We start from the raw sequence: 72,089 nt of genomic DNA, 5'->3' as shown, positions 1-72,089 counted from the left end.
GCTCACTCCCTTGTGTCAGGAATTTTAATAACTTAAATCCAAGTGGCTTAGTTTCTGTTTTGTATTCTTACCAAAAAAAAAGCACACCACATTTCCTCTTCTTCCCTTCTGTACCCCTTCAGGAATGCTTCCTGTTATGAGATTTCAACATCCTGAGTGTCAAGAGCCCCTTGGATTAAGAGGAGGTTTTAAGCAAGGAAAGCAAGATATTCCCACAGCCTCATGGCAGTAGCCTTGGAGGAGGATCTTAGATTTCCTGCGCTAATCTGACTGTCCCTGGACATCAGAGTGCTCACCAGCACCCAAGTGGAGAAGTGTCCCCTGGGAGATACAAAGAATCCTCATTGAGTAAGAAGCCCACCACTTCTGCATATTTGACCTGATTAAACTGTCTGTGGTTTTCTTTGGCCTTTGTTTGTGCTATGCTGTTTCTGTAAGCTCCCCACACTCCACTGTTTCTAGGAACTTGTAAAACCAGTCCTGCACTGAGAATTTGAAAAGAACCAGGACAAAAGAATGTGTAGACACAGAGCAAACAGCAAAGCCAGCAAAGAAAAGGACCCTGGAAGCCAAAAATTTTTATTCCTAAATCACGTCTTCCCCCCCCCCCCAAAATGAATGATTGTCCTAAGTGGCATAAAACATAAAGAAAAGTCCTACAGGGGATGCTCTGTTGGAAATGCAATACCTGGGCACAATAATCTTTTTAAAAGACACTGCAGCAAGGGACCAATGCAAAAATGTTAAACAAAACAGCATAATTAAACAAAAATGCATAATAGAAAACTCTTAAATTTAATTATTAGTTTGTTGGAAAGGGACCCTCATTTATTTTCAGTTTGTCAAGCGCTATGTGTTTAGTCACAAGAAATTTCTGTCGTGCTGCAACTTGAAGTATGGCAGCCTTACCTCTGATCTCCACTTAACATTCCATGCAATAAGTAATTTAACTGAATAGTTTGTGGAGATTGTTTCTTTTTTTCTAAGTGGACAATGATATTATGAATTTTATAGACCCTTCCTGCTTAAATGCCATATAAACACATGATAATTATCTGTCTAATAACTTTTTAGCTACTACCTAGTTACAAGAAATTTTCCTTCATAGGCAAATTTGATAATATCAAAGGTATCATCTATCTGCTAAGCCTTGATCCTTCAATCTACATGAGAACGAATCTTCAGTTATAAATTTGGATGTCGGGAAAATGATTAATTGACCCCATGTTGGTAGTATGTTTGGCTCTTCCAAGAAGCAAATATGGATTTGAGAAATGAATGCACAGTTTAGCTTCCAAGATTCATATCAGTTATGCATAAATAGTGTGATGATGCAATTAAAGATCACTACCAAAGACAGAGAAGACAGTAATATGTAAGAATGCAGAGAGGAGAAGGATCAGTTGATTTATAACACTGAACAATAAAGTGTGAAATAGAAGAACAAACATTAAAATTACATAATTATAATAAAAATTGAATTAAAACATATATATAGTACGTAGAATTAAAAATATTGGCAAAGAATTATAAATAATGAAGAGAGGATTTTTGAATCGGAAGATATGTAGAGAGAAGTTGCCAGAATGATGAACAAGGGACTGATTATGAACATCTGAAGAAAGTCAAAACATATTTTAAAAAGTATACATGCAATATATATCTATCTGGATTTCAGGAAGGAAACAAAAAGAGCAGTATGAAAATGGTATTTTGTTACAGTTGAAAGTGGGCTAAAATTTTATAGAAGCCTTCATTCCATAGCAACAACCAGTACAGCACATTGTAAGATATCAAAATTTAATTAAGTAACTGAGTCCTTAGGCATATGCAATGAATCTTTAGGATGAGATAAATTTGAAGACTAGCATTCAAAGTAAAGTAATGTAAAAAAAGAAAACATTAAAGAAATTTAAGTTAAAAATATTGCAAAAATAGAGATAACAAATTTTATGACTATTACACAGAAAAGCAACTTCAACTTAGAATTAGTCACTAAACAATATTTAATAAGTAGAAATAAATAAAAGCATTTAAAACAACTTAGTTTTATAACATAGTGTTTACATGACATATTAAAATCATATCAAGAAGAATGATTACAAAAATGCCTGTGAGGAATAAAGGAATGAACAACAGACACATTAATAAACAGTTTATAAAATTTTTTATGTAGACAAGTAAATAAATACAGAATGGGTTTTTAAAAATATAAAATTACATTTCTCTGAACTAATAATAAATGAATGCAAATTGAAATATAATTGTAGTTATAGATGGCAAGATTTCTTGAATTATTCAGAAAAGGAATTAATGTATGGAATCTATTAATTTCAGAGATAAATACAAAAATATTGTTTAAGTATTAAACTTTGTTCTAAAAACATATGACTGTTCCTTTATGAAGGAAAATGGAGAGGGAATGGATCTGAGGGAGATGGGAGGTTGATGGGAGCTGGGATGAGGGAGGGAGGAGAAACTGTAGCCAGAATGTTTTGATTGAGAAAAGAATCCATTTTAATAAAAAAAAAATAAAATAGAGCAGTGGGTATAGTGGAAAATACAGCATATAATATAATGTCCTCCAACAACAAAGCAATATATATATATATGTATGTATATCAAAAGAAATTAAGTCCCATGAGCACTAAAATAATACAAATAAAATTTCACATGTCTATAAAAGTCTTCTTTGACCATATTTATGATTCTACTGTTTGTTATAATATAAAATATCTAAATATCCGCGATGTTATAACACATTATTAAAAAGAAAAGTCTGGGAACTAACTAGATAAAATACTAGGTAACATTTAATAAAAAGAAAAGGGAATAGGCACATTAAAACAGGATAACAGAATCAAGGAAGATTTTGTATTTTCAATAAAACTGAGTTATTACAAATGAAACACACACTAATAACATAAGAAGAATAAATAATCAGGAGCCCAAGGCGATGTCCCCAGTTAGTTCCTTGGGCAGCTGAGGATAGGGAACCTGAAATGACCCTATCCTATAGCAATACTGACGAATATCTTGCATATCACCATAGAACCTTCATCTGGTGATGGATGGAGGTAGAGACAGAGACCCACACTGGAGCACTGGACTGAGCTCCCAAGGTCTCAATGAGGAGTGGAAGGAGGGAGAAGATGAGCAAGGAAGTCAGGACCAGGAGGGATGCACCCACCCACTGAGACAGCGGAGCTGATCTATTGGGAGCTCACCAAGGCCAGCTGGACTATGACTGAAAAAGCATGGGATAAAACCGGACTCTGAACATGGCTAGCAATGGGGGCTGATGAGAAGCCAAGGACAATGGCACTGGGTTTTGATCCTACTTCATGTTCTGGCTTTGTGGGAGCCTAGCCAGTTTGGATGTTCACCTTCCTAGACCTGGATGGAGCGGGGAGGACTTTGGACTTTCCACAGGGCAGGGAACCCTGACTGCTCTTTGGACTGGAGAGGGAGAGGGAGAGATGTGGGGGGTGGGGGAGAAGGGTGGGAGGAGGGGGAGGGAAATGGGAGGCTGGGAGGAGGCAGAAACTTTTTTTTCCTTTTCTCAATAAAAAAAAAGAAAAAGAAATAAAACTATCATTACAATAGTAAATGTATGCCTTTTTTTTCATTAATGTTAATAAAATAAAGAGAGACTGGTGAGATGGTTCAGTCAGTAAAGGTTTTGTGTGTAAAACCTAGGATTCGAGTTTAATCCCAGGGACTCACAAATGAAGACAGAGGCAGCATCACTCACTCGTAAACCACTAGTTCTTCCTATGGGGCCTTTTGTGAAGCAGGGCCCGGAGCCCGGTTTATTAGAACTCAGAGTTAATACCCATTCTCTATCTTTAGCTAGCCTATCACCCACCCATTCTACACACCAATCTGGTACTTGGTGTCTGAACCCAGAGCTCCAAACAGAACTTGAGACCTAGAACTAGTAAGATTCTGAACCCTAAAGCCTAGAGTAACCCCAAAATTGAGGGGCTGGTGGATCTCTGTGAGATCCTGGTCTAAGCGTGAGTTTCAAAATAACCAGGACTGTTACACAAAGAACTCCTCCCTCAAAAGACCAAAACAGCAACAACAAATACAAAGGGGCGGGAGTGGGGGGGAGTGGAGAGAGAGATATAAAAAAAAACAGTAGCTATTACACAGTAGTCTTAAAAAATAAAAACAAAAAATAAAAGTAACCCTTGAGCCAACTCTAACCTAGAAAGTGAAAGACTTGTATATATACTAAAACCACTTTGATGTTAAAAAGGTAAATCAAAGTGAACACCAGGATACAAAAAGATCTTCTATGGTCAATGATCGGTAGGATTAATATTGTGAAATCAAAAAATTGTTATCCTACCAAAAGTAACCTACATATTTAATACAACCAAAATTTCAGCACAAATATTTGCAGGAACTGAAAATTGTAATGTTAAACTTCATATCGAAAAACAAACAGTAGCTTTTAAAAATCCTGAATAATAAAAGAACTGCTGGAGATATCACCAACTCAGAATTCAAGTTGTATTACAGTGCTATAGTTGTAAAAATAACATGGTGTTGGCATAAAACAGAAGTGTTAATAAGGAAATACATATAAGAAATTCCACCATCCTTACTAATCAGATGATTAGTATCTAATATTACACCGGTTCACCATGTTATTTACATCCACTAAACTGATAGAATTTATAATAGGCTATGCAAAAAGGGGATGCAAATTAGTGCAATTATTTTTGAAAAATAAATTTTATTTTTTAAATGTTTTAGCATGAACTTTCAGTCGGCTGCCCAGTTATTCTCCCTTTAGATGTTCATTAGACAACTTTTACACATGAGTACCCAAAGATCAAGACAAGATTGCTCAAGGCCATGTCGTTCATTTATTGTTAATTAATTAATTACACTTTTTGATTCTGAAACAAATGCTATGTATTTCTCAAACTCATGATCCTTCTCCTTCTCTCTTGTGCTCGGTTTATAGAAACAGTCCACCATTCCTGGTTTACTACTGTTATCCTGAGAACAAAGACTTAAAATGTTACAAAATCTGGCAAAAGAAGGTGTGGGAGTGTAGAACCAACACATAGCAAAGTGCTTCTTCACTATGAAATTTATTAAGCCAAATCAATTAATTAAAAATCTGTTGATCACAATTTCAAAAGTCATTTTCAAAGGGTAAAAAATGGTGACTATAAACTTAGGTTGAACATTCCCTAGGTAGCAGGAAGATGGAAAGATGGGGGGGCACCTCTATCTGCTCTCCAAGGACAGTGCCCTCTGTCGGAAGTAAGTTTGAGGACACGCTAGGGGTGCTTTTGATTAGTCTTTAAACCACTTTCTTCGCTTGAGATGTCACAAAATTGAGTTTGTTTTGATGTAATAATTCCTCTGTATACAAGGGCAAAAATAATGAGATCTCATGGATTATAAATCCTTATCTATTACCCACTCCCATATCATACTGTTCTGTGTTTTTTTTTTAATTTTATTTATTTATAATGTATACAATATTCTGTCTGTGTGTATACCTACAAGCCAAAAGAGGGCACCAGACCTCATTACAGATGGTTGTGAGCCACCATGTGGTTGTTGGGAATTGAACTCAGGACCTTTGGAAGAGCAGGCAATGCCCTTAACCTCTGAGCCATCTTTCTAGCCATTGTTCTGTGTTTTTTTAATTTCTATATTATTTTATTTGTGATTAAAATAACTGCCTTGCCCATGTGTGTGGGATAATTTGATCTGCAAATAAAATAATACAAATTAAATTTATATAAAGAGAATGGCATAATATGTTATTGTCTTAAGCATTTGTTTTTGAGACAAATGCACTAATAATTGGTACTACCAAATCAGTAAGACATCGCCCTGTGAACAGGTGGGCAGAAGGATCTTTGCACACCCTTCGACATAAGCTTCTGTAGTAACCCATTTCAGAAAGTGAGGTGTGTTAAAATGTCTTGGCTTCCAAAACATTATACTTGCTTATGCTGAAAATACATTTGAAAACAATTTAACTCTGAAGCAAGAGGAAGACAAATAAAAATATTATTCCAAAAAAAATCAAATTTTTATGAATGGAAAATTGAGCAAAGTATAAATTTAAGCATTATGGAAAGCTTGGGCACCGTATTCCACCAAGTGTTTTGATTATTCTTACTTTTTATTCATGGACATATATGGGTCTTTAAAATAGACTCATTTTCGTTTCCCTGAGTCATGTTTGATAAGTACTCACCAAGCCTTTAATGCCATAAAATTACATCTTTAATAAAGTACAGTAGTTGTTATGCAAAGATCTAGAGCTTTTTCTGTGACACTGATAGATAATTCATTCCCTTTTCAATTTCATGCTGTTATACCAAACCTGACTCTCAGGTGCAATGTGAGGACCATGCTTCACCATTGAAAAAGAAGCATGGTTTATATTCTTTCAGAGATGGGTTTGTTTTCAAAACAAATACCAAAGCAAGCCCAAAATAAGTCTATCACCTAAAAATTTAAGTTGACCTAAAGAGAAAAATTATTACTGTTTTCTATTTGGGGCAGAGAAGACACATAAGCACATTTGTAACTAATGGAAGGAAGGTTTTCGGGGGCAGTCATTGCTTCAGCTTTAAATGTGATATCTCTATCCCAGAGGCTCTGGAATGGTGCACCAGTATCAAAAGCGTTATTCTCTTTGAATACTGAGAGACTGGCAGCCATGAATGCTCTTGGTGTGGAAGAGCTTCCCTGATGAAAAAATTAAAATAGAGAAGAGGTTCAAAGAGAGTTGAGCTAGACACAGGAATCTAGACAGTTTAGATGGCTGTCTCCTTCTCTCCCAGCCCCCCAAGACTGATGTACAAGATACACAGTACAATGAAATGTCTAAGCAGATGTCTTCTGAACACCTTAAGACATCCTAAATATTAAGGAAGAGATGCTATTTTCTCACTTATTGTTTTACTTTTTGGTACACATGCATCATATCCTTATTTGTGTCTGAAATAGTTCTTTGTGCCTTTCTTTCCATAAACAAGAGTTTCAATGGCTATGATGACACATCAAGAACTACAAACATCTCCAACTCTGGAAGAATGCAATCATAGAAAAGAAAATTGTACCTTATTATACATTAGCATAATCATTTGTGACTAAAAATAAAACTACATAAATATAAATTGTGTATGTGGAAATTATTTTTTAAGTATTGAGCACATTGCTGAGTATCACAGTGAGAAACTAATGGCCAGCCTATGAATTACAATACAACCACATGGCTGGAAGATTGCCTGTGGTACATCCGAATTACTCCAGAGGAAATCAGCTCTCAAACATAATTTCTAAAAGGCCCCCTTTGAACATCATAATGCTCTGGTCCAGTTAATCTAAATTTAAATGTTTTGAATATATGGATTTTACAAAGACAAATAGTTCCATTAAGAGAAAACCATGGTATCGGTAAGTTAATATTTTTATATGACAACAAACGTGAGGTTCCTTGTTGGCAAACATTCATGGCTCTCATTGTTTGTTAGCAGTGTGAGAGAGAATGGTGGGTGTAATATTGTGGAATTCGAATTAGAGCCAAATAATAAGGAATGCTGGAGAGAATAAAATCTTGACAGAATGGATATATTGAAGCTAGACTTTGCACCTGCCTTAAGAAAAAAAACCATTTTATTTTAAATGTGATGTATTTTAGAAAAGTCCTTGATTGGAACTCTCAGAATTATAAAGGGCATTTTTGGTCACCTTGTTCCATAATACATCGAGGACAAGGAGATACTTGATAAAAAATAAGGGGCAGTAAATTCAGTACAAATTGAGGTAAATAATGCCTTATGCATGTGTATAGTCAACCTGTGAAATTCATTGACCAAGGAGGTCACTGAGTCAAATACCACAACTGAATTTGAAAAACAGCTGGGTAATTTTATGGCCATTAATAGCTTGGGGAGTTTTGCTCAGCAAGCAGAGATAATAAGGGTAATCAAATCTCTTGTTTCAGAACGGAAGTTGCCAACAGGGGCTTGTCCAAATCTGTGTCTTACCTTTGTCCTCTGGCATGTCTCATAAACACACACGTCAGGCAGGCGTTGTGATGGACGCCCGCCTGAGTATTCAGCACTTTGTTGCTGATGTTCTTAGATGCCCGTGTGCCCTTTCACCTTCATCTGAAGGAGGCAACCCTGTGCCAGGGGAGCAAAGGGAGACAGATCGGTGCATAGCATGCTCCATAATGATAAGATGAATGCCGTGAGTGGTTGTCTTTAAATATTGACCTCATAATTCTCAAATTTATGAAACTAAACAGCTTGGAAGTTTCTAGTAATTACATTGGGAGATGAGTGGGGTTTGACAGCAATATTCTTTATAGCACTATGAAAAATGGCTTTAGTAAAATTGCCATACCCTTAATATTTCTTTATAAATGTGTAATATTTTTAAGCAAATGTCATTTACATTTAAACCACATTTCACTTTATATATACACTTGTTTGGATTATGTGACATTTGATCTCTAATCAGAGCCACATACTACATCTGTGGATTTCAAGTTAATAGTACAATTTTTCCCCCACACCCAAAATTTTGACAGAAAGCCAAACTTCAAGCTACCTGTAATTTAAAAATACAAGATACATGTGCACATATGTGCACATATATATTGTAAATAATTTTCCATATTTTGTCCTTTGATAACAGTAGATTATAAAAAATGGTTTAGAAACTCAGTGTTTTTGAAGTCCTTATTTTGTGCACTGCAATACACCATATTTCACCAAACTTCCTGTTTTTGCATATAGGTTTCTTGCAGTTTTTCACTCTTATTACTCTAAAGGACATGCAAATGGATGGTTGGTTTAAAGTGAGTGTACTTTTGTTCATATTGCCAATTATATCATGGACACATTGTTTCCGTTTATCTCTATCAATTTATGAGAATATTCTACAATAAACAACTAAGATGCATATGTTTATGTGAATATATGTATATATAATTTTACTGGGAGGTAAGCAGCAAAGAGGGGAAACTTTGGTTATCAGTCTTTGGCATCTTCGATTGTTTGCAGTTTGAATATTTTTCTGTAAATTTTGGCATATTTTTTTGACTTTTTGGTAGTTATTTTATAGCTTGAAATGTGATCAATATATACTTAGACAAAAAGTTGGACTTTTGCTTATTAATTGCAAGAATATCAATAGACTAAACTCCCCAATTATGACAATAGAATGGCTGAATGACGACAAATGTAGAACACAACATCGTACCACGTACAAACCCCTACACCTTAGACTCAGGGAACATTTTAGAACAGAGTTGGGGAGATTGTAAGAGACAGAGGACCAAGACAACTCCTGTGAGATAATTCCTTCTATAAATGACAGGAGACACACCTATGAAATCTCAGTATGACCTCAATCAAGGTAGTTTTTCACATACTTTATTTTATAGAATTTACTCTTTTGTACTTTTATCTCCTGTACCATTTTTGATAAATCCTACTAGATAGCTTATAGTTTTGCATCATATAATTGAACATTAACCACAGTATTTTATAATTGGTTGATGGTGGTATGTAGAGAATCTCTTGTTTTAATTTATCTTTAAATAACCTTCAGAAGCTATTTAAATCAAAATAATCTTGTGATACTTCTTATGAATCTCCTTGATAAGCTATACTATCATTTATACAGTTACAACAGTAGATATGCAAATTCACTTCCAAGGTTACTTTTGCAAGCAGTTTAGATTCACAACAAAATAGGTGAACGGAAAATTTAAACTTTCCTTAAATATTATGCATCCAAACAGTTTCCAAAATTATGAACTTTCTAAATGAGAATTTTGTTACAATTAATGAACCTGCATTAACACAAACATAGCACCTATTATCCAAAGTTCATCAGATCATCAACATTAGAGTTTGCTCCTGGTCTTGTACAGTCTCTGGGTTTTGACAAATGTATAATCATGAGAACCCAACACTGTAGAATTGTACACAATTATTTAACTCTTCTCAAAATTTCCTGCATGACCTGTTTGATTATCCTTTTAGACCCAATCATTTAACAACCAGTTTTTAATTTTTATTTTTAAATTAAAAATATTATCTCTATGTGCTTATGTACAGTACAACAATTCAATACATGATTCGGTATTATTCCAAGCAAACATAAAACCTTTTTAGGCACTGGTCTATAGTGATATTTTATTTATGTTTTAATAAATGAAGCTTGCCTGAAGATCAGAAGGTAAAACTAAGCCACTAGAGAGCAGGCAGTGATGTCACACATTTAAATCCCAGCCTTTGGGAGACAGAAGCAGATGGATCTCTGTGAATTCAAGGCAACTGTGGGCTCTAGAAGATCAATGCAGAAACAGATCCAGGTGGTAGTGGCTCACACCTTTAATCCCAGGACTAGGCCTTTAATCCCAGCACTAAAGGGGAATGTAAAATGGGAGGAGACAGAGGCTCAGGGCTCAGTCTGCAGTTGCCCTGATGTAAGACTTTTCTAGTGGCTTGGCTGTTTTGGATTTTCTGATCTTCAGCTTGAGCCCCAATATCTGTCTCTGGTTATTTATTATTTGTGCTATACTTGGCATTCACCATGGGGCTCCCACTAGAACTGTAGGTGAGGCTCCAACCACACCCAGTTAGGCTTTCTCCCCCCCCGCCCATCTCTGAGCGAGTTTGGAATTTTTCTGTTGTAACTTTCAGGCAGCCCCCAGCTACATGTTTTTTCTATAAAACTCACTGCGTTTTTCACACAGCCGGCTCTCTCTCTCTCTCTCTCTCTCTCTCTCTCTCTCTATATATATATATATATATATATATATATATATATATATATATATATATATATCTTTTTCTTCGCTCTACTCCATGGGTTGTGGACTCTCCCTGATTCCCCTTCTCAGGCTGCTGTGAAACTAGGTCACTGCCTTGAAATCCAATCAGACTTTTACTGTACTACACAGTAGCAATAAGCCTCACATCTTCATCTATATTGTCAATATATTTGGTAAGAAAATTGGGAGTCCTTAAAGGGAGGAATTAAAAGAGAGTTTTTCCCACATCAAAAAATGGCTTAAAAAAAAACATTACAATGAAGGCATTTGGGTCTCTGTATGATAATATGCTAGACAGTTTGTAAATGGAATGAATAAATGAAAGAATATCTAATTTAGATTGGATTTATGTAGTATAAATTGTAAATATTATGTTTTATAATTTTTGTCTTGTCACTAAAAAAGTTGGTTAATCTGAGTGCTAAAATACAGGCCTTAGAAAAGCCTAATAAAACAGATCACAGAGATATTCAAATTGAGGCAGAGGAATTGAATGGAGAGCCAATTTTAGTGTTACATTATACAAATAGAGAAGAACACCTAAGGTTTTCAGACTGCTAACCTTAATATATCCAGTAACCTTACAGAAATTACTAAATAGTAGAGACTCTGTTATAGCTAACTGAACTCCTATGTCAATGTTAGATTTAAGGAGATTCAAGGAAGGAAGAGTCTCAAATGCCATACATCCAATTTTTGTGAGGCAAATATTAAACTCACGGCCAGTTTGTAACAGAATTATCCCTAAAAGCTGGATAGATTTTGTTAAAGGTGTTCTAGGGCCTGGCCCACAAATATAATGGAGTACTTGGTTCAGATTAGAGGCTAAGATTACTGAACAACAAAGTAAAGCTAGAAGTAGGGAAATCTCCCAAGATCAAATTCTTGGAGAAGGAGACTATGCTATTATAGAAAGGCAAGCTGTATATGATGACCACCACATCCTGGATTTATGTCACACAGCAGCTTTGAATGCTTGGGACAGAATTGGAGAAATAGGAAAAAAATTGAGTCTTTTACTAAAGTCATTCAGGGCCAAAAGTAAGCCTTTATGGATTTCTTACAAAGATTGACTTCAGCAGTAAATAGAATGATACAAAATTCAGAAGCTAGAAAAATAATAATTGAATCTCTGGCTTTTGAAAATGCCAATTCTCTATGTGAAAAGATAATTAGATTATTAAAGACAAGGTCAGCACCTTTGGAGGAATGGATCTGAGATACAATTAATATTGAATCTTATGAACATGACAATGCATGGATAACAGTGGTGATTTCCATGAGTTTGAGGAAAAAATAAAAATGTCAATGTTATAATTATGTCAAGCAAGGTCACCTTAAAAGAGACTGCAGACAGGGCATTCCTAGAAACCATGTTTTTTCTAAGAATATTTTATTCAGAATTTCCTTCCCTTCTGGTTTATACAGAAGGTGTTGCAAAGGCAGGTATTGAACTAATGAATATAGGTCAGTGAGGAATATTCATAGTAAGTCTTTGCCTTCAGGAAACTCTGTGAGGATCCTCTCACAAATCACTATGCCAAATTCAGTTCAGTCATTTTCTGCCTTGGTAGAGGAAACTCCTTCTCAGAGCAATTAAAGAACCTAATGCCTAGTGTAAAAAAACCATACTTCTTTGGGTAATAGAACAGCTATAGAAAAGAGAACAAAAAGTTAGGAGAAATTATAAACCGAGTACTTTGGCAAACTTTCTATAAATGAACAAAGACTAAAATTAAAAATAAACATAAGTGACATTGTCATTGAAGGTCTAGTAGACACAGGTGTGGATATAACAATAATTTCATCAGAATCTCAGTATCCAATTTGGCCTCTCATTCAGGATGTAAATGGTCAGTTTTTAGGGATTGGAACATTATTTCTGGTAAGCAGAGGATGTGATTAGTCAAATGTATAGGGCCAGAAGTACAGAGAAGAATACTAAAGCAATATGTAGATAACATAGAAATGAATTTTTGAGGATTTGATTTGTTACAACAATGGAATACTCAGATTAGCATTCCCCCAATCTTAAAAACAAACCTCAAATTAACATATGTTCCTCGGAAATTTTTAGAAGGTGTTATAAAGAACAGTCACTGACCACTCAGGTTGTACAAGAACAGGGCACAATAGCTGCTGGTATTTTAAAAGCACCACCAGCCCTACCTTTAAAATGATTGACCGATAAAGCTATATGGGTTAAGCAAGCCTTTAGCAATAGAGAAACTGCAGGCTTTAAAACAGTTGATATAGAAGCAACTTAATGCTCAGCATATTGAAGAATCAACCAGCCCTTAAAATTCTCCTGTATTTGTTGATAAAAATAAATTTGGAAAAATGGAGACTAGTGACAGATATAAGAGCTGTTAATAAGGCAGTTCAGCCAGTGGGCTTTCTACAGTCTGGTATTCCTTTGCCTTCTCTTTTACCGAAAGGATGGCCTCTTATAGTCATTGATTTGAAAAATTTTTCTTCACTATAACTTTACAAGAAAGAGACAAAGAAAATTTGCCCTCACAGGGCCTGCTTATAATAATTCTAAACCTGCTAAAAGATATTAATGGAAGATTTTCCTGCAAGAAATGTTAAATAGCCCAACCCTGTGCCAATATATTGTAAGTCAGCTATTGAAAATGATATGTAAGCAATTTCCTGAATTTAAAGTTTACCATTACATGGACAATATTTTGCTATCTGATTCAATGTAGATCTTTTAGAAAGAATGTTTGAAGAATTAAAATTTTGCCTTGATGGGGATTGCAAATTGCTCCTGAAAAAACACACTGAGGGGATTCTATTATTTATTTAGTCTATAAAATAGTTTTACAAAACATTCCACATTGAAAGCTGCAAATTAGGAGGAATCAAATTCAGACTCTTAATGACATCCAAAGATTGCTAGGCGATGTTTACCATCTACAGTAATTTATTGGGATAGATCCTAATTAATTTAAACAAAACCTTAGAAGGTAACAAGGACTTAAATAGTCTCAGGGAATTATCAGCTGAAGCTAATAGAAAATTGATTTTAATTGAAGAGAAATTAAAGAAGGCACATGTGGATTATGTGCATTCAAATATTAACTACATTCTGGTCATATTACCCTCCACACATTTCCTTACAGGAATTTTAATGCAGATGGAAGATATTATCTTAGAATGGATTTTTTAAATACATAAACAAAGTAATCAATTAAAAACTTATGTGGAAAAGGTCTCTGAGTTAATTCTAAAAGGAAAATTGAGACTTTGTAAATTAGTAGGAATTGACCCAGAAGAAATTATAGTATCTTTTAATAATGATGAAATTTACAAATTATGGGAAGAAAGTGAATCCTGGCAAAAAAGCTTGTAGTGATTTTTTTGGAGAGGTTAACAAATATTCCAAAAGCAAGAAAATTCAACTTATAAAGAGAGCTATCTAGATCCTTCCTTGCATTGTATGGGACACACCAATAACTAGAGTCCCTACATTCTATACAGATGCAAATAAATCAGAAAAGGCAGATTACAAATCAAGTAAGTTAAGTAAAGTAGAGCAATGCCCTTATGATTTTGTCTAAAAGTCATAATTATATGATATTCTCATGGTACTAAGAGATTTTTAAAGGTCCTCTCAATATAGTCACTGATTAACAATATGCAGAAAAGGGCTTTGCATATTGAAAATACTGAATTTATATCAGATGATACAGAATTGGCTTCCTTATTTATTCAATTATAATATACAACCTGAAATAGGCATCATCCTTTATACATAACACAATCTGATACCGCATGGGCATGACAGGTCCTCTAGCACGAGGTAATGCAAAAATTGATCAATTATTGACTGCAAATGTGCTGACAGTCTCAGAATTTCATAAAAACAAGGCTCTTGATTTAGAAAGAAAAAAGAGGAATATAGATATGATAGGATAAAAAGGTAGATTGTTGAATCTATCTTTTAAAAAGTAGCTTCTAGTTTTAAATGTTTTACACTGAATTGGACTTTTGTATATTGTATACATATTTTGTATATTGATACAAATATGAGATTAATTTTATTAAAACATACTGTACATATATTTCTAATCTTGTTCAAAGTACTGTATCTATACAGCTCATTTAACAATGTACTGCAAATTTCTAGTGCTTCAAAATTATTATTGCCAACTGTTTAGAATAATAAGGAGATGCAGGTTTGTAGTCACCTATTACAAAGAACTTGTAGTCACATCTGTTTTCAAGATCAAACAGAAATACATTTTAATATTTTTTGACAGATCATTGTCAAAAAACACTTCAGAGAACTACAGAATATAGCATTTAAGACGTTTTAATGGCATAGATTCTTTTTTTACGACAATGAGGCTTGTCTGCTAATGGCAGCACCAATCTACTTCAGAGAAGATGATGGGCATTGAAGAAACTCCACATGGACTTTGCTTTCTTTGTGGCAAAAGTAAGCCCCTGAACAAGAAAGTATACTTGCCTCAACTGCTGACAGTATGCTGTTTTAATTGGACAAGCATAACACAAAAAAGACTGACTAACCTTGCCTAGACAAGGTGTGACAGTACTTTAAAAACTCTGCTTCATAAAATAATCTGTCAGATATTCTAGGCCTGTAGGTCAAAGATAGATGCCCCAATGTTGCAGAGGAACTTTGGGTGACTGTCCAGGAAGCCAGTTGTTTCTGTCATTTTTCAGTTTTTGAAAGTCATTTGTTTGCACTTCCTATTTACTCAATTAATATTATTTTTTCTTGGGTTTCTGAGGTAGTTGAAGACTAGATAGTTATCATTTTACTTGTTTCTGAGACTCAGAAAAGAAATTCACTAAAGAAATATAAAGTTTTGTAGAGCAATGCAAGTTGTGACAAACAGTAAATTATGTACAAGACTTTAAACTCAGCAAGACAAGATAAATAATGGTGTATTTTCTCTGACTTTGTCAAATGCAAATGAACTAGACTTCATTAATATACTTATTGTCTGTATATATTGTATATAATTATTGTACTTATTTTACATAGTTTTTTCTATTTTAGCCATAGGCTTTTTCTATTTTAGACAAAAGGGAAAATATAGTGATATTTTATTTATATTTTAATCAATAAAGCTTGCCCATAGATCAAAGAAGGTGAAACTAAGCCCCTAGATGCCAGGTAGTACTGTCACACACCTATAATCCCAGGATTTAGGAGACAGAGGAAGATGTATCTCTGTGTGTTCAACAGATCCAGGGAGTGGTAACTCACACCTTTAATCTCAGTACTAGGGAGTCACGTACCTTTAATCCCAGCACTAGAGAGGAATAAAAAATGGGAGTAGACAGAGACTCAGGGCTCTGTCTGCAGTTGCCCAGACTTGGTAGAGGTAAAACTTCTCTAATGGCTTGGCTGTTTTGATTTTCTGATCTTCAGCTTAAACCCCAATATCTGTCTCTTGGTTTTTATTATTTGTGCTACACTATTCAAGAAAAAAATATGAAAACATTGATTAAAAAATAGGTTGAATGCTGATCATCTTGTATCACATATAAATGATCTGAAATATGGTTAAAGATATATTTCTACTTTAAAGATGTTTGGGAAAAGAATGATCTTTACTGCACATAAAATATGAAAAGTATTATGCTATAACTGATGTAATATAAAAATTCTATAGTCTATTAGAAGGAGGAAGATGTGACTGAAATGAAGGTGAGGTGGGGAGCCTTACACAGTAGGCACCAGAGTGTACTTAAATATTAACCTTAAGAGAATACAGTGGCAGCTGATTTGCAAAGTGTACAGTGCCTGGCTCTATACTGTCTCAAGCATGCTTTCTCATTCATTCTTCACAATAATTCTCTGAATTGGCGTTGCTGTCTGTTTTACTAATGAAGAAACTGAAACTTAGAGAAAAAATGATCTGCTTATCCTTAGCCACAGTTATTGAACATAAACATACACGGATCTGAAAATCAAGCTTTCCTGTTATTTATTTTACATCTCATACCTAGGAGCAAATATTTCAAAAGTTCAAAGTATGACTTGAAAGACTGGGGTCCTTCTTGGAAAACAGAGTATAAATAAAGAAGCAGTAACCCTTATAGCTGAATAAACAAATGCAAAATAAACAGTAGATGGCTCTGGACACCATGCTAGGGAACCAACCTGTGTTTAAGAGGCCACAGAAAGTAAAAACTCTCTAACTGGAAGGTGACATGGGGAATACAGCATTTCCTAGGATTAGTCTAGCTACATGTGAAAAGCGAATCAGAGCTGAAAGAGAATGAGAGCGAGAAAATCGAGAGCATCCAGCAGTCCAGGAGACTGACACCTGGAGTCTGAGGATGAGACAAATGCATACAACAGATGGCCGAGATCATAAAGCAAGGAAATGGAAACGAGAAGCTTTGAAAGGCTTTAAATTCAGGAATCCATTAGTTTTTAATGTTTGGGGAGACATAAAAGGTCTCTAAGCAGAAAAACATCATCTGTCCAGGCTTCCTCTTATGGAGACTTTCAGTTTGCAGAGTAGGATACTTGGAGGTTTTACTTAGGAGGAAATGGCCACCACTGTGCATGATGGGCTTGTGCTAGGCTCCTCGTCATCACTCTGGCCCTTGCACCTTGCTTCTTCCAACGGGAGACTTTTCTCCATCATCGCTATGACAATGTAGAGATAATCTACGGCCAGTGTACACCTCATGGTGGAGGTGACAGCAATAATGCTGCTTAGTCAGCCAGGGGAGGCGACAACATGCATTGTCTTTCTTTCTTTTTTTTTTTGGATTTTTTTCGAGACAGGGTTTCTCCGTAGCTTTTGGTTCCTGTCCTAGAACTAGCTCTTCTAGACCAGGCTGGCCTCGAACTCACAGAGATCCGCCTGCCTCTGCCTCCCTAGTGCTGGGATTAAAGGCTTGCGCCACCACCGCCCGGAGCATTGTCTTTCCTAAAGATAAACTGGAAGGGTAGAAGGGAGAAAAGGGAACTAAAAATTAAATACTGCCTTCTCAAGGACGCAGAACAACTATGGCAGTATGCTGGCAAGGTCGGTGTGAGGAGACACAGAGGCCAGAGGCAGCAGGCTTTGGATAACGCTGAAAGTCACTCTGGGCATCACAGATGTAAAAATCAATTTTAAGATTAAAAAATTGAATTGGTAATTTTGACCCACACTGTATTGAATTAGGTGGATTTTGTATTATAATTATTCTCATGCCCATCAAGTAAAACCCATAGGTATGGATGGAACCAAAATATCACTGAAACATGACCTTTCCAAAAGACCCTGACTCTAACCTGGGAAGACTGTCTTTCTACAAATAATTTCTCCTTTGGTTTTTATTTTTTGAATCATGAGAAAAATCCAAGACCTAATTTTTATTGATAAACTGAAATATTAATATGATGTTTTGAAGGTGAAGACTAGCCAGGGAAATGGGCAATGCATAGGCACCAATTTTTAAATTGAAGGGTTGACAATGGTCATCTGAATATTTTAGAGCAAGGAATGTGCTGTTTAATTCTCTCCCTCCATAGCTCCTGAGCAGACTCAGGTTTTTCCTTAGCTAAGATCCTGGATTGCTGAATTTTCAGATTTACAGCTGTGGCTTGTGAAGAATTTCTCTTCCTTCCCTCCTGCGCAGATCAATTCCCCTTGCGTGCTGGTATCTTAATGATATAATCATTTGGGCTGGAAGGACCTATGCTGGCACACTAATCTATTCCTGTGAATCACAGTGGGATTGATTTTATTATTACTAAGTCATCCCTGATCGATGAGTGTGGGGATTTAGCTGGAATCTCTCCAGTGATGGTGATCCTGCAGGCTCCCCTGACAGCTGGTGCCATTCCCAACTATTCATATTGTTATAAAGTTATCTTTATATTTAACCTAAATCTTTCCTTCTGGAATCGAAACCCGTTACTTCTTGTTCTGTCCTCGTTGACTAATGAGAATTGGTCCCTCTTCTCTTGATAACAGACTTTAATGGATCTTTAGACAGTTATGTTTCCCCCCAGTCTTCTTTTATCCAGATAGAACATGTCCACTTGCCCTAACCTTCCCACATAGGTCTTATTTCCTGAAACATTTATCATCTTTGTGGCTCTCCTCTGAACTCTTGGTATTCTGTCTACGTCTCTTAAAGGGGGGTGCTTTAACCTGAATGCGGCATTTCTCTGGAGGTCAGACTCACAAAGGGAAAGCAGAAAAGTGGCCTTTGGCTCTTTTGCATGATACTTAGCTCACGATTACTGCACCGGCATATAGGAAACATAAGAGAGAATGCTTGAGAAAAAGGTCTTCTCAATGCCCTGCTAGCTGTACAGGCTGGGTAGGGGCAAATGCGTGAGTACTGGCTTTTGTATATCTTTGAAGAGGTCATAGGCAGCAAGTCCATTGCTTGATAGTTGGGTGCCATTGAGGCTCTGTGAACTTAGATTAAATTCGGTGTCCAACAACACTGCTATTTTCAACACTTAGAAGCTAACAGTAACAACATCCAATACACAAAACTTTAAGTTCTATAGTCAGTCATTTTAGCAGACTTATTAGCTCTCCTTGTATCTAAAGATGAACAAAAAAACAAAAAAGAAATTATTCATAGAAATAAGCAAAACATGGCATTAATGCAATTTCTTATTTTTTTTTGGTTTGGTATGTGTGTATATCTACACGTGTTTAGTATATATGGTTTGTGGAGGTCTGTGGTTGACCCGGATGTCTTCTTCAACTACTTTCCACCTTCCTTTTTGAGACAGGATCTCTGTCAGAACCTGGAGCTCATCAACTCAGCCAGTGTGACTACTTAGAGAATTCCACAGATCCTCTTGTCCTTATCTCCCCAGGGCTGAATTCACAAGAATGCAGCCATGCCTGGCTCTTTGTATGGGTTCAGGGGATCAGAATCAGACTTGTACTTCAAACCTTTTACCAACTGATCCATCTCTCCAGCCCTCATCATTTATATATTAAAAAGGTAAAATCAATATGTTCTTAGTAGTTATTCATCACTTTAAGTATTTTTTAAAATCACAATTTAAGATGATAATTTTTCTCCAAATGTCATTTCATTAAGATTTGGTTAAACTCACAGAATTCTGAAATGATAGATTTGGAAGTCATCTGAGAAATATCTCTTAGTAAATATTTAATCAATCCTAAAACCCAGAGATATGAAATCAATTGGTGATAATTAACCTTCTAAAATTTATAAAATATTTAATTCATTAGAAAACCATAACTGCGCATACTAAGTAAGGGTCACAGATCTTAGTAAAAGATTATAAAATCAAATGTCGTGTATGCTTCGTTCTTGAATGGCAGATCATTTGGAGTTCCAGGAAAACATTCTTCTACTCCCAGTTCTCACAATTTATTTCTGTTACAAAAGCCACTTCCTACTATTCACATGAATTGCTTTGTTTTATTTGAGGCAAAAGTTCTGTAAATAAATAATGTTTGTGCTCCTTATGAGTCCTGAATTATTTGTGTTTGAAGAAAACGACATTCTTAATTGAGATATGAAACACCACCAATAGCAAACATGATGATTCAACCAGAGAAAAACTAACTTCCTGGTAAAAAAAAATATTAACTTTTCTTAATCAATACTCACAAACTAAATTAACTGTTTTGTGAGGACACATTATAGCAACAGTGTCTACACCATTAGCAAAAGATTTTATTTTACTTTATGGTGTTGCAATCACGACAGGTAGTACATTTCCCATCTTGCATCTTGATCTACTGCGTGGCAAGTGGTAGACAATGCAATATTCCCTCAAGATGCTGGTCAGGAGAGGTGAACAACAGCTTTTTATCAGCACATCCTCATCACTATTCCATAATTCACTTTATTGCTAAACTGTTTTTTTCTATTGGCTATGTGTCCTAAATTAATACTTTCACTTTACATCCCAGACTAGATATTTTAATTTTTCTTTATTTTTGAGAATTCCTACATATATAAAACAAAATATGATCATATCCATTCCCATTTTCCTCCTCCAATTCACCCCATGACTTCCCAACATGTCTCCTTCTGTCTTTATATCTTTTGCAGTTGTTTTTATAACCCTCTGAGTCCAATTAGTGCTGCCCAGATGTGGGGCCACAGACTGGAGCCTAGGAAACCTATTAGTGGCCGTATTTTCAAAAAACAATGGATTTTCTTTCCCTAGCTCCTCCATTGTCGGGACCCCTTGCAAGCATAATGGCCGGCAGGGAAACGATCTCTGTGAGGTGAAGAATAAAATCTGATTGGCTCCATTTTTGCAGGTGCTGGGTCAAAAGCTTGCAGATTTTGTCCTCGTGGGCTACCTTTCTTACATATTTAAGCACTCTCTCCCCCTCTCTGTTCAGGTGGATTTGATGAATGAAGAACTATGTCAGAGCTGCAAGAGCTATGGAAGAATAGGTCAGAGAGAACCTTCCCTGATGTCTCCTCTTTCCTTTAGACCTAGAAGAGGTTTTTTTTTACTGCCTTTGGGCTTTTGTTCTGTCTGCTTTCTATATACATTGGCTATATTCTCCAAATAGACACTTTATTAAACATTCTTTCAATTACCATAATTTGATTATGTCCCTTTTCTTGTGAAGCCTTATCTGTCTGTCTCTGCCTTTCATCTGTCTAATATTTATCTATTTATCCCTCTCTCCAACCACTTTCATGTATGTACACACAGACACAGAATAAATCATACTATGGTCTATGTTACTATTCAAAATTCAAAAGAAGCTAAATTAATATATTCTAATAAAAACACTTTCCAAAATATACTGCTAAGTAGTGAATGAAAAAGTCTGGAGTGATATAATTCCAATCATATATTTTATTTTATATTAATACTTAATCACATAATTTTGAATAGAATAATGTTTTGATTTGTTAACTGGTGAATTTCATTATTTGTTTACACAAGTTTTTGGAAATTCTGTGCTCTAACCAAAAATGTATAGGGTCTGCCATGTTCATTTATCCATTCAAATTATGTTTATGTAAAGCACATTATATTCTAGATACTTTGTGGAAACTTGGACACCAGTAATAAACTATTTTTACACAACTTACATTATAGCACTAAAAACAATAAAACAATAAAATCCTAGATTCTAACACCTATGTATTATGTTGGGGCAAGAAGAGCAACTTTTAGATTTGGAAAATATCACTAAGAAGCTAACCTAACCGCACACCTGAGAAACACCACTATGAGGGTATTTTAGACAGAGGTATCTAAGGATTGTCAGTGGGAGTGTGCCTGGTGAGCTCATCGTCCAGTTAGAACACACACGAACTTGCAGTTGTGAGGACAAATGACCAGAGGAAAAGACATTAGATCATAAGGATGCTTTAAGAGCTTGAACTATCGCCTGGTAACGTAAATCCACTGCAGGTGTTAAGCTGATGGTCAACAAGACCTGGTGCTCTTTGGTGATGATTGCCCCAACTCCTGTGTCACAAGAGGATAGAGAGGAAGCAATGTGGTAACAGATTCCTTCCTTTATTCAGGTGAGACTGGTCTCCAAACATACAGCACAGACAATAGGTGTTAACAAACGGATTCAGGGAAGGCACACAGTCAGACCCCAATAAAACTAAAATCAACCATTAGATGGGGACACACTCCCATTTTTTGGTAGAGGTTTCTTTAGGTGACATCACTCGTATTCAGTCCTGATACTCATTATAACATAAATCAAGATCTACCTATATTACCTAACAGAACCCCAGTGGTCACATAGATTTTAAGATTGGGACATATTATACAATTAGAGTCCCACTATGAAAAATAAAATTGTTTTTCTTTTCCATCTGCATTTGAAGAGGAATTACATCTGCAATATTAATATGAGTGATATGTGTCTAGACTTCGAAAGTAGCCCAGAAGTTAATGTGTATCTGAGGGGTAGACAGTGGAAGTTTCCAAGGGTTTTCAGTTTTCACTCAGTACCCAGCCTGCTGTGTCCATGGGCTCCACATCTACAGATTTAAATGCAGTTTATAGCAGCTTACATGAAGAGGAGACATGTTGAGGGATTAGGGTAGGGACATGGACGGCACTAAGATACACTGTATACATCAGAGAAAAGAGTTAAATGGTGCCTGGACTGAAACCATAAAGATCTCAATGATTTTATTATTATGCCTAAGCAATGTTATTTAGTGAATATTTACATAGTATTTATATTGTATGAATTATTATGACTAAGGTAGAACTGATTTAAAATGTATAAGAAGGTGCACGGAGCTTCTATATAGGCAAAACACATTTACATAAGGGATCTGAGCATCTGTGGATTCTACTGCTCTCAGAGGTCCTCACACTAATCCTTCAAGGACATTGAAAGATGGTTAATTTTACAAGGCTGCTGTTTAGACTTTGGTGATTTAGGAAGAAAAAGGAAATATCTGAAAGCTAGCTGCACTTGTTGAGAATGTGTTGCAGCATTTTATTACTAAACAACTTTGCTGAAAAAATTAGTATTCTACAATGAATGCCATGTATTGTGCTGATTTTAATATATTCCAAGTTGCTTAGATATTTTTAAAGCAGAATGTGCTTCAAATTTTGCCTCATTCCCTGCTTTTCTCATTAACTCTTATTGCCCTGAGCATCCTGTTTCTATTGTACTTGTTGCCATTGACGAAGGTAAAGTAGCTATTAAGGATTTCAACTCTCACCTCTTTTGGAGCCCGCTTTTTCTCTGGTCCCTAAGAAGTGGTCAGCCCACCCTTCCTATGTCGTGCTTCGACTCCATAATCCCTTCAAACCTCTGGCTTTCTCTCCTCTACATCCTTTGCTGATGGTATTCTTTTAGAGCTTTCCCATTTTAAATGTCCCCTGGATGCCCTTACTAATTATGTTTTTTTTCTGCAAGGACCATTTTTAAAACTCGTTTGTTCCCTTCAAATGATTGTCTTCCTTCTTTTGTTCCGTGACTTTAAAAAAAAAATCTTCTTCTTAAATAAGCAGAGAAGAAATCTGAAAAACAATAAAGATCAGACATTTCCAAGGAGAAATTTCTTCTGTTTTTTTTCCCCCTTTGTTATAAAATACAGACATTTCGTTTTCTTGAAGGACAATTCTCCCTTTGGTAATGCTGTACAGTCTTTAGGAAACATCTTTCTGTTTTTCTCATTCTGGGCCTCCCACAGATTTTTCTGACTGAAGCGGTGAACAGAAAGTGTTCTTACGTTGGTAAAGACCCTGCAAGTTTTATAGTGATGGAAACAGTAGAAACCCATTTTTGAGTGGTTTATAAATTACTTTAATGTGAATTGTGATTTTTTTTTTCACTTAAGATGCCTTCTAGGTTCCTTTACAAAATTTTACCAGGGTTGTAAAAAGGAGAATGAAATGATCCTAGGAGAGGCTGTCGACGCAGGAAATTCTACATTTCAGCCACAATATGGAGAACATAAGCAGACTGCAAGAAAAAGCAAGTAATCCAAAAACCTAAATAGATTAAAATATTATGAGCTTCAAGAGCCTTCGCAAATAATTGGCAGCTATATAGTCTTATCCAGATCAATTATTTTGGTTATGGATTTTTTTTAACCTTCTGCAGAGTCATTTATTTCGTCTAGGTGCCTCTGGAAGAGCTGTGTTATGACATCAATGAACAGGATTCAAAACAGGAGTGAAATTATAAATTCTATGGAAAGCCAAGTAAAAAGATGGTTTTAAATGTACATGTTTATAAAAAAAACTTCCTGAACTACATTTGATTGCTGCGTGTTACCTTCCAGGGAATAATAGATGGATACCAAGTTTTTGCTAGTTTGTCGTGTGAGAGAAGAGGGGACTGTGAGTCTATATTATTTTGAGACCCTGTCCTTAAACGTTACCATCGCTCACCATCTGCAGTCACTGTAGTAGAAGGGCTAGGGCTTGTGGGGTGCTCCAAGTGCTTGCCTGTCTGTCTTACTATGTGAGTTTTTTTTTCCATTCAGTTCTCATAACAATCCTCTGAAGTATATACTCTTAGTCCCATTGCCATTGTCAACAGGACACAGGAGAGCACATCACATAAAAACTGCAATCTCACGTCTTAACATCGTGTCTTAGAGACCTGACTCTGGTATCTCTGTTTGGAAAAGCATCTCAAACTTGAGCTAAACTCTTGATTCTTTCCCCTATTCAGGCTTATCCGCTTTTCATGTCCCAGAAATGAGGAATCCCATTATTCTAGTTGTTCAGGCAGCACTTAACAAATGCCCGACTCTTATTCTCATGATGTAGCTTTTTAGAAAATCTGGTCACCTGTCTTCATTCTCCCTAGAGCATCCTGTGGACTTCATGAAAACGTAAGCCACAGCACACCATGTGATTTCTGACTGGCCACAGACCATGAAATCTAGAATTTAGCCATGAATTTGCAAATGTGTTCAGAACAAAATCTCTTGATGCAGTTGAATCATTTAGGAGTGTTTCTTTCTCCCAGTAACCCTACTGGCTGGTCCTTCATTTATTTTATCAGCTGCCATCATTAGTTTATCTGCTATTAACTTGACGATCTTGCCATCATGGGGAATAGAGAAGGCAAAAAAAAAAAAAAAGAAAAGAAAAGGAAAACCTCATTTTTCACGAAACTTACTTTCTGCTGGAAAGAAGCAGACAATTAAAACTAACCGTTTGAATGTATTCCAGATGTTAATATATTCCTAAAAGGAAACAAAGTGGCGATAACCAGATGGGTGGAAGTCTTTGAAAAGTGGCCAGCAAAGAGTTGATGCTTGAATAGAGGGAAGATAGACGTGAGCCCCATAAGGAGACTCTCAACAGTGTGCTTCTGCTAACCTCTGATTTCTCTATTTTTAGCTACACAGCGTGTTCTATATTGGGATAGCTTCTTAAGAGCAACTAACGTCCTGAGGGAAAATGTATTAGCAATTTTACATCTATTGTCCTTAAAATAAAAGCCTCTTGATTGCTACATGTGGAAAACAATATTTTTTAAAGACTTTTTAGATATATAAATCCATATTAAAAAGTAATGTGGACCAGTTTATTTATAATATTTTTGCAAACTGAATATCCTAGTAATTAGGCTGCCTTTCACCCTAACATGTGACTTTATTGTGTAAATTTTGGTTGTGCATCTTCAGTAAGGTATATTTTCTCTATGTAAAAATAAAAGTTATGTAGAGACTACAATAAATACTAGTATCTTCATCTCCATGTTGCTGCAAAGGATTATATTGGGCTGTAAAATCTGTATTATCAATTGGATTTTCTCTTTTATGGGCTAACTGTATTCATATATAAATTTTTTTAGCATGCAAAATATGTTGCCAAGAACACTTGCCTTATGTCCTACATCTCAGCATATGCAATAAAATAAGAAAATAATCTCTTTGCTGCCACAAAACTGTAGGAGTTATCTCAGATTTCAGCGCTTTTTTTTTTTTTTTTTTTTTTTTTTGCCTTGGATCCTGTTCCTGTCTCTGAACACTTACTATGGCAATGATATGTATTCTCTCCAATAGCTTACAAATATCTGCGTTATGGTCAATTGGATCTAAACATGGACAAAGAAGAAGTGACGTTTTGTCTAAAGTAAGCCAACTACTTTTGCAAGGAGTAATGGATGCAAGTGTGGCTATAGAAAACACTATTTCCTGCTTCCAAAATGTTACTTGCCACATTATCATTCCCTCATTCTCAGCCCCACTTCCCATACACACACAGAGGCATACTTTTAATACATACATACTTTTAATAGTAGCATCAAGTCTGTGTTATGATTCAATTACTTTAGCCCCTTGGATCTTTTGTATTAGTATAAGAAAGACTGGTGACCAAATTTGAAAGTAGTTTCACTAAAGCTTTGAAAACTGCTTATTCCTTTGTTCTATTTATTTGATCCTTTTACTTGAGAGCCAGAAACTATGGGAACATTCTTGGTTATTTTCTGTTCTACGCTAGAAGACATCATGTCCTGTAAAATATTAGTCCTAATTTTTTGAAAACTTTTATTTCTTTCTACCCTTATTTTCTTATCTAGATTTCCTTCTATTACCAACCTAACTATTTTTAATGATTCTCTACTTGGCTCCCTCTCAGTTTGTTCTGCACATGCTATCTCAATATCTCTCTTGTGTGTATCATCATTTCAAACTCTGTGTGGTGTTTAACTTAGGTAAAGTAAAAGTATAACACGTGCTGTGATTTATAACTCCATGCACAACTTGAATACATTTGATTTCATAATCATCATTGAGCGCCTAACTGTCCTAGTCCCCAACAAGTCCCATGAACAAAAAGACACTACATATTTTTATGTCTCAGGGATTTCTTACAGACTGTTCTATTATGGTAGAATAAGACTTTTTTATAATTGCTTTGTTAAAAGCTATATCTATGCATGATAAAACTATTTTATTGTATAGTATTTTTATTTTATTTCATGGTATTAAATACTATTTTCTACAAAAGCTTCCTCGAAGCTCTCAATTCCGAGTAAATTTGTCTAGATTTTATCATCATTCTCCATGGGAGATATGAATTGGAAATAAGATGGTCATTTTTTATTATCTTTGTTATTTATTTCAGAGGCATAATCAAAATTAGATCAACAAATCATTAAAACTAATAAATAGAGGCAAAGATTAATTTTTTTTTTTTACCTTGGATGAGTAAGCTTTGCTTCAGCACTGAAGCTTCAGCCTATCCAGGCTAATGGGGTTAAATAAGCATCCTCCGCAGCTGCTCCAAAGAGCTGTGAATAAATTTTAAATTTCATCCCAAACAGAATTTAAATTTATGTTTTCTTATGTAAAATTTTGTGACAATACAACATTTAAATACACAGTTTTATGAATTAATCTTGAGCAACATATATGTTTGCCCACCATTTCAGTCAAAGTATGTCATATTCCTTACATAGTTCTATCAAAATTCATTTTTATAACTTTATAATCTTTCCTTTATGCTAGAAGAAACTATTATTTCTATTTTTAATAACAATAGCTTTATATTTTCTGTTAGATCCTCCTTTGGCATGCTAGTAAGCTTAGATTTATTGATCCGAATCCTACTTCATGACATTTGAAGTTCTCCTTGTAAAGAATGAAGAGAAGATTAGGAAGAGAAAGAAGTACACAAGTAAAAGACTCTCTCGCATTCCTCTTGATGCTTCAGAACCAACAATTGCCTGCATTGTGGAACACTGAAGTAATACTTCAATATAGGAAAGAGGAAAAGATGCGAGGAATAGTAAAGCTACTTCTCAAAATCTACTGTGATATATGACTATGTCACTTATATATGTCAAAGACACAGCTCAGAATTCGGCTGATTTAGAAAATAAAGAAAAATGCAATGAAGGATGACTGCCTAATCATGAGCTCAACAAGGACACTAGACATGCCAAAGTGGACAGGGAAAAAAATGAGGCCTCAACCCTACTCAAGGACTCCACGCAACCCTACTCAAGGACCTCCACGCAACCCTACTCAAGGGCCTCCACGCAACTAAGAAATGCTGAAAGCAAGAGAAACACTATTCCCAAGGAAAAAACACACAAATTGGTGATGCAATGCCTAATGGTCAGTCCTAAAAACATACATGCAAGTAATGTTTTATGTACTGTTAATTACGTAATGTTAATTTACGGAATAGATATGTATTCCTTAATATATATTAATACAGTATATAACTGCATTATAAATTCATACACACATATTCATGTGATAACAATAAAAAGGGGGGCCATAAATTTGCAAGAGAGCAAGGTGGCCTGTATGGGACAGTTTGAAGGAAGGAGAGGGAAGAGAGAAATTATATATATATATATATATATATATATATATATATATATATATATATAATCTAAAAATAAAATAAAAACATAAATAAAATATTTTTACAAAAGGGTATCTGTATAAAAGACCATGAAAATTCAATCAAAGCCAAGAAGGAAGCGGAGTGTCACTTTACTGACAAAGGACCTTGATGTTAAGGTCAGCATAAAGCTAAGAACCACCAGAGGAGAGCTGCTCCATCCCTGACACGGTGAGATACACATTGTTAAAGTAAAGAAATCAATGTACTCTCACAAGGGAGCACTACCTCCCCAAGCGGGATAGCTGTCTCTTGTCTGCTTATACCCACACCAAACATGAGGGCTATGGGAGGGGGATGGAGATGCTCCAACCTTTGTCAGAAACCAGCATAGGTATTTCTCCACTTCCGCTTGGCATCAAGGTATTACCAGGATTCTCTAATGTGACATTAAAATATCAGTATCATTCCAGATGAGAGTTTAAATTTCTCTCTAGATAAACCAGTGCTCTGTACCTTTAAAAAAAGTCATCTTAGTTATGGGCAACAAATAAAATAGTCTTTGAACACCTACATAGCTGTGCTTATGACCCATTTCCATTGCGTGGAGGGCGAGTTAAACAAAAATTCTGAACTGTTTCTTTAAGCATTAAAACTATATTGTCACAGGTGACATCACGCCATTTTAAATCATTCTTTCTGAACTACTGATTGCCATAGAATGTTGTCAATTTTAGGCTTCTATGCTGCCTGCTTTAATATTCAATGAAATTTTTCATGTTTAAATAATCACTAAACTTCTTGATAACTATCTGATATTAAGTAACTTTAATAAGATCTACGTGCATATTCACCCTTGTTTTATATGAAATCTAGTCTTGTAATTAATAGAAATAGTATGAATATAAAACCAGCTTGGACTAGATCTAGAATCAGTATATTTTTCTTTAAGTTGGAATTGTGAGTCAAAACAGATGAAGATTTGAGAAGTTGGCCTATACTGCTAAATTGCTTTCCAAAAACTCTGAAATTTTGCAGAACTGATAGTAGAAAGAAAGTGGCAATTATGTATAGCACCAGGATTCCATAGATACCACTGTGAATATTTGCTAATTGACAGGTCAAACAAAATACAAATTTTAGCCATATGTTTTTATTATTGTTATTGCTCACAACTGAAAGATAGCGATAGAGATGCATTTGGGGGACCTAGAAATTATAAGGATACCTTTTAAAACTATATTTGGGGTTTTAGAGTTTTCTAAATATTGTTCTAGGCTTTCTTTAGTGAGAACATAACATATTCAAATTTTGTAGAACAGACTAATTTTTTCAAGTCTGATATTCATTTACCAGGTCCCAAGTCATTAAATAGTGCAGTTTACAAAATTTTGAGCTTTATGTATCTGAATTAGGTGTCTTTTGAAATAGTATACATATTCTTTGTTTATTGAGAGAACATTTTTAAAGCCCACTATGTGTCAGGCACTGATATGTGTGCAATACCAGACATAGTCTTTGGTTATAAAATTTACAATTTAGCAGGACAGGAGGAAACAAGAGACGTATGAATTTTCATACATCTATAATTCGATCAATATATATTTGTATATATTTTCCTAAGTAAAGGAAAATATATACAAATAATGAATAATGTTGATTAACTTTGATTTTCCTGTATAACAATTTGCCACTGTCTACTTATCCGGCAGATTTCCTGGATCCATAGAAATGTTATTCATAGCACACAGGGCCCTGGTGATGCAGCGTCTGTTAACAATGGAGACAAATACCAAAGATTTCTTATCATTTCCACCAATATTTTATGTATATTCTTAATAAATACAAAAATAATTTAGTCAAGGACAGAGTCGATGCATGTGCATAAATAATCTATTCTGTCATATGGAATTTTTTTGTAGCCAATACGTTCTCCATTAGTAACTGAAGAAATGCAAACAGAATTTTCTTTTAAAAGTAACGTGAGTTTACTAACTTTGGGGGGGTGGCCTTTACAGAGACAGAGACTTAAAGAGTCACCAACTATAGTAATCCTATGCTTTCCAAACATAATCATCTTCTCTTTTACATCTTATGAACAAAGCATATTCTATCTTTACAAACACCTTTAGCACTAATATCTCTTAAAAATCATTGTCTATGTATCATGTGTAAGGTTCAGGGTTTGATCTCCTGAGTCACAAAAGTAAATGAACAATAAAACCCAGTAGTTAATCAACTTAAGTACTAAAATCAAAGGGCTATTTTAGTTCGTTTTGAGCCAAATACTTCAGAGTGGGTAATTTATAAGAATATGATTTTCTCACTGTTCTGTGAGCTGAGCACCCAGTGTGCTATTGAAAAGTAGGTGTCCTTTTGTGAGTCTTGAACAGAGCATCCTTTGGGGTAGAGGATGCTGTCTTCATATAGTTAAGAAGAAGGGCAAGGAGAAAGAAAGTCTTTTCCCTCAAGCTCTCTCACTCTGGTAGCAGTCCATCGGACATCTCCCATTAGGCTGACCTGACATTACTGCGTTAAGAATTCCTTTAACACTCACACTTGACTGAGCCTGGTGGCTCAGGACTGTAATTATAGGTATTCAGCAGGCTGAGCTGGGAAGATTCAAACCCACTCTAGGCACTTTAAGGAATCCGTATCTCAAGATAAAAAGTGAGATAAAGGCCAGTGGGTATAGCATGGTGGCATGTGATTTCTTTGTAAAAGTACTAGAAACAGTCAAATGGAGAAAGAATGCAGCTGAGAGAAACTTGGACCTATATGGAACTTAAAAGTGTTATTAGAACCACTGGGTGATGTTGTTTAACGACAGAGCACTAGACCAGAAAGCATCGGGTTCTGGGTTCAATCCCCACTAGTGGCAAAGACAAAAATTGTTATATAGAGTCTGAAGGATCTTGAAGGTTTTAATTATATTATAGGCTATTTTGGAAACTTTCCCAGTGTGAATAATGGAAATAATGAATATTTTGTCACAAACTTTCACACTGCCAGCTTCTTCAAAGAGCAATCGTGTGGTGTCCCCCCACCCCTGCCACCTTAAGGAAATGATCATTAAATAGATACTCTGTGTCTGCTTTCCAGTCTTTGCTCGGTTCTCTGACAGCTAAAAATGCTACAGAAACATATTTCACCCAAACTTTAAACTTCCTATGCTCACATCAATGGACGGGGGAGCTGTCTGCTCAACATCTTCTCTTCTTGGGAAGCCTTTAAGCCAAATATATGTGCTCAACCAAGGATGCTAATTGCACGAGAATAAGAAAACATTTTCCTCCGCCAATATTCCATCAGGTCTTAGTGAAAATGAATAGAAAAGAAGAGAACGACTAGAAATGTAGATTAGATTCGACTAGAAAGGTAATTAACTTCTAAGGGAACAGAAGGTAAATTCAGATTTCTAATAAAAATGGAAACGAGTCTGGTTTGAGCTCTCATCAAAGAAACGTCATGCAGCTCCATCTCCTTCATTTCATAGTGCAAGACGTTTATACTGGTGGATCTTTCTGTTCCTGATATTTAAAGATGACTGCCTCAAAAATGTATATATCCTGTCATGGAAAATTTAGAAAAATAGTATGTTTAACCTATAGTAATAATGCTTAATCTGTGTTTATTACCAGATTCTGATTCTATGACTGATACAATGTGAAAAATTAATGTTTGTTCTATTTCTAACATGCATTATGTTGTATTATATACATAAAATTTTTTAGATTAAAATATTAAGGACATTAATAAAAATAAAATCTAAGTTTTAAATCTTGTTTCAATTTAATATATGTTTCTATATTAATATTTCTAAAGAATACATAAAAATACACTGTAACATATGCTGATGAAAAGTTATAAAATAGAACTACAGTTAACAGCACTGATCAAACAATAATGAACATATTATGCAATGAAGTAGTTTATTTTTCATAACAGTTAGAATTAATCTCACCAAAAACCTAGAGGCTATTATCGATATCCATCTTATAAATGTTTTAATAATTAGTGTGATTTTTTTCCCCCTCAAGGCTTTTCTGGTTCTGGGCGGAAAGTTAGATGCTGTTCTCCTAGGATTTGTAGAGAGACATCTTAGTCAGTGTTCTACTACTATGAAGAGAGTCCATGACCATGAAATGCTTATCAAAGAAAACATCTAATTGGTACTTTTTTTATAGTTTCAAAAGATTAGCCCATTATCATCATGGTGAGGGACATGGCAGTGTGCAGGCAGACATGTTGCTAGAGTGGGGGATAAGAGTTCTACATCCAGATCCACAGGCAGCAAGGAGAAGAAGACACTGGGCCTAGATTGGTGACACATCCACTGTTGCGGGAGATCCTCCCGCTCCTCCAACCTATAGCTGCTGAGATACCAGCCCATTGGGCACCTTCTCAAGAAGTGCCACTCCCTGATTACTAAGCACTGAAATATACTAGCCCATGGAAGCCATTCTTATCCAAACCAAAGGAAGCTTCACATACAACCTTCTCCCTGGGTTCCTTGGCACAGGATGGCTGAGCCTCATCACCACAGGAAGCCTGGGTTGTCAGAATAGACTGATTGCAGAGAGGTGAAACAGAGAGAGACACAGGTCTTGGTAGACTCACTGCAGCCATGGTTGTTTTGCCTAGTCATCAAAACAGTAGGGGCAACTAGAGCAACCAAAAGCAAGACAATGAAGGTTTCAATCATCAGGGGAGGATCTAACTGACCAGACCATGTGCAAAGCCGAGCTCAATGGGGAAGGCTAGTGTTTGGTAGTGTGATTCTGTGGTGAGAGGAGGCGGATGGCAAATGCTGACAACAGCTTGGGTTGTGGCTTTCACGGTGACGTAACTTCAGGCTCAGCTTTGTGTTATGGCTATTTTTTTATGGCTGTTTATATTGTTTTCTTGGAGATTTGGACTAATCATTTCCATTAGCTTCCAGGAACGCATTTTTAATGTACAGTATGTACAAGAGTAATAGTACAAAAAGTGCTTGCTATACACATATGTTCTTACAAAAGAGAAGACTGTCCGTTCATAGAACTTCCATTTTCATTAAGAAGGTGATAGTTGTTATTGAATGTTTTCATCTGCTAAAAAGCAAGCTTCATGTTTCCGTTATCTCCACTGAATTTAATTGAGATACATTGAGGCTTTCCTTTAAATAAATGAGTATTGATCTTTCCGGTTTCTGTTTCTAGTGGTTTCATTTAAAATACAACCTTAAGATCCACAAAGTCCTGGAGACAATTCAGGGAACCCTAAATCATCTCGTACTTGTTCAGATTTAAAAGATTTGTTCTTTACTTCTGTCTCTCTTTTTTTTTTCTTGCTTAGCCATACAGCTTGTTTAAATCTTTCAAGAACACTGAATGTGTTCCAAACTTGGCAACTACTTGCAGATATATTCAATTACCTTTCAGTTTATTTCTTGAAAATAGAATTCTTTAAATGTAGGTATGAAAAAATATTGCTGACTTTCATAGTCTGGAAGCTACTCCTTAGACAAAGAGACTTATTGATAGTGATTGCAGCTTTACAAAATGTTGACTATGTACTGAAGACATTAAAAACACTAAATACAATGTCACCATACTGAATTTATGCTAAAAATACTTTAAGTGTATATAAAAATGGTCTTAAATGTCTTGTTTCATTCATTTCAAGGCACAGATAATTACTAATAGAAATTTCATCTATACATGTATACTATGTTACATTTGAAAATTATAAGCAATAAAACACAATTTATTGTGCAAGCACCTCACACATGAGAGAGTTACCACACTATGCTTTGGGACAATGGTCTCTACCCCATCACTTGTATTTTAAATAAACACTGATTGCCCAGTAGCCAGGCAGGAAATATTGGCGGGGTGACCAGGCAGGAAGTAGAGGTGGGGCGATGAGAATTCTGGGAAGAGGAAAGATTCAGTCTGCAATCATCAGCTAGACACAGAGGAAGCCAGACACAGAAAAAGCAGGATGTGACTGCCTCACCAAAAATGGTACCAAGCCATGTGACTAACTCAGACAAGAATAATGGGCTACTTACTATAAGATGTAAGAAAGAGTTAATAAGAAGCCTGAGCTAATAGGCCAATCAGTTTATTATTAATGTAGACCTCTGTGTATTTCTTTGGGACTTAATGACTGTGGGACCTGGTGGAACAGAAACTTTGGTCAACAGGACTTTCCGACTCTAGTCCTTACAGTGCTAGAAAACTGATCTATATGATGAAGGCCACATAGAAACTTATTCCTCCAAAAAGTCATAAATCTAAAAAACCATCACACTGTACTTATTTTGTTCCCTTGATTTATTTATACTTTTGATCAAATTTGAAACCTTAAATTTAATTAATATTAGTTCAATATATATTAGTGAACTAATATATAAGAATAATAGAAAAATTTTCCATCTTTACAAACTAAGAGCATAACAAACAGAAATCTGACATAGATCAAATCCAGTCCAAATGTGAATGAGGGAATGGAATTAGTAAAAAGGAGATGATTAAAGCTGTCAATATCTTAGAAAAAAAAACTCAGAAAAAAATAATAGTCATTATGTTCCTATAACCACCTGTATTATCCATTTGTAAATTGAGTAAAATTAATCAAAGAATAAAATTTACCCTTAAAACTGAATAGATTTCTCCAGAGGAAACAGAGCCAGTGTAGCTAGGAATGTGTATTTAGGTATCAAGCATGATTAAATATGACTCTCCTTAATAGAAAGAACCCTTATTTAAAGAAATTCTAACCTGAAGAAAACAATTTAACAAAGATAGAAATTTAATCCTATGACAAAATTTCATTAAAGATAGTCAAGAGAAATTTAGAAGGAAATAAATTTTACAAGCATGAATTTCTATCATTGGATAATCCTAGGAAATTTTTTGTCTAATGGAGTTTCTTAATATTAATCAGTAAATGACTTTTAATCATTCCTGAGTGTGACATGTCGGATATTTTTGCTGAAGCATATGCCCCAGAATTCCTTCTTTAATATATTTCTAGTTGAGGAGGCTCCTGAAGAAAAAGCAGTCATTTTTAAGCAGTACACACACATCTTTCTTACTTATTGAGGCTAAAATTAATTTGGATACTAGAGAAGAAGGACTGGGCAGATATACTGCCATGGGAAGTATCATGAATCACCCTCACTAGAAGCAAAATAAGGGTGACATTCTTTTCTTCATTAATTCCGGACAACTTAATGAAGACCTTCTTGATGTTAAACAGTTTAATGAGTTTGAGAATAATGCAGCAAAGAAAAAATACTACAGCTTATTCTTTCTCAAGTGTTCAAATTATGAGGTGGGTTGAAATTAAATATTCAGTTTGAATCAGAGATGCCTATTAATGAGTACATTTAATTGACTTTACCTGTAATCAGTTACCTTCACAGTCTTTCATGAAATATTTTCTGATTCCAAAAGGAAAGTTTTATTCTCACTTCCCTACTACTCAAATTAGCTCTTGTTTACATTTGTAACTACTATTTTCTTTCACAAGGACATGTCCCTGTATACCTAGGGATTTTGAAACTAGTGCAGTCTAAGACCAAATAGTGAAAGGATTTTAGTTTGTCCACTACTAAGTTAGAACATGTAGAGTAGCAAGTGTTCTGCAGAGGTGCTCACTTCATCTGTTAGAGGAATAAAAGATCATAGCATACATTCATCTTCATGTCCTTCTCTGAGCTGCACATCATTGATAGAATTGACTGTGGCCACATAATACCACTGGTATCTATTTCTTCCTACACGTTATGGGAACATTTGAGGGAAATTAATACTAGACACATTAATGAGATGAAGTTTTGCTATTGCTTCTGCAGCAGCACAAAATTCACTCTCCACTCTTCATCTTTTTCTAGATTAGAACCTCTGTCTCTCTTAATGCTTTTGCTTTCCTATCATGGAGGTAGTTGGGCCCCTGATCAATTGACCCTTTCTCAGGTTAGGGTCATTACACTTGTCTGTTTGCTTTATGCTTAAGTAAGTGCTGTCCAAGTGGACATATTTTATACCAAAAATATTCCTCCTTGTCTCTATAGTACAATAACAGTCCTACTTTACCCAGTCATCAAGATCACCTGACATTTATTTTACCATCTCTTCTCTGTACACAATTACCCCTAAAGTCCCCATATGTCTATTTCAATTTGTAAATTGGTGAAGTTTTCCATCTCCCTGTGGAGATGGTCTTTGGAAATCATGATCTATTAACAAGCGTTGTCCATAAAAACAGATGATGTCCTAAATCCTAGACCAGTGTCAAAGAGCAACAGACAGCAGAGACTTTCTTACCGCCACTGTCAGAGTCCCTGATCCATGCTGTTCTTAAGTCAGCAACTTGAGGTGGGGACAGGGGAGAAGCTCCAGAGAGGGTTGCTGGGAGGAGCTGGAAGGAGGAGAGGAAGCAGGAAAGAGATATAATTCTATTCCAATTAAAAACATTAAAAAAGAAGTAAGCAGGCTGAGCAAACCAAGAGAAGGAAGCCAGTAAGCACTATTCCCCCATAGTTTCTGCTTCATTTCCTGCCTCCAGGTTCCTGTCCTGCTTGAGTTCCTGCCCTGACTTCCTCAACAATGAACTGTTACCTGGAAGTGTAACATAAAATAAACCCTTTCCTTCCTCAGTTGGTTTTTGGTTGGTGTATTTTATTACAACAGTAGAAACCCTAACCAAAATAATGTGTATGTATTTGATTCATGTTATTTATAAATATATTATATATAGTTTTATACTACAAAATGTATTTTAAAATATTACCCAGTGTTATATTTCTTACATATAATGCCTTGAACACAGTTTGCCTTAATATTGATAAAGAAAAAATAAGCAACAGAACGTGTGAACAGTTTCATTGAGAAAAAAAAACAGCAAAATACAGTAGATGAAATTAGCAAATATAAGAAGGGTGCATAAAATTCTTTTCCCTTCAACTTTCTTTAATTAATATAAATTAATTCTCTTGCTTTCATGTGGCTCATGTGTGTATTATGCATATGTAATATTCGTTTTGTGCTACATAAAAGTAATGTTGATAGAACAAAAGGAATTTATGGTAGAAGGATTAAAGGGAGATGAGACATTCCATAGGTGAGGTGAAGGGATTAGAGCAACAAAAATTAAATAGAACAGATTAAGATGATCAAAACGCCTCTCAGCAAATTATGTGAAATAATAGGGCGCCTTTCTGTCCCTGTACTTCTTCTCTATGAATTCTACCATAGTAGTCAAATTACTTTTGTTTCCTCATTATCGTGCTTACCATGTTACTATCAACTCCCCATAGCTGGAAGTGTACGTGGACACTGTAAGGCATGCATGCAAACACAAGAACAAACACATAAAGCGAAGCTTCTGTTGTGTCTTCAGTTTTCACACTCTAGATTATGTCCCCAGAGAAACATCTCTAAACCATGCCTATAGCAGGGCCCATCCTATCTGTCGGACACCTGTTTTGTTTGTTTGTTTGTTTTGTTGTGATTTTTTTTAACCACACATTAAAACTGCTGTGATACAAAGAACAAGGAGGTAGTTTGAAAAAGGACCTGTCCACAGCTTTATCTTGACCTGTGGATCAGAATGTAGCTCTAAGCTGCTTCTCCAGGGCCATGCCTGCTAGCCTGCTGCCATGCTTCTTGACATTACAATGATAAAATAAACCTCTGAAACTCAGGGGCAGCGGCGGACTCCAGCGCGCAGACGCGACGGCGGATGCGGGATAGTCCAAGCCTGAAACAGTGAAGCCCACACTGAGAGCAGATTGCCACACTACAACTAAATCAAGTAGGTTTTTGGGGGCCTGGCCTGCAGAGTGGTAGACCTTTTATTGGCGAGGTCCACGGGCGAATGGAGAGCCTGGTCCTGTCCCTGAAGACCAGCCTGAGTGGGGAGAGTGTTCTTGGCCCACGGCAGGACACAGGAAACGGAACGGGGGCATTCCCCTACCCCCTTGACCCCCCCCCCCCCCAGTTAGCCTGCAAGGGCTGCTCCCATCAAAATCCCACAAAATACTTCACAGATCTGGAGAAGACAATAATCAACTTTATATGGAAAAACAAAAAACCCAGGATAGCCAAAACAATCTTATACAATAAAGGATCGTCTGGAGGCATTACCATCCCTGACTTCAAACTCTATTACAGAGCTACAGTATTGAAAACAGGGTGGTACTGGCATAAAAACAGAGAAGTCGACCAATGGAATCGAATAGAAGACCCTGACTTTAACCCACAAACCTATGAACACCTGATTTTCGATAAAGGAGCTAAAAGTATACAATGGAAAAAAGAGAGCATCTTCAACAAATTGTGCTGGCAAAACTGGATGTCAACCTGTAGAAAAATGAAAATAGATCCATATCTATCACCATGCACAAAACTCAAGTCCAAATGGATTAAAGACCTCAATATCAGCCCAAACACACTGAACCTGATAGAAGAGAAAGTAGGAAGTACCCTACAACACATGGGCACAGAAGACCACTTCCTACATATAACCCTAGCAGCACAGACATTAAAGGCCTCATTGAATAAATGGGACCTCCTGAGACTGAGAAGCTTCTGTAAAGCAAAGGACACTGTCACTAAGACAAAAAGGCAACCCACTTACTGGGAGAAGATCTTCACCAACCCCGCAACTGACAAAGGTCTGATCTCGAAAATATATAAAAAACTCAAGAAATTAGATCGTAAAAGGCTAATCAACCCAATTATAAAATGGGGCACTGAGCTGAACAGAGAATTCTCAACAGAAGAAGTTCAAATGGCCAAAAGACACTTAAGGTCGTGCTCAACTTCCTTAGCGATCAGGGAAATGCAAATCAAGACAACTTTAAGATACCATCTTAAACTTGTCAAAATGGCTAAAATAAAAAACACCAATGATGGTCTTGGCTGGAGAGGTTGTGGATAAAGGCGTACAGTCATCCATTGCTGGTGGGAATGCAAACTTGTGCAACCACTCTGGAAAGCAGTGTGGGGGTTTCTCAGGAAATTTGGGATCAACCTACCCCTGGACCCAGCAATACCACTCTTGGGAATATACCCAAGAGAGGCCCTATCATACAACAAAAGTATATGCTCAACTATGTTCATAGCAGCATTGTTTGTAATAGCCAGAACCTTGAAGCAACCTAGATGCCCTTCAATGGAAGAATGGATGAAGAAAGTATGGAATATATACATATTAGAGTACTACTCAGCAGTAAAAAATAAGGACTTCTTGAATTTTGCATGCAAATGGATGGAAATAGAAAACACTATCCTGAGTGAGGTAAGCCAGACCCAAAAAAAGGAACATGGGATGTACTCACTCATATTTGGTTTCTAGTCATAAATAAAGGACAATGAGCCTATAATTCGTGATCCTAGAGAAGCTAAATAAGAAGGTGAATCCAAAGACAAACATATGCACATCCTCCTGAATATTAACCTTCATCAGGTGATGAAAGGAGACAGAGACAGAGACCCACACTGGAGCACCGGACTGAAATCTCAAGGTCCAAATTAGGAGCAGAAGGAGAGAGAGCATGAGCAAGGAACTCAGGACCGCGATGGGTGCACCCACACACTGAGACAATGGGGATGTTCTATCGGGAACCCACTAAGGCCAGCTGGCCTGGGTCTGAAAAAGCATGGGATAAAACCGGACTTGCTGAACATAGCGGACAATGAGGACTACTGAGAACTCTAGAACAATCGCAATGGGTTTTTGATCCTACTGCATGTACTGGCTTTGGGGGAGCCTAGGCAGTTTGGATGCTCAACTTAGGAGACCTGGATAGAGGTGGGCGGTCCTTGGACTTCCCACACCTCAGGGAACCCTGATTGCTCTTCGAGCTGATGAGGGATGGGGACTTGATGGGGGAGGGGGAGGGAAATGGGAGGCAGTGGCGGGGAGGAGGCAGAAATATTTAATAAATAAATAAATAAATTTAAAAAGAAAAAGGACCTGTCCAGTCAGAATGCATCAACTTAAAGGAAGATACAAAAATATCAACTAGCAATGCAGGGAGTGCCCAAGACATGTGCACCTATTGACCTGGAATTCTGACCTGGCTTAGAGAGAGAAGGAAGAAAGACAGACACACAGATGAATATACAGTGAATCTGGGATCAGGTGGGATCCTGTAAAACTACTGCAGGGACCTGGACCTATCTAATGAGTTGGTTTCAACTGTAGAACAGAAATATGTTCATATAAATATGTACCTTAATTCCTTCAATTCTCAGGCACTCTTGATAAGCACATTGTAGCACTGTTTTTAAACTGACTTTCCCAGAGGGAGTCCCTTGAGGTCAAGAACTGTTTTTATGTTTAGCACACAGATTAAGCTGCCAAATTAGAGGGTACCTAGTGAAATTTAGGTTTAGATAAATAATACTAACTTCAGTATATCAAAATACTGCAAACATATACTCCTATATTAGTGCTAGTATTTACGCTTATAAAAATACAGCCATTTTTATTCAAAGTAGATTTTTCAATACATATTTTACTGCACATATTATATTTCTTTTGGCAACTCAACATAGAGATTATCTTAAATCATCAGAGTAGCCAGTGAAAACGTTTTATTCCTCTGTGATTTGTTCAGACTGTTTATCACATCTCTCTAAGGTGAATGTAGTACAAGACAGACTATCAGACTATGGCTGATCTATGAACAAACAGTATTTTAGATTCAATCTTGCGCAAATTCCACTGGATTAGATGAAGAGGGTCTTAGGGTTCCATCCAATAGTGTAAACTGAGTCACTGCCCTGAGTTTATGCTTCACGTATTTTCTGGACTCAGGGTGATCGTCTGCTCTGAGCAATGAGGGTGGTCTCAGAGAACGAGAGCTGGAGCACAGAAGACACAGAAGGTCGTTGATGGTTTTGGAGAGAACAACACAAACTTTTCAGATTAATGAACAGGGGTGACATTCCTCTTCTTTCTTTAGGAGGGAGGCTCTTATAACTTCGGTACTTTCACTCCTCAGAAATCACCTCAAGTTTAACGTCACGTGGTTTTGAACAAGAAGTTTAGGAGGCAGTGATGTGATGAGTGGTCCATCACTGACTGGCTGGGAACTCCAGCTCAGCTCCATGATGCCTTGACAGCATCCTCAAGAGGAACGCGGTGACTTTAGCATGATCCTGTGGATAATTGCACTTGACCTTCTCTCATGCTCTGATAAATCATCTAGTTTGAAAATACTCTTTCCTTTTGGCAGTTAGAGGAAGATTGTATTAGTTTGTCAAGTGAACTGACAAGTGACTCACTAGTATGGCCACTGGTTACTCAAATTTTCTCTGGTGTGAGACTTATTTTGATCTGTCTCCTTGTTTCTTATTTTATGCAGATTTTCTAACTCATTGAGAGTTATTTAGTCTTGGTAGTTATAAAGGCTTTTACAGATCACAATAACTCAGTCAAATTTATGCCTATGTCTAGGTAATCAACACTAGTTTCCCACTGCTCTTAATTATACCCTTTAATACTTTCAAGGTTTACTAGTAAAGTATAACATGTGAAGAAAGAATACGCCCAGATACACATGAAGCTTGCAGGATGTTGACACAGTGAACAGACAGGAATGACTTCCTGTCCGCAGTACGCAGACAGAAAGAGCTGCTCACTGCTAGAACCACAGAATGCCCTCCACACCGTGTCCTCCTGCCACTCCCATATGCAAGTGCTATTCTGATCAAAAGGTGGAATATGACCCTTGATAGCCTTCCATTTGAAATAAATTTATTTATACTGAAGTCTTTCATCAGCTTCTTTTGCTCAACATTTAATCCTTGAGATACTTTTTGAAGTGGCATGCATTGATAGATTGTTCATTAATGGTCCTACATTATTTGTATTATTATTTGTATTTTTATGCAATATATTTTGAGCATATTCTTTCCCTAATTCATCCCAATTCCTCCACAGCCAACTTTATGCTCTTTCTCTCTCATTTCACCAATTTGCAGCAACTTATCCACTTTAGTGGGAATTTGGGAGTTTCCAGTTTTTGAAAGCCTTTTCTGACAAGGGTGTATTGCTAAACACGCACACATTTTTTGTTTGGTGCATTATAGGAGTGGTTTTTTTTGGAATGCCGTATGCATGTCTTCAGCTTTAGTCAGCACAGTGTCCAGTCTGTCGGACAGATTTACACACTTGCACGTAGTTTATGGCAGTCTCGCTCTACATCATCATAAACAGTCCCTCATTTTCATAATTTTAAGTCACGCTACTCTTTTGCCAATTTTCTGGTGATCCCAACTTTGCATTCCTCTGAAGACCAGTGAACATCGTTTCAATGAAGTTTCATTCAGCGTTTTACTCAAGTCCCTTTATGTTCTCTATGAGAAGCATTTTATTTTAATTCAGTTATTTCCTTTGAAATGTACTATTTTCTGTTGTGCCTTAACAATATTTCCATCTAAGATCACATTATTTCTGTTTTCATAAATGTTTATTTTTTAATTATTACATTATATTTGTAATTCTTAATTTTATTTTCATATATCTGATTAAGGACTTAAATGTATTGTTCTCTTAAATAAATATCTACTTCATCGGGATCTTTTTATTAAGAAAAATGAGCTTTTCTCCCATTGTAATGACAAGATTCCTCTCCCATACACTATTTATTTGAATACTTTTAAATTATCTTTGCCGATTATTTAAGTTTCTTTTTATCATTTGATATAATGACTTTATATTAGCTACATTGTTTCATTTTGTAAGTTCCCCATCTTTATTCATCTTCAAAATTGCTTTCACTGTTCATTAATGTTTACCTTTTACAAACATTTTTAAGAACTAATTTGCCAATTCCAAAGAAACATAAAACTGCAAGGATTTTATGAAAGGATTATGTTAAGCGTAAAATTTCACTTGTGAAAGTCTGATATTTTTAAAACGAAAAGTTAAAGCATTAAAGTGCATTAAACCAAAACTGAACGTTTCTTTGCCAAATGCTTTCATGGGCATTCTTTACTTTCACGGCAACATTTCATAAGATAGTTTCTATTCTTAGGAAGCAAACAGGCTGTGAGAAGTCGGTGACTTTCTCAAGGTTGAAGAACTTTTTACCAGGAAAATTGGTCCTTTTAAGTATATGTGTTGAACGTCTTCTTTCTTCCACTTCCTTCTCTACCTTGACAGTAAGCAAGTGTTTGAAGTTCATTTCAAAAAAAAAAAAAGTTGTGTGTGTGAAAAAAACACGATTTTATAGTAAAGATGTATTTCTGTAAAAACAAAACAAAAGAAAAGAAAGCACAGGGATTTGTGACCTAAATATTTATGATATTCTCTTTCTGTCCTCCTTTCATTTTTCAGGGTTGAGGATTGAACCTACAATCTCATGAATACTACCTAAGTGTTATAACCCTAACATCTATCCCCGACCTTTGTTTATTTTTATAGATACGTGATTCCAGTTCTTTTTTTTTTTTTAGGTAGCAATCAATCTTCATTCTTCAGAATTCCTAGGTCAAACGTGTATTTTACAAGGCCACCATGATGGCTAGTTTTATGTCTACTTGACACAAGCTAGAGGCACTAGAGAAGCTGAAGCTTTAATTGAGACAGTGTCTTTCTCAATAAGGCCGAGCTAAATGCAGGCCTGTAGGGCATTTTCTTAATTAGTGATTGATAGCAGAGGGTTCAGCCCTTTGTAGGTGCTGTGCAGTCCTGTGTGCTCTAAGAAAACAGACTGAGCAAGAGTCACAGGAACAAAGCAGTGAACAACAACCCTCCATGACCTCTACATCAGCTCCTGCCTCAGGGCTCCTGTCTTGTTTGAGTTCCTGTTCTGGCTTCCTTCAGAAATAAATTACACGTGGAAGTACAATCCAGATTAACTCTTTCTTCCTCTAATTGCTGCTGGTCATTGTGTTTCATTGAAGCAATAGTAACCACACCTTTCAAGGTGACTCCAGATTAATTTGCATCTATGTGGTCACTATTTCTTAAATGAACAAGCCTTGCTTTAAGACATAAATGCCTGTATCCTTATGAGTTTACTAGAAAGCATTGATGCCTGAATATCCTAAATGATTCACATTTTCTTGCCTTCTACATTACTAATAAAATATTTACATATTTTACTTTACATATTTAATACATAACACTCTATATTAATAGTAGGCCCATTAAAACAAATGGAAGTTAACAGAAGAAATATGAGTGTAAAATGGTTTCATGTTAAGTAACTACAACGTCTCTGGGTGTTAAAACTGTGCTTGACCATTGAAGTTATTTGAAAATATGTAAGACCATTAAAGTCACAGGATCCAAAATTGATTAAGCAATAAGAAGCTTTAGCCTCATTAATATTTCAAAACCTCACAAATGAATAAAAAATTATTTAATCACCAGACCAAAATGAGTATATTCTTCATCTTAAAATGTGTTTATGAATGATTCTGTATCTAGATAATGGAAGTCCTGGTTCTATAAATATCCTAAGGGAATGGTGAATGGTTGCTGTCTATAAAAACTGTAGAGAAAGTTCAATACTGGGAATAACCAAGATTTGATTTACAAGTAAGAGATATACAGGTTATCAAAGCCTCCCAAGGAAGTTATGTACATTCAATAAGTAATGTTATTATCCTGCAAGTGAGTTGTTACATGGTTGGAAAACAACAAAAAGTCTAGGTAGCAATCAATGTTCTCTAGAAAAAATATTAACAATAATGTGGTTACACCAGACAAGCTATCAGTTATTGTATCTATACACCAGTAATAGTGAATGTTTGCTATTTTATTTTTATTAATTTTATGATGGCAATTTTTCATATTTTAATATTGGTTGAGATAGATTATTTTAAGACAGATATGTTATAATCATAACATGCATGATGGTATCTACCTGATAACTGCCTGTGCTTTGCAAACATAATCATTGTTCCTTGTTTTAGAAATTCAGACCATTAGTTTCACAAAAGCTTGTTTATTATTTGTAAACATATATTGTGTCAAGTAGGGAGGGAGATTCCCCAGAGTTTACAAGCACTTGCTACTCAAGCCTGCTTACTGTGTTCATCGCCTGAATTCATGTGAAAATTCAAATGTGGCAAAGCACGTCTGTGTCTAGAAATCCTGTAATAGGATGAGAGGCCAGTATAGGAGAAAGGCTGGCAGACCAGGGACCAGTGAGCCTAGCATATGAAGACAGTGACAGAATCAATCATTAAGACAGATATTGATTGATAAAGAGTGGCTAAGAGAACCAACTCTAGGAAGTTCCCCCAGTCTCCACATGCACACTAGAGTCCTCATGTACCTTATGTACCCTCAAGCACACACTTGCACAAACAATTTTTTAAAATAATGGCCTTGAACTTAATGTGCAAAAGGTCATGAAACAAGGTAGCATTTATATTCAATATGAAAATTAAATATAAACACCATTATATTGAATGAGGTCTTTAGAATCTCTGTACCTAAGAAAAAGACAATTAATACAGTTATCCTAAGTTTTCAGCATTATTTCTGAGCTATATGATAAAGGATTGTTACCATAAATGGTTTCCTGTGGATAAGGGCAGGAATTTTGTGGGATTTCCTAAATTGTGTATATCATACATGGAGTTCTTAATCAGCAATGAAAAGAAACAAACTATGAACACAAAAATAATTTGCATGAATTAATGTTCAGTTTTGTTGAACAGACAATGCAAATCCCCCAGATAGTATATGTAGTATGATTACTTTTATAAGCTGTTATTTTGACAAATAGATTGGATTGTTATCTAGAGGTTAAAGGGAGTAGAGATAAAGCAAAAATCAAAAGAAACATTCTTATTAAATATTTCTTTGTAGTGGAGATGCTGTGTCTCCACCATCCTATGGTGAACTATCACTGGCTGGGATATTGGACTATAATTTGGCAGTATGTTTTCATTTAAACATGGGTAAAGGGCATATGGTATTATGTCACTATGTAAGTCAAAATTTATAATCATATAAAAAGAAATTACAGGCACACATACACAAGCATGACTACAAAAAATACAGATGGCATGTGTGATTGAAAAGTTTCATCAGACAATAACTTCACTAAAATCATGAACTTCAGAGGTGGGTGGTGGTGTATAAACACACAGAATTTTCCTATGGCCTCCTGAAACTGGAAGAAAAGTTCTGATATGTGACTGAAAGAGGTGAGTTGTGATGAATTTTTGCTGCTCCTTCCAGTCAGCTCCCAAATAACAACACAGAGACTTTTTATTAATTGTGAAAGCCAAGCCTTAGCTTATGCTTATCTTACTAGCTCTTTTAAATTAAATTAATTTATATTAATTTATGTATTATCGTGTGGCTTTTTGCCTTATCTTATCTTGTATCTCTTGCTTTGTCTCCATCTGCCCGGCAGCTCTGCTTTTTCCCAGAGTCCTCTCTGTGCCTAGAATTCTTGCCTATACCTCTTGCCTAGCTATTAGACATTCAGCTTTTTACTAACCCAGTCATAAGGTGTCATAAGACACATCTTCACAGTGTGCAAGATTATTCTACAACAGAGAATGGTATGGAATGCCAAGAAAAAGATACAGTAAACCACAAAAAGACAGTGAATGAATAGATAAAAACCCAGAAATACTATTAGATTTACAAAGAAAGTAACAAAACAAAATGGTAAGAATGAGGAGAATTCTCTTCTCTTCTTCTGAGTCATAAGTAAAAGAGAAAATGTGAAACTATGGTGAGGGGGGAAGAAACTATTAAAAGCAGCAAGAGTAAAAATCACCTACTTAGAAACTCAAACATAACAAAATACACCAAAATCTTTCAGTAAAAATGTGGAATGCATGGAGTGTTGTACTTTATGACCCCAAAAGTAAAAGCCTGCCAATAATATTAATATATTCAGAATCTTCTAATATAAACACCATGCAAGGTAAGCACAAAGTTGTTCATGAACATTTGACAATTATACACAGAAAAGAAAGAAACACAATCACAACTCAAGAGTATGAAAAAATTAATCTCATAGGGAAAATTGACTAATAATTGAAACATTGAAATAATCAAATACTTTCAACTAAACATTCAGTAAAACATGGAGGCAAATGAGGAACAAAATTTGACAAAACTATCTGAAACAACCAGCAATACAGTCAAGAAAATTATAGGACTCATCAATGTCTCTCATTAATAACTTTACCTGTTAATAGTCTCCACTCTCCATCAAGAAGATAGAACAAACAAATATTTGCAAATCTAATTTCAAAACTCAAACATTATTGGACATAAGAGACATATGATAAATCCAAATAAAATAATAGTGGTTGACTTATCAATATATCAATGAATAGATTATCTAGCGAACAAAATAAAATGAACAAATAAACCAAACAATTAACTTAAGGTATGACATACATCAAATGGATTTAACAAATATCTATAGAATATTCCAACCAACAATTATTCAACAATCTAGCAGTCCGTGGTAATTTCTTCAAAGTGGAAAACTTTAGGGACCATCATCAACTTTTAAAAAAAATCCAAAAATCAAAGTAATATGCTCTTTATTATTAGAGTCTAATAAAATAAGACTAAAAGTTAATAAAAATAGAGAACTATATAATAGACATATGGGGTGAACAATACAGTATTGATGTATGATCCAAGAAAATGTTGAAGGAAACCCAGTCTGAAATTGTACAGTATGTGTGGGGTCATTAACCTGTACAAACTGGCGATGACCCTGAGAAGATGTGCAGGCTCTGTTTTGTTTTGTTTTGTTTTGTTTTGTTTTGTTTTGTTTTTGAGACAGGGTATCTTTGTAGCTTTGGGGCCTGTCCTGGGACTAGCTCTTTTAGACCAGGCTGGCCTCAAACTCACAGAGATCCGCCTGCCTCTGCCTCCCAAGTGCTTGGATTAAAGGTGTGCACCACCGCCTGGCTCAAGTGTACAGGCATTTTTTTTAAAGCAGCGAGGGAATTTTCAGCAACAGTTAGGTCATCTCAAATATGATTGGTTAAAGAAACAGCAGTTACAATAGTATACTTTTAGCTGGTTGAAATTTTATCTTTGGACATACTTGGGTAAATTTCATCAGGATTTGTAGAAATGTCCTTGAGACATTGTAGAGCTGATTCAGGCCTTGTCCATGCTCTCTGGGTGTAATTTGTTGACAAATAGCTTTTTGTTGGGAGAGACACCTGCTTTCCCCTCTCAGAGAACTGAAACCTAAATTCAAGTGGGAAAGCTTGAATCCTTCATTTAATGTGCAAACTGTTCAATGTAGGAATATAGGAGAATTAAAACTTTCCTAGAAACAAATTAATATGAAAATACAACTTAACAGAATGTTAAAGACACAGACAAGGCAGTCATTAGCAAGAGCTCTATAGCTATGAAGAAATCAAAATAATCTGAAGTTAACTAAAAATGTCCCTATAAACAAAATAAAACTGTAATATTAGGTCAATATAATAAACAAGAACTATTAAGGAATAAATTAATGAAATAAGGTCTAAAACAATAGTACTGAAATCAATAAAATAGAATTAGCTATTTGAAAAAGATAAGCAAACTTAGCAAACCCTTAGCCAAACTCAACAACAGAGAGAAAAAACACAAACTATTAAAATTAGAGATGAAAAGGGGAACTCAACAGTAGATACTAAGGATTTTTAAGGGGTTGTCATGTCATCATTTAGAATTTATTCATTAATCAAATACAACATTCTAAACAAATGGATAAAATTCCAGATGTAAATTCACTTCCAAAATTAAATAAAAATATAAATAATTTAGTTTAGCAATTTAAACAGACTTAATTATTTTAAAACAACAATAAAATGTCTCTCAACTGAAGAAGAACAGACAAGATGGACTCACTACCAAACTCATTTTCGTTAGCTACTCTTTTTCTCAGTGCTAAAGCTGGACAGGTATTAAGAGATAGATTTATAATAATTCTTTTTTCCTGTAGCTTTGTTATTGCTTTATAAATAATACCATTCAAGGTTTCCACCTCCTCCTCTCCTCCCATTTCCCTCCCTCTCCCTCCACTCCCCCGCCCCCTCCTCCCTCCTGGATGGAGGCTTTACAAATCCAAGAAGTAATCAGATATTCTAAGTCTCAAGACTCTTGAAGTTTGCAAGGTTCATAGTGTTTTTCCCAAGAGCTGAGGTGAGACACTGGCCAGCTAAACTGCCTACAAGCTGTTCAAGGAGACCCAGTGATGCATCTTTTGTTATAGTCACCATGTTTGGGTTGACTTTGGAAGTAATGAGAGTCTCTGAGTCACCCATACCTCTCTAAGTAACCCTTTACTACTATTCCTATGAGTACCAATGATAAACTCACTGATTTACTAAATCAGATACGGATGAAATGGGGTTTTAGTGGCTGTCTCTGTGGAGTAAATGGATGCTTATTCATGTCTCACAAGGGAAATTCCACGTTTCCCAATATCTAGAACTATTCTATGACAGGAAAAATAATACATGAGGCTATCTCAAATTATCACTGTAATTCCAAGAAAGATCCTGGATTTATGTTTTTCCAGTGTCAAGCCATAATTAATCACTGATCAGTGTAGATCAGCCTCTCGTCTTTCTCACTGTTTTCCAGTAACGACTTAGACTCCATAATAGGTGTTCTCAATGAGAGTTCTTACTCTTAGGAATCTGTTATAAGGCTACAAAGTATAATTTAAATCTGAAAAAAGAAACATTTTCCTTTATTAAGAATACAGCATAAATTTAGATGTAATAAAACACTTTCCTAATGAAACCCATGGGAACAAATAGGTTTGTCATGTAGAATCTCATTCTAAATAAGTAATTTCCTACAAATCAAGTTTTATTCCTACAGAGCAAATACTCAGTTACTCGTCCTTCTTTTTTTATTTTTTAATTTATTTATTTATTAAAGATTTCTGTCTCTTCCCCGCCACCGCCTCCCATTTCCCTCCCCCTCCCCCAATTAAGTCCCCCCTCCTCAGCCCGAAAAGCAATCAGGGTTCCCTGTCTTGTGGGAAGTCCAAGGAACCCCCACCTCCATCCAGGTCTAATAAGTTGAGCATCCAAACTGCCTAGGCTCCCACAAAGCCAGTGCGTGCAGTAGGATCAGAAACCCATTGCCATTGTTCTTGAGTTCTCAGTAGTCCTCATTGTCCGCTATGAAAGGAGACAGAGACAGAGACCCACATTGGAGCACCGGACATAAATCTCAAGGTCCAAATTAGGAGCAGAAGGAGAGAGAGCACGAGCAAGGAACTCATCCTTCTTTATAGAAATTGTCTAGTGTCAGGAATGGAATTAGTATATGGACAGAAACAGTGTATATAGGACAGGAGCTTCCTGAAGGCCAATGATTGACAAGAATTTTGCTAAACTCAGATTGAAGATATTAAATCCTACTGTTTATTGTCATTTGAATTTAAGGGATGCTGGGAATCACCACACTCACAAAAAACCTCTCTCTACAGGCCTGTCAAAATACCCATAATTTCAACATTAGACATTTTCTCTGTTAAATGAGCTAAAGCCACAAGTGAAGAGAGGCCTAGGGAGAGGAAACATCATGAAAACATTATCAGCTTATAGATGTCTCATGTGTCTGGACAATGAAAAAGGAAGGCATTGCTGTCCTGCAGTGTGAACTTCGACTTCTCAATCTTGTTTCTTAAGCCAATTTAGGATACACTGCTTTCAAATATTTACTAAATATATAAGAACATGTATTTGTTGTCACATTATACCGAAGAATATGAAGTAAAACAAACAGAACATATATTATTCCTACTTTATTACAGTGTGGAAAGGGAATCCATAGGACACAGCAATCAGAGACATTAAAAGACAGACTAATAATGATACACCTAAGGATATTATGAAAAACTAGAAATCTAAGTTAGCAGGTGGAAGGAGATAAAGATTAAGCCAGGAATTCGTAAAATAAAAAATAAATGAATAATACAAAAAAATCAGTTAAACAAAAGGTTGTTTCTTTGAAAGAACAAACAAGTTTGACAAGCTCTTAGTCAAACTAACCTAAAAGAAGAGAAAACACACAACTTAGTAAAATTGGATATAAAAAAGAGACAGTCCGACAGATACCAGTGAAATTCAGATGATTGTTACAACCCCCTTTGTAATCTATATTCCAATGAATTAAATAGATTAAATGAATAAATTTTAAGATATGTATAGCCTACCAAATTAAATCAAGAGAATCTAAGCTATTTTACACATGTGTAATAAGCAATGCAGCTGAAGCAGTAATCAAGTCTGTCTCAACTGAAAAATAAAAAAGGGCAGGATGCACTCATTGATAAATTTTACCAGACCCTTTGAGATGAGGAGTGGTGATGTTCAAATTGATTAAGGAAGTAGACAAAGAAGTAACAGTACCAAGTCCATTTTACAAAGTCAATATCATACTAATACCAAATCTGAATTAGGACACAGCAGAAACTATGCCTGATTAACACGGGCATACTCACTCCAGAGATGCAAAGATGATTCAACAGAAAACATTAATAAATATAACACATAAATACTCAATTATAGAAATCACATGATCACCTCAAAAGATGCAGAGAAGTGTTTGATAAAGTTTAATATTCATTCATTACAAAAGTGATCATAGAAAAAATTAACTTAATGAAGGCTGCATACGAATCTATAGCCAACAATATACTAAGAGAGAAACACTCAATTCCTTTCTACTAAATGTGAGAATAGCACAGCTTCTCTATTCTCTCTTCTCATTCAATATATTTCTCAAAGTCTTGGTTAATGAAACAGGGTAAGATAAAGACATAAAAAACATAGATAGGAAAGGGAAAATTCAAATTATCCACATTTGCAGATAATATGGTGTTATATTTAAAAGCCCAATGAGTACATGACAAGTCTCTTAGAACTGATATTTTTAACAAGTAGGAGGACACAAAATCAGCATAACAATCAATTTTTATGTAAAATAAGGCATATACAGAAGAAATCAGAAAAATCCCAATTTAAAATTTTAAGAATACTTAAGATTTCAGGGCTGAATGCTTAGTATAGAACAAATTGTATTTATACATTTGGGTATATATATATATATATATATATATATGTGTGTGTGTGTGTGTGTGTATACACATATATGTATACATATGTACATACACATACACATGCACTATATATTTACAAGATGCCAGATACATGAATTTGACAGAGCAAGGAGAGAGCACTTGGAAGAAGATGGAAAGAGTTAAGGATAAGTAGAAGAGATATACTTATAATAAATTAAATTTAAGACTCATTACTCAAGATGAAACCTAACTAGAGAAGTGGAAGACTTTTATAATGAAAACTTTAAACCCTGAAATAAATATTAGAAGGTAAAACAATAATTTTCATCAGTAGAGTTAATACTGTGAAAATGGCTATAATGCTCAAAGCAAAATACAGACTCAATGCAATCTCTATCAAAATTTCAATACCACTTTCCATAGAAAGAGAGAAAAAAATCACAGCAACCATGTGTAAGTATAAAGGACCCCAAGTAGCCATAGCAATGCTAAGCAAAAAGAACAGAGTTATAGGTGTCACAATACTTGACCGAGTAAGAGTTCAGACCTAGCAGTACAAAAAACATGGTACTGGTACAAAATCAGACATATAGACAAGTCAAATAGAGTAGAAGAAGCAGAAACAAAGCCAAACAACTACAGTGGCCTAATTTTGACAAAGACACAAAAATAAACATTAGGAAAATGGCAGCCTTTCGAAATACAATGGTGGGAAAACTGAATATCCACATACAGAAAAGTGGAACCAGATCCTTGTCTATCATCCTGTACAAAACCCAATTCAAAATGCATCAAAGATGTTAATGCAAGATCCACAACTCATTAAGACTTAAAGGAAATCTTGCTACAACATTTTAAGATATTGGTATAAGCAAGAGCCTTCTGAATGGAAATTCAGTAGATCAGAAAATAATACCAGGAACTACATAACAAGATCTCATGAAATTTAAAAGCTTCTGTATAGCGAAGAAAAGAACAAATTTCCTAATAAAATACCCAATAGAATAATAGAAAATGTTTGTTATCTATATAGCCGACAGAGGATTAGTATCTAGAATAAAGAACTCAGAAAACTGAAAAGACCAAAAACGTTTTATCAACCCTAACACATATCTCAAATGGTAAAGTAAAATGGCAAATAAACACAAAATGGTCTAATATCTTTAGCCATCAAGGAAATGCAAATGAAAAATATATTGCCATTTCATCTCATACTAGACAAAATGACTATGCCCTAGAAACAACTAACAAAACCAGGAAAAACAGGCAGAGCAGTGGAGAAAGGGGTACCTTCATGTACTGCTGATGGGGATGTGAACTGGTGTAGACATTGTCGAAATCAGTACAGAAGTTCCTCAAAAATCTAAAAATAAACTATTGCATAATGCAACCTCTTTGGCATATATCTAGAGCAATCTAGACCAACACACTATAAAAATTATCTCTTTGTTTATGGCAATACTATTTGCAGCTTATGAAACTGGTTTGTGAATCTTGACACAGATTACTCAATAAAAAGCAAGAGATGACTATGAATAAAGTTTTATTCATAGTGAAAAATTAAATTATGCTGTTTGAAAAAAATGGTTGCAACTATAGTGAGCCAGATGCAGGAAGGCAAATGCCATATTTTGTCTCAGAAGTATATTATATATTTCTTATAGATTCATAAATTGGTTTGTGTGTATTTATATAAAATATAAATAGAAGCAAGACTGACAATGGGGGGTGGCAACAGGAGTTATAGAGAACAGAAAACCAAAACTCTGGAGTAGGAATGCATAGGGTCAAAGAACAGAATAAAATGTTTTCAAGGAACTCAATACACTCTGTGCAATGAATGCAAATCAATGCAATTTTTAAAAAGCAGTCTGGTCTAGAAACACTAATTTAGTCTAAAAATGAGTGCGCAAAGTTACCAAAACCATTTACGTGAGAGACAGGTCTAATTCAGCATCCACACAGCATTTAGGGATATTCTAAAGGGTTGGCATTATTTCTTCAGTTTATGCCCATAGAGAGTCATGTTTTTTAATTATTCATAACGTAAAGCTCTTGAGTCACATAAAAGCAGCAAACATATACGGTAATTAATGAACAGCCCAAAGCCACTGTCTTGGTCTCCAGAGCTCTGTCTCTCAGGAATGAGACAGACAGAATTTAGCACGTAAAGAGACATGTCCAAGAAAGCAGTTGGCAGACCCAGGCTCAAATCCCAGATGCGTGTGCTCACCACTCTGTTTCTTTCTCATAATCTTGCTCTCAGCACGTCACTTATCCATCGAGCACATGCAATAGAAATCACCTTTGCCTCCTCTCTGCCTGTGCTGATGTGACCATCATATGCAGATTTATAGAGACATCTCTGCAGAAAATACAGAAATGTAGCCTACTGTTGAATGAAGGGAAGTGGGTTCCAGTCTGCAATGGACCATTCTATGCCTGACATACATCTGTGTAGCATCCCCTCTCTACCTCATTTGAAGCTCTGACCTTTAGAAATTCTTTTTCCTGAGTTTACATTGGATAAAATCAGAATAAACTCATATAGCTTTCAAAGGGGGTTAAACACTCTTCAGGATTCTTAGTGTCAACCCCTTGGTTCTTTCCTCCTGTTCAGTGAAGGGAACCTCTTCCAATGCACACTTCGCTTGGCGGTGATTGGGGGTGGGAGGATATAGTGTCTGAAATAAAATCCACTGATCCAACCATGCAATATTCATTTCATAGGCAACATAAAGAAAAATAAAATATTTCCTGAAATATTTTTGTTTGTATAATATCTGGCCGAGTTTCCAGAACTGTTCAACTCCCTTCATTAGAAAAATATTACACATTTTCCACAGTTGAACGTATCATCTTGTCTAATCTCACTGATCGGGATTTGCTTTTCTGAAGTTTAAGACACAGGTTTTTTTTAGGAATGTATTTTGAATATACTGCAGATAAGGTAATAAAAATGGAATGAATGCGTCTTGATGAGGATACTATTAAATCCGCATAAGTAAAGCCTTCTAAGAAGATAATTCTCCCCTTACTTAATCACCCATTTTCTGGATCTTGCTGTGACCCACAAATACTAAAGAGCCATGATATTTCAGTGATTCTGGCTTGTAGGTTGTTTGGTTACCTATGACCTTAATTAATCTGCATAGAAATGATTAGGATGAGTTTAAAAAACTATAAGGAAGTCAGAGGAATCATCAGAACCGGTAGACTTTATGGCCTCAAGTGAGTCTAACAAGCAAAACCTGATTATAACCACCACATAAAACCTAACAGAGACACACAGAGGAGAAAACACTGGAAGTACCTGCTGCTGGGAAATGGGTTCCTGCTGTGACAAGAAAATTAGTCACACTTGGAGCAGGGTTATTCCAAGAGAAAGCCATAAGGAGGCTTGGAAGATTCTGTGGCAGAAATGGCCAGTTAGAGAGACATCCTCTGGATCCCAGTATCTATCCTTAGTACATACAGTGGCAATACTTAGGACATTATCTTTTCTCGTTAGTGATTTTCACTTTTGTGGTATTTTTGTTTCCTTTATGCTTCAGGAGTAGTTTTTTTATCTCGCTTTTTCCATCAAGAGGACATAATGAGTATTGTCTACATATTAACTTAAATAAGTTAAGGAGATTTCAATGATGGAGAGAATCAAGGATCTGAGGGTGTCAGAAGAACCAAGGTATGTATTGGAAAATACAGTGTGAACATTTGAGTGTCGTTTACTGGTGGGAAATTGACAAGTCTATGTTCCGAATGAGCTTTAATTAGTCTTCATTGCAGGTTTAAGTACTTAGCAAAAGCTCTCCAAGTGTTCCAGGCTATGCCCTTCACTAAAGAGAACAAACTTCAATTGAAAACTATCTATCTAGGTAGCAAACTATGACCTAGTTTAGTATATAGTCAACCCCAGCCTATCTAAAGTGTGTTCTTGTAGAAATAGCTGGCCACAGCAGCATTGCTTCAGCCAATCATAAATGGCCAACTCTTCATGCTACTTGCAGTGTTAGGCAAATTTCTCACCCTAACATGGGGGCTGTAAGCACCTTGCCCAACAAGCTGCTTTAGGAATCTCACTTCATTCTTGTTGTTGTCTATAAACATTGTCTGAGCATGTTGTTGGGCTGAATTCACTAAATCCTGGTTCTCAGTGCTATCCTGTTCATTCACTATTCTTGCTCAGCAGTAAATTTCATTCATCTAAAGTTTTTTTTTTTTTTTTGCCAAAACCTTAAGACAAATTTTAAGAATAATATAACCCTCAAACATTTTAAGATGTCACCCAAATTTAGCAAATTTAATTGTGGTCACCACTATTACAGAAAACAGTTAGGCAGTTGGTGAATAAATTCACTTTTAGACATATTATAACAAAGAAAGCGTATTTAACATATTGAAAGGGGCAGCGTAGTAATAATAGTGCTAGCTGCAATGTAGAGCTAGAGGCTATGGGGTAGGGTTAGGGGTAGCCTCCGGCTGGGAAATGTTCTTCTGATGAGCATGAGTTTCTATGTGCACTTTACATAGCATGTATTCTTCAGTGGATGGTGATAGTACTAGTTGGTGTTCAGACACAAGAGGATTACGTGAGCTGCTGTGCATGGTGTTTCTGGTTATACAGTCTTGTTGATGTATGTAAGGGCCATGCTGATAAGAATAGTCCTGGTTGATCTCTGACTGTGGGGCTACATGGCACCCATACTCTATGTCTTACAATTTGACCAGAGGCTATATTTCTCTTCTAGGGGATTTTGGAACCAAACTAATGGGAATTCCTGGATAGGAGCCTGCTCTTTTTTTCTATTTTTTTGATGAACTTCCTTCCATGCAAATTATATATTTTTCTTATATTATGACATTGACACTTTTAAGTCTTAGTTATGCAACTTTTTACATGTATTCTATTTAATATAAAGACTGTATTCACAATATAAACCTTAATTTATTTAAGATACGTAAGAGTAAAATATTACATCTTTTCATTATATATACCTGATCACTATAATTCTAATATAATTTTATGTGGATTAACATATTTTGTATTTGATCGATTTATTAATCACCTTGCTCTCTTCCAAATTCATGACCTCTTTTGTCAATAATTATTGTTACATGCATAAGTATACAAGAACTACAAGCAATTAAGGAACGTTGAGAGTAGAAGAAATACATCTTCCCCTAGAAAAAGCGTACCAATATGTTATCTAATACCAAATACCATTTGTTTCTGAAACAATTACCACAGTGTGTTTTATGTTTTTTACAGAGACTGTGCAGCGTTTCCTGCAGGCGTTCTGTAGTCCTGGTTCCCTGCATGCATGTGCTGCGTCCGTTGCTTATTTGCATCGAGTCAGCCATCACTTTGTGTCTTCTCTGTGGTCTTTGTGCATTCTTGACAGCTGCTTCAATAGCACTCTGCCACTGGATTGGCTGTGACAAGATGATGTGACATGTTCAGATTCTGATGACACAGCAAACTGCAAATTACCCATTGGCAAAATGCAGTCTATTGCTGGTGAATGGTCTCTGGAATTCTGTAATAGGCAATCTGGGCTCTGCAGTATTCCAGCATAGCAGATGCTGTTGTGTATAATAGTTCCATTTCTTAGTAGTCAGAGGGGCAATCGGCCATAGCAGGTATTTGTGACTACCCACTATAAATGAATGCATCCTGCCCTCACTTCCAGTACAGCTCGTGAGCTCAATACAATGGTGCTACTGCTCTTGTGCAGGTCTTAAGCAATTAACCACAGCTGCTGTGAATGCATGCAGAGAGTGCTGTGCCATACCCAGAGGACAGGGCTTTACAGCACTCACCTCCTTCTCCATCCCTTGCACTCTCTCTGTCCCTTTTTTCAGTGTGTTTCCTGAGCCTTGGAAATTAGGGACTTGATATACATGTCCCATCTAAGAGAGTCTACTCACAGACACTTATTCTCAGTATTTTTTAACAGTTATATGTGCCTAAATTAACATATACCCATAACTATATGACAAAAGATGAAATAGTCATAAATCTATGGATACAATCATAAATATTTACAAGGCTGTTGACAAGATAATTATTTAGAAAACCAATAAGAGTTTTCCCTCAGATCCCATGGCCTCCAAAAATCATGAGCTTTTAATTTAATTATGGTAGGTAACCAAGAGAGAAAGCAATGGTTTTTAGGGCTTGGGTGGCTCTGCTTCCTCCCTCACTGGCAGGGAGCTAACCCATGCCTAGCACTGATATTTTTATTTAATAACCTCTGTCTTCCATAAATAGCATTTTCACGGATACAAATCACCTCTGTTCAACATCCCTTTAGTTGTTATATTTTAAATTAACATATTAGTGGATTTCTAGATGGTTTCATCATGCATCCTTAGTTCTGACTAACACACTCAGTATTCCTTGATTCCCCAAGCCCTTCCCCTCCTCAAACTCAAACTTTTAGCTCACAGAAACCTTCCCTCCTGCCCTTACAGATCTTGTGTTCTACTGCCCCCTCTTACTATATATTTTTACTCTGACTGCAGGATCATGGTTCCTGTGTACCTTCTTCACGCACACTCTTTTTGTTTAGCCCTTCCCCACTGCATTTTCCCATCCCCATTCTTCCTCCACTTGCTTGAACCTTTTGTACTGTACCTATCTCGACTTTGATTTAACCTGAGTTCTACAACTCTGCCTCCCTAAATCTGTTCCATCCCCAATGACCTGTTTCTAGATCCCAGCTACAAGATACACTCCACGTTAAACACATAACCCAAAAAATTAGAAGTTAGGATTTATATGTGAAAAATAATTTATAAAGCAGTGTATACATGCTGTTTTTTTCTAGTTTCATCATCCATTTGCATGCAAATTTGATTGTTTTTTTGCTTTTATGGATGGATAATTTTCCATTGCATGTATGTACCATATTTTCAGTATCCACTCATCAGTTGAAGGTGTTCTTTTACAGGACTCATATGGGATGTGAAAAATCTGTTCTTGTACTCCAGTGTGACAGCTTCTAGGCTTTAGAGGAAAACATTTATGGTTGTTTTAAATAAAAATGAATAGATCTTATTATGTGTTTGAAATATGTGTTATAAGTGTCTTGAACATAAGGTAGGTAACTATTTAAAAAGAATAAAATGTAAAACAAAATTGCTTTTACATAAGAAGACTTTTCTGTCCTATTTATACTAAAATATTGTGGCAAGTAGATAATATTTAATTGCTTGATTTACTTAAAAATGCTTTTTATTTTATTTCATGTCTGTGTGAACACATGAAAGCATGAACTTGTATGTGAATATGGAGAAAAAAGTCATTGACAATTTTTTGAAAGTTGGCTCTCTCATTGCTGTCTTGTTTTGCCAGGCTGAGGACTGTAGGTTAACTGGCCACTGAACTTTTCACTGATCCTTGTTCCCTTCTTCCACTCTTACCATGGGTGTCGTGGGATTACAGATATGCACCAGGTTTTTTTTTTTACATGAGTTCCAGGGATTGAGCACAATCAGGTAAACCTTGAGTTAAATGTGATCTCCAATGCATCTTTCTTCTGTCCAGAAACACCCTTACCAGTGTCTTTCCAACTATAGCCTCCATTATAATTAATTGTTAAGAATAAAACACTATCCTGAGTGAGGTAAGCCAGACCCAAAAAGAGGAACATGGGATGTACTCACTCATATTTGATTTCTAGCCATAAACAAAGGACATTGAGCCTATAATTAGTGGTCCTAGAGAAGCTAAATAAGGAGAACCCAAAGAAAAACATATAGGCATCCTCCTGAATATTAACCTTCATCAGGTGATGAAAGGAGACAGAGACAGAGACCCACATTGGAGCACCGGACTGAAATCTCAAGGTCCAAATCAGGAGCAGAAAGAGAGAGAGCACGAGCAAGGAACTCAGGACCGCAAGGGGTGCACCCACACAATGAGACAATGGGGATGTTCTATTGGTAACTCACCAAGGCCAGCTGGCCTGGGTCTGAAAAAGCCTAGGATAAAACCGGACTCTGAACATAGCAGACAATGAGGACTACTGAGAACTCAAGAACAATGGGTTTCTGATCTTACTGCACGTACTGGCTTTGGGGGAGCCTAGGCAGTTTGGATGCTCAACTTACTAGACCTGGATGGAGGTGGGGGTTCCTTGGACTTCCCACAGGTCAGGGAACCCTGATTGCTCTTCGGGCTGAGGAGGGAGGGGGACTTGTTTGGGGGAGGGGAGGGAAATGGGAGGCGGTGGCGGGGAAGAGACAGAAATCTTAAATAAATAAATAAATAAATAAGAATAAGATCAGTAGACTCTGAAAAGGATAAGATTCAAAAAGCTAGCATATTTTTAGGTTAACATTAGATATTTTTAAATGTTCAGATCCAGGTTGATTCTCTGACTTTAACGTTGGCCTTTATACAAAGTTATGTTGAACGCTGTACTCTTGGTGTGTGCAAACAGCCTGGGTAACAGTCTATCTTAATAGGTCAAATAAACAGAATGGTTGAAATTGAAGAAGTTTGTAGAGAACTAAAATAAATTCTTAAAAATTCTATTTTAAAGCACATAGAGTGATTTATCCATGTTGAGAAGTCCTGCTACCAAAATATTAAGCATCCCAGAAATGCAAATTTCAGCTTAGACATGGCAGCTGTTGATCATGCTTCACAAAATAATGTTGTAAAGGCAACTTATTGTTCTTACTTGTTTGTGATGTGTGAATACTAAATTGTGCATGTGTGTTTTGGGACACTAACCAATAGATTTGTTGAATAAGGAATATAGAGAGGAACTGGGTTATAAATAGTGAATATGTCACTATTATAATACATAAAACATAACATAACAACTCCACATAAAGTGAATACATCCAGAAGAGGGAGTGCCTCACATTTTTCCTTTGGAAAATATCCAATCCTTCCTCCAAAGATAAGCAAGTCTTTTGATTTTGCCTTCTTTGCTTTTATTTAAATATTCTATTTAGCTTAATTTTCTATTAGTATTAATATCTGTTTTTTTTTTCTTTTCTTTTTTTGTATTTTCAAGTCAGGGTATCTCTGTGTAGCTTTAAAGCTTGTTCTGGAACTAGTTCTGTAGACCAGGCTGGCCTTAAACTCACAGAGACCTGCCTGCCTCTGCCTCCAAAATGCTGAGATTAAAGGCATGTGCCACCACTGCCCAGCTATTATTATGTTTTTGAGACAGGATTTTTCTGTGTGGCACTGGCTGGCTATCCTAGAACTCATTCAGTAGACCAAACTCGCCTCAAACTCACTGCTCCTGAGTGCTAGGATTAAAGGTGTGTGCCACCACCACCAGGTGTTATACTTATTTTATTACTGACTTTATTTTTGGTTATATTTGTGTGCACTCAAGTGTGACTCTTAACTTGAGATAATATGGAACATTTAGGAGAAACCCCTCAGAGCATGTCTGTGAGGGAGTTCCTAAGCATGAGGACCACCATTCCACAGTCTAAACTCCTAGACCTTGTAAAAAGATGGAAGTGAGACAAGTGCCGGTGTTCCTCTCTGTTTCGTGACTGAAGATGCAGTGTGAACAGCTCCTTCCTGGATTGACTACCGTGACTTCTCCACCATAATGGACTGAAGCCTGGAATAGTGTGTCAAAATAAACCTGTCCACTCCTACATCCCTGCTATGAGGTATCTTGTCAAAGAAGTAAGAAAAGCAACTAAGTCATGAAGTTACTGATTAAATAACTCAATGAAAGCAATGTAAAGTAGGTCTGTCCCAACTACTTCTTAGACATTGATCAATGTTGCTGAATACACATTAGATACTTTTTTTCTCAATCAATTCTCTGGGTATCTGGGAGGGACTGAAAACCAAAGCATCAAGAAAAGAATTTAAGAAGTCTGCTGTTTGATGTTTTTCAAACAATGAGCATAGTTAAAAGACTATAGTTGCTTTGGGGGAAATCTTGTTTGAGAGAAAACTTAGAGATAATGAAAGTTAATATAATTTATTCTCAAGTAGATTATAGGACAAATTTTAATTATTAAACTGATTTAATAATATCTATTTTTATCAGAATTTTATACTGTTTTAGAATCAGAGAAATTTCTGTCTTTGGAAAAGCACAAAAAATGTAAAGTTGAATTAACAGGAGGAACAATAGTAAATATAAAATGTAGGAAATATTTGCTTAAATTATATTTAATTATAAGGACAGCAAAACCAATTAAAATCACCATTTCAAAGACTAGAATAATTTATTCTTAAAAATATGTTGGCTGTGTTGTCACACATAAGATTGTGTCTTCCACGCTCATAGGGTACAGTTGGATAACAACTTAGCTGAAACAAAATGAAAGCAAATAGCTAACAAAACAGCAGAATGGAGTCTTTTAGTCAGAAAGCCAGGTCCCACTTGGGCATTTGATATTTGGGAGTGTGGTGTAACATCAAACCCCACCCTCTCTGCCATTAAAACATAGCTGGAAAGCACAGGGAATGGTTTAAAATGTGCTGGAGGATACCAGACGAAGACGGTGAAAGGAAGAAGTTATAGTCATGATTCATCAAATTACAGCATCTAAAATTCCACCTGAGAGAATTTTATATTCCATCAGTGGAAATCCGCTTTATTTTTATTTTTTTGGCTTTATTTGGCTGTATATCCTGTTGTTGAACTGTACTCAAAATTGTAAGGCATATAAAATTACAAATTTAGAAAAATTTCTATGTAAAATGAATTTTCTAATCAATTAATTATGCGACTTTGAACAAGAAAAATTGACTTTGAACCACAGCTTTGACAATTCTAAAGGAATAATACTAGTATTCATATTTTAGAATTTGTGGGTCAATGAAATTATATATACATATTGTATATAAATATAACATATAAATCATCTATGGCAATACTAATAGGTGAACATAAACATTTAAGTATATAAAATATGTTTATTAATATTTTTCTAATGAACTAAAGCTGTGCCTAGATTTGAATACAATATGCAGCTGAACTAAATGTTTTTATTCATTTTCATGACCAATGAAAATAGAACTTTAACTGTATTTTATATTCTGTTTGTATAACTGATATTTGCAAGCAAATTTAATCCTTAAAATTTCAATTCAATTTCATGAGTTCAGTCTTGTTCAGGTCTTGTTCTGGTATCCACAGTCACAATGAACTCAAAAGCATGAAAGTGATGCCATGCCCAAAAGACACTCTCTTTTAAATCTTTTTCTTTATTTTTGTTTTATGTAAATCGATGCTTTGCCAGTATCTCTGTCTAAGTACCATGTCTTTTGCAATGCCCACGGAAGCCAAAATAGTTCATAACATTCCTTGAGAGGAATTAACGGTTGTGAGCTGTCCTGGAAACACAGCTAAGGAATTCTAGAGGAGCAATCCGTGCTCTGAACTTAACTCTGAGCTATTTCTCAGCCCCGGGAACCGTCTTCAGAGGTATACTCTCCCATTTTCTGGGTCTTATGTTTTTCATGCCCTCTTTTCATTATGTTCCCTGAGTCTTGGAAGGGACGACATAGATGTCCCATTTAAAACTAAGTCTCCCATTGTCTAATTTTTAATATCTGTTTCTTAATAGACAAAAGCTGTTTACTTAATAATCAGGACTGCTTTTCTTGGCTGACAGAGAAATTGAAGAGACAGAACTTTAAAGATTACTTTGTGACTTGTTTATCACAAGCAGGACTCTCTTTATATTGGCACTGCTCCTTCTAAAAATATTTTTAAAGCTTTGGTATGAAATTAGTTCATTGTATCACTAATTTTTTTAGACATTTGATATAAGTGTGAGTAATTATTTTACTTTGAAAATGGCAATCATCTTATAAATTCCACTGTACATCCCACAATGTAACTTTGAGAAGGATGGATAAAGTTGTTACTGAATAGCTTGTTTTCAGTGACTTTCATGTGTTCCTTTTATAACACATGTTTATGTATTTGTTGATAACTGTGTTCATATACCCACTATATTTTATCCATTTTAGTAAGTAATGAGGCAATGTGTGGAAAAGGAAAATTGCCTTTTCTCTGGATTTGTGAGTATAGTAGGGGGTTATGGGCAAGAAAACAATAAAAAAGGCAATAAATTTGATTGTAAATCAAATTCATGATGGTATGTGGGTGTTTTACAAGGGGAAGGAAAAAACTTAAAGTAAAAAGTCAAAGGCTAGAAGAAACCATCAGTGAAGAGGAAGACTCCTTATTTGAAAGGAAATAATCTAAAATAATAGAAGTAAAGAAAATATGGACTATCTCAGAACAAGGAGGCTAGGCATCAAAGCTTCTTAGGGAGTACACAGTGTGTCAGATGGTGAGAGGATCTGAACAGGAAGATGAGGCTCTAGCCAGTTCTCCAGCTCTTCCACCTATAGCTGCTTTAATTAATCTTTCCTGTTCCATATTTTAAGTCCTAGAATGTAACTGGCACATTTCCATGTTTTAAGTAATTTGGTAATTCCAGGTGCTTTAAAATTTTTATGAATTATTAACCATTACATAAGATTGGACTCATGGAAATTTTCTCATTCCTGGCCATCGCTGTGTTATTATACGGACAAACTGTTAATTTATATCTTCTGTCTCCCTCTATCTCTCTGTCTGTCTGTCTATCTGTCTTTTTCAACCTTCTTTTCTCTTCCCTCTTCCTCTGGCTCTCTTTCATTTATTATATTGAGCACCAAAGATCTCAGACAAAGTCACAATCTCCTGTACTTAAGAATGTAGCTGCAAATTTAAAGAAGTAACTAAGGTAAAATGAGACTTTTAACAAAGATTCTAATCAAACACAATTGGTATCACTATAGAAAATGATGATTAGAACACAGACATTGCACATGCCTAGAGGAAGGCCACGGTAGGGCACTTAAGTAAAATTTTTTTACATAAGTCATCCAGTAAATGGAATTTTGTTTTGTTTGGCATATCTAGCTAAAACTATAGTATATTTGTGTATCTATATGCATACAAAATATATATAAAATTTATAAACATAAAGTATATGAGTATAAAAGGTTTAAATATTTAAGTGTACATGTTTAAAATATATTCTGTCCCTAACACTTTCCTTGGTCAGTTCCCTTTAGCATTATGATTCTTAAAGGAGAATTTCACTATAAAGAATACAGGTAGGCGCTCGTAGTATAGCATAACTTTATCAGAAATATCTATTTATACTTTGTTTACTTTAATATATTAAAAGTTTTAAGTTTTTGAATATTTCTCCAGACATCAAAAATATTTCTTCATCATATTTTTACTCTAAAAGACTGATTTAAAAAACCCAACCACACACTGAATCACTTACGACTTTTGCAAACATATGTGATTCCTAATGCTCAAAATTCCTAAATATATTCATTGTGACTATCCTGGGATTCTCTCTTTCTACAATGTATTCTAAATTTACCTCTGGGAAAAGTTGTGAGTCCTTTACTCTTCTGCGTTTCAGGTACTGCATTTCTGAGCACATCCCTAACAGTTCTAGAGGACACAGCCAGCACAAATGAAATACAGCACGGGCTATGACTGTTCCAATTGCTTTTACCTTGTGGCCACTTCCCTTTGACAATATGCACTAACTTCAACTGATTCACAAGACATTCTTAATACTCTATTGTTAAAAAGTGGTTGCAACTTTCAAGCAATGTACATGTTGATTTCCAGGTATAACAACTGGTTAATACCTAATTCTGCTGTGTAAGGCTTTAAAAATCAGCTTTCAAGTGACTTCTAAAATTGATTTCTCAGAATGACAGGGGAATTCCTATTGTTGCCACAGAAAATAAAATCTCTACTTGTACTATTAAAGTTCGTGTTTCATAAATTAACTCTCCAGCAGATAGACTGTTCTGGCTAATCTATACAAACACAACAGAATCTGAGTTAGGTACTGTTTATGCTTAAAAATTATCTAAAATAAAAATCCTAAATTCAGTGTGTCTTTATGGTTACAGAATTGTTAGTTAGGCTCTTTGAAGTCTCTGCTTAGTATCACTTATACTCTTTTCAAATTTCCATTAATTTTATGTGGAGTGTAATGTTTCATGAGATGTCTTAGATTGTACTGAGTTTGTTCATTTAGCACACATGATATCACTAACCTGTAAGTACTGTCAATGATCAAACCATTCTGATGCACATCATTCTCAGATATAGTCCTTAGAAAACTCAAATTAATATCTCCAATAGGTCAGCTGAGGCATAGATTCAACGTAACCTTGTCTCAATATTACAAACAAGTTAAAATCTAATAACCCTAGCAAAAGAAATGAAATAATTGCAAACTTTCCACAACCTGGGCATCAGTCCTGTACAGTGCTGTCTAGTTTTCCCATTTCATTGACTTGTGAAGAACATTCTGTGGCTTTACTCTGAATCACATGACTCACTTTGGCCTTGTCTTTTCATATCTACGTAAGTAGGTGACTTCTCTAATCTGTAGTTGATCTATTCCAACCTATAAATTCTCTACTTTCAATATCTGTTGAAATATCCAACAAGAAAGAAAGAAAAAATTAATGGTGATTTACACTGATAAAAATTATTCTAGTTTCATTATAAAATATATAGGATTGCTACTTTAGGGTCATACATTGTGTGTAAAATATATGTACATAATTATAAATGGATTTCTTGACTTGCTTTATCTCTCTTAAATTGGAGAGTCATGCAAGGACCATGGGAAACATAGATATTTGATGATATTGCTGACCTAACATGATATTCTTTTGTGGTAAATATTTTTATAGATTAAATATGCTCTCTAAAAGTTCAAACATGCTTATAGTACATTCTTGATGTGGGAAGTCCTTCTGTATATGTGTTGCTTTGATTGGTAAATGAATAAAGAAGCTGCTTGGGCCTATGATAGGGTAGACTAGAGCTAGGCAGGAACACTAAACTGAATGCTGGAAGAAAGTAGGTGGAGTCAGGGAGACACTAGGTAGCTGCCACCCAAGGAAACAGACACCTGGAAACTTTACCAGTAAATCACAGGCCTTGTAGTAAGTTACAAAATAATAAAAATAGATTAATTTAAAATGTAAGAGTTAACTAAAAATATACACAGGTTAATAGGCCAAGCAGTGATTTAATTGATACAGTTTCTATGTGACTGTTTTGGGTCTGGGCAGCAGGGAACGCACAAACAGTCTCCCCACCAACACATTCCGTTTTCTTTGGCCCACACCCTCCTTAACTCACCCCCTATCATTCCCTTCCTCCATACAGGTTCTTTCCCCCACATTTATGACTTTTTGTCTCATTTTATAATCCATCAATATTAACCAGGATATTCTGTGTGGCTCCATATTTAAGGCTATCCATTGGCACTCTAGGGGTTCCCCCATGTAGTACACAAACTAAAGGCAATGACTATTCTTCCTTGGAATCCACCTGTTGCCAATAGTTCAACAGTGAGCTCTTCTCTGATCCATGAGAGTAAACATTTTTAATAAATGAAAGTAGCATACACTAAAAGAACAAATATTGTAGCAAATATAAAAAGAAGTAACAGTTCATTGCTGTCATCATCAAGTATTCTGAACTGTGCATAATAGTGTGTGTGTGTGTGTGTGTTTCTTTCTATACAGCTAGCCTATGTGAGTTTTTCTTTTATACAGATTTCCAGTGAGATGGATTTGCTTATTTCCACATTGCTTAAGAAGCTTGAGTGATGCCTCAGTCTCAGAACTGTCACTGGTCTGTGGGAAGTTTCAGATCCATTTTGACATGGGACCACCATCATGTGTACTGTATGTCACTGTCTGCAATGTCCTTATAGAGTTCAAGGTTGTTTCCACTTCTACCATTTAGGACTGTGACTTGCTTCTTATTCTTATTCTTCTCCATTTTTTTCATGTATCCCCCTTGATCTCTCTTCATTAAATTCACAAGAAGTAAAACATAGATTTCTTTTTAGCAGGTTAATCACTATTATTTTTGAAGATGTCACCTCTCACCTAAATATGTGTTATCATCTCTGCTATAATGATGCTAATGCATACTATTATCTCGCTGTTTCTGGCAGATTATAAATTATCAGCTCCACCCTTGAATAGGGTAGATTATAAAATTTCAAAAAGTTTAGGGTTGAAGTAGTAATAGCTTCCTGGCACTGTTATGAGTTCCAGGATGAGACAGTTGCATAAAAAGCATCCTCTCATTGAGTAAGCTTTTAGGTCAGACTCCTTTACCAGAATTGTCAATGTGAGAATATCTTTGCTATAGTTATCAGCTTGAATTCCAGTTCTCTCATCACCATCTAACATTTCTCTGGCATGATTTAGATGGATTTTGACAGTATTCCAATATCAGAGCATATTCTGTCAGTCTAAAACATATTCAGCAGCTATAATCACAAACATCTAAATTTATCCAATTTCATTACTTGGATGTGATTTTTTTTCTTTTCCCACATGCCAAACTAACCCATTTTTCCTGCCTAGTGGCACAAACAGATCCAAAAGTGTCCAACCTGAAAATGTTGAGATAGATTTAATATTTTCAACTCATTATTCATGTGACTATACATTAAAGTATTCAAAATGATATAGAAAACATTCTTAAAATATTGGAAATATATATAATAACCATTTCAATCACACTCTAACACAAGGAAAGGAATGATGCAGAGAACATAGAAGTCTTATTGTGAATTGTTCTAATGTGATTCAATGATTGCAGGTACACTACCTTTTTTCAATAGTCAATATTAGTTTGATGGAGTCAAAGTTATCTAAATCCTTCAGTACATGGATATTGATCATGTGTCAGGTAGTAGTCATACCTATCAGTTATTCATGAACTCAAAAAAAACACCTCTTTATATATCAATTAGTACAAGTAATATATGTAGATTATTGAAATAACAAAATCCTCCCTAAATTGCAAGTAATAGTATTCATATTTTAGGCAATAATTATATGGGTTTTCTTATTAGACCAAATATCAAGTAAATGCTGTTTGGGGGAGTTGGAGATAAGTTCTTTCAATGTAGCTTTGACTGTCCTAAAATTTACTATGCAGACCAAGTTGGTCTCAAACTCACAGAGATCCGCCTACCTCTACCTCTGTGCTGGTATTAAAGGCATCCACCGCCATGCCTGACAAATCAATGTCTTTTTAACCTTAAAAACCTCAAGTTCACATTGTTTATCATGAAACTTTGACAATATATTAAACAGCATCAGGATGTTGTTAGGATATGTGGGATTTTAAACTTCCCAACTCTTAAAATGGTGCTGAAGTGAGGGTGATGGGGCAAATATGAAGTGTGAGTAGTTGGAGAAGAAAAAACAACCAATGAGGGAAAAGTCCTTCATAAATCCCACCAAACGAACTTGTAATCAATGCAGAATAGAATATGTGGAAATGCAACATAATTAAATTCATGGTCTTGCCTCTTGAATTACTTCAAGGAATTTCATTTTTCCATGATCATCCTGAGTCACCCAGCCCTCCACTGCATATCTGTTGTTTGATTTTTTTCTTTATTAGTTTAGATAAATATACAAATGCATACTATCTAAATACAACCTGCTGTGCCCATTTAGTGTTTCTTGTTTGTATATGATTTCAGAGCTGACCACTTGATAATGGATAACCGGGTTTTTGTGTCTAGGAAAGACTAGTTCTCCCTCTAAGCAGTCGTGAGTTGACTGTAGTTTGTGGTCTAGGGATGATGCCATGTGAGATTTCCCCCTCCCTTCCACTTCAGCATATATATTAGTACTGTCACTGTTTAGGCAGTCATATTGTTGCAGCTTCTCTGTCAACTGGCACCAACTCATGTTGATATAGCGTGTAGGAATGTTCTCTGCAGTCATTAGCTTCCAAGATTGTAAAATGTCTAATAAACTTAGCAGATATAATGCCAAGTACATACACTGTAGCCAGCTAGTGGTGTCTTCTTGTGTCTTAAAAGGAAATTTTGCTTTCATTTTGAAAGAAGGCTTTGGAATCCCTTTGTAACCCTATAGAAAGGCACTTAGGCTGCTGGTCCCATGAATCTAAACTTCCTGTCTTAACTGTGGCACATACAACAGAACTTCATTCGAAGCAAACCTAACTGCTAGTGACAATAAAAAGTCATGGCTTATTCCATCAAATATGAGCAGTTCTAATTTACAAAGTTTATGGAATTGTCTCTGTGACTAGGAAATAGGTAACATCAGAAGGTGCTAATGGTGATTTAGATGCCAGAACAAAAGGAAACTGGACTCCATATCTATTCAAATGCTCGCTCCACACTTGGAGTACAGGTATGTACATCTTTGAAATTAATCTCTATGGCTGTAATACTTTCAATGCTGTTAATAAAGTCATGTGTTTACTAATTGGATTCACTGCAGTCTTTTTAAATGGCTCTTATTAGATTTTCGCTTAGGAAATTAGTGAAATGGGATCAAAAGTAATTTGAAAGAAAGCTGTGAAAATCTGACCTGACATACTGCAGTAGGGGGAAACATTTAAAAGTTGATTACATGAGTTAAATGCAGAATGTTGAGAATCTACTTATTATTTGGGAAATAAAATACAAAACTTTATTGTAGTAACACTCATTTGTAGTAATGATTCCTTGAATTTATAGAAATAATTGATTGTGATTTTCTTTAATTTTTAGTGCTACTTAGTGATAACTGAGGATGTTTTATTTCTAGTCTGGTAGACTTACACTATATCCCATACAGATGTGAACTGTCCCAGGTAAAATTCATCTGGATTTGATAAAAGTGTGATATGTAATGTTTTCAATTAAAAAAAGAATTGGCTATGCGGATGTTAATTTAAGAGTGCCATGCTGCGTGATGAGCTAACATTTATTTTTTTTCCTCTGAAAGGGCTTAAGAGGGATTACAACCATTGTCATTCCAGCTAGTAATGACAGTGTACCAGTGATAACCATGATGCTAGGACAGATGGCTTATAACAATCAAAGCAATAACTGTGGGGGCTTGGGAGTTTGAAGAGAAGGTGCAGCAAAGGAAATGTGTGCTGTCGCTCTAGAAGCAGGGCAGCATGACAGACTCGTGCTCAGCAATGAATAAGGTCAGTATGAGCTCCCAACTCATCGCAAGCATGATTTGTATTTTGGAAAGATCGTGTCCTGTTATAGATTTATCTTAAAATTCAAAGAAAAAGCAAACCAGGTCATCAAAGACTTATAAACAATATTTATGTTTATTTAGACGAGAAAGAGAGTAACAGAAATGGATAATCAAGATATACAACAGTCGCATAAGAACAAAGAGGAGAAGGTTGATATAGGCTTATTTGGGGCCTGGGGATACTGATCAGTTGGCAAGATGTAAGCCATGCAAACATGAGAACCTGACTATGAATCACCAGGTCAGGTAAAACCAGTCACAGTAACACATCACAATCCCAGCATAGAGAGAGGAGGATTTCTGGAAGGTTATGGGTCAGCTAGGC

This window comes from Microtus pennsylvanicus, chromosome 7 (assembly GCF_037038515.1).
Source record: "Microtus pennsylvanicus isolate mMicPen1 chromosome 7, mMicPen1.hap1, whole genome shotgun sequence".
NCBI classification, from domain to species: domain Eukaryota; kingdom Metazoa; phylum Chordata; class Mammalia; order Rodentia; family Cricetidae; genus Microtus; species Microtus pennsylvanicus.
This window is presented reverse-complemented; position numbering follows the sequence as displayed.